This window comes from Lathyrus oleraceus, chromosome 6, assembly GCF_024323335.1.
Source record: "Lathyrus oleraceus cultivar Zhongwan6 chromosome 6, CAAS_Psat_ZW6_1.0, whole genome shotgun sequence".
NCBI lineage: Eukaryota > Viridiplantae > Streptophyta > Magnoliopsida > Fabales > Fabaceae > Lathyrus > Lathyrus oleraceus.
The window spans coordinates 295,477,858-295,549,946 of NC_066584.1; the positions used below are offsets into that span (position 1 = coordinate 295,477,858).

Sequence of the window (72,089 nt, forward strand, 5' to 3'; positions counted from 1 at the left end):
CTCATTTTTCAGACTAGAGGCATTTTGGGCTCATTCCCCAAGTCGGGTCAGACATTCATAGCCGAGAATTATCCTTGAATTCATTTTTCTCCAGTAGATGTCAGGTATTCCAACCATTGCTAGGAATCGTCACTTGACATTTGTATTCTCTTCAGCAGAGTCAGGTATTCTAGCCGTTGCTAAGAATCGTCACTGAGCTGTTTGATCTTCCCGAAGGATTTTAGGTATTCTAGTCACCACTAAGAATCATCATTGTACCTTTGCGAGGAAAAATTGTATCTCCAGTCGAGTCAGGTATTCTAGCCTTCGCTAAGAATCGTCATTGATTTTGTTTGTTTGACCCCCAATAAATGCTTTGTGTTCCAGCCGTTGCTAAGGAACACTGTATTATTTTCCCCCAGTCGTTACTAGGAGTGATCACCCTTTTTTTCTCATCCCCTAGTGAAGCTTTCTTCCCTCAACTTTCTTGGGGCTTTTTGACATCAAACTTTTACCGTTAAGAAGATACTTAGGATGCATACATCACATTGCATGCATAATCACCATAGCCATGCATAATCCCTAAACAAATCTTCAATTTATCATCCTCCGGCAAGGAGAATTTCTGGTTACTCTCATTAGTATTTAATCCTCTCTTACCTTGAATACATTGGAAGTCGTCACTATCCATGTATTCATGTCTGATAAAATTAAATAGGGGCAGCTGTCATACCCCAAAATTTACCCTATCCCCATACAACATTCTTTCGATCCATCACCCTACTCCCATACAACCTTCATCTGATCCGTGTCCCTATTACCCCTACATACATTCATCATTTCATCACCTTACTTGCATTAACATCCAAAACCAAAGGCATGTTGTACGGGATCAAGGCATGGCGTTCATACATGAGAAAACACCACCAAAACAGCAAAAATTCGATTTTTGGACAGTGTAATCGATTACACCAACCTTGGTAATCGATTACTGGGCAAAAATCAGGTTTCCATGCCATTTTTGGTGCCTGTAATCGATTACACCAATCAGGGTAATCAACTACTGGGCAAAAATCAGGCTCCCAGGCCATTTTTGGTGCCTGTAATCGATTTCACCAATCAGGGTAATCGATTACACATGCGAGGACAGCAATGGTAGCTCTGTTTTTTACACAGAGTACTTTTTGGTTCACCCATTTTTCCACTTACTTTCCCTATATATAGAGGTACTATTTCCCCTCATTTTTCATGTTTCCTAGCCCCCAAAAGTTATGCCTAAGTACCATTCACTCTCCTCTCCAAACCTAGGTCAAAACAAAAAAATCATTCTCACTCAAAAAAGTCACCCCACCAACTTTTTTGTCCTCTTTCACAATTTTATTCCAAAACTTCTCACTCTCTAACACTCATAACTCAGCCCCTTCACTAAACTTCCACCATAGACATTTTCATCCTAAACCCCTTGCTTCATATCCAAGCTCAACACCATTTCAACCTACCCTTTTTTCAACATTTTTGGGTAATGATTTTAGCTTAAACTTTGTTAATTTTTTGGTTCTGTTTTTGTGTTGAAAATGCTTGTTTGTTCTTAGTTGATCTTTTGAGAGGGTTTAGACTCAAGCTTGTAAAAAATGATTAACTTTGATTTACACACTCTTTTTTGAGATTTCTTACTCTTACTACCTTTTTGTTCACCTTCTTTAGTGTTGCATTATTTTGTTATCATTTAATATTTATTGTTGACTTGTTGTTACATTTATTTGGTTGATGAGTTCTAGTAGATCATGGCCATGGTTGTTTAAAGTTGATTAAATCTTCAATATTTCAAACCTATTAATGGTTGATCAATAGATCATTCATGATACTTTGAAACATTGATAGATTGCCTCTATTTCAACCATATTTTACTCATTTAATACATAGATGAAACTATGTCTTTACATTAACTTGCTAATCCATTTATTTATTGTTACTAACTACTAACTACTAACTCCTAACATTTATATTATTGCACTTTAATTCCTTGCAATTTATCTTATTGTTCATTTTTATTTACTTTATGTTTATGTTCACTAACTACTAACTTCTAACATTTATATTATTTCACTTTATTTTCTTGCAATCTATTTTGTTGTTCATTTTATTTCAAGTATTTTATGTTTATGTTTATTGTTTATCTAACCATATCACTTACATTATGCTAATTTATTTTCTCTTTTACCATCTTGCTAAATAAAAGAGGAATAAAAACAAAAGAAAGAGAACAAAACACTTTTTTTTATAAATATTAATAGATGGACTTAAGGTTGCATAACTTTATTTGTTACAAATCTATTGTTAGTTGATTTTTTTAATCATCTTAAATACTTTGTATCAATGATAAGCTATCCCTTAATGTGTCATATTTTAAGTCTTTTTGGCCTAGGAAATAGTCTTAAAAATGTTTATTTTATACATATTACTAACCACTAATTATACTTCACTAATTTTGTTTATCATTAACCATTATTATTGTGATATTGTCATCTTTTATCTTGTAATTTACTTTTATGTTATTACCTTGTAATTTACATTTAAGTACTCATTATCATCATTATTGTACAAACTCATCATGCATGTTTTATTTACTTGTTATTTATTTTATTGTCATCATACATTAAAAACAACAAAAACATGACAAAATGATAAGACCAAAAATATTCACTCCACTGTTAATCAACTTGGACTTAGAGGATTTCATCTTAGGACCTTTGCTTGGAGGTCTTTCTTTACTCTTTTGTGATACTTTGTAAACGTTGGATTTTCATCCGTAACTTACATTCATGTTGTAAGAATGACATCATGGCACCACCTTACGGGGACATGTTTGTAAGACCATTATCCTTTGTTTAGCTTAGGACACTTTTGCACACACAAGGCTTTCTCTTGGGCTACCTTACAATGAGACCCTTTAATTTCTTTTAGGTTACTTTGCATTCATGTTGCATAAGACAAATTTCATAATCAAATAAAACAAACCCTTGATTCAACGTCAAGTGGCATTTTCATAATCAAATTCAAAACACTTAATAACTACGATCGTTATTGTGCGCCACAAACCTTAAGTGGTGGAGAATGAGTAAGAATGGAGCATTCCTACCCTTACTCTAATTATTTTGGACGCAAGACGCTTGACTTGTTGTTTAGAATGATCGCCTCCGCCCATAGACTTTAGTGCAATATAATCACAAACATTCATTTCAAAAAACCCTTATTCAAGGTAAAAATAATGGGACCCATCAAACTCATTTTTGTGCCTCAGGACATCACCCCGAAAACCCTTTTCTCAAAGGTAAAATCAACCAACATACAAACATTTTCTACTCCGAACTACGGAGCTCTGATTCCTCATCCCCGAATTAGTGGTACGTAGGCACAAGGGCCACAATCCTTAGCGAGCACTATAATAAGAAAAACACCCCCTCTTTCACACACATTCTTCTGAAAATAAAACAATGATAGATAAATCTCATATATGTAAAACAACCCAAATGGTTCCCATGGAGTACCATGGACGTAAGGGGTGTTAATACCTTCCCTTTACGTAACCGACTTCCGAAACCAAATCTCGGTTGCGAGACCAATTCCTTATTCTCGTTTAGCGCTTCTTGTGCGCCTCTTTTTCCGAGGGTTTTATCGACTATTTCCCCTCGCCTCTCCGATAGAGGCACACAAATAAAATTCGGTGGCGACTCTTCTGATTTTGCCTCTCTTTGGCATCTCTTTAGTCCCGGTTTCGTTATCGTGAAATCCCGGTAGCGACAGTCTCAATCTGCTCTTTCTGCTCTGAATTTTTCACTTCTTTCCTCTTCTAATTCCTTTTTTCTTTTTTCTTTGTCGATATGAGGTACTTATGGTAATTGATGGAGGCTAAGCTCAAAGGAATTAGGGTTTCAGTGTGAAACCCTAATCTCAATCTAATCCGAGCTTTGGTGAGGGATTGAAATTTGTAGTTGCTGAAGTATTTTCTTAGATTTTTTTTTATGTTTGTTCATCTAAAATTCCTAGGTATTTATAGGTTAATATTAGGTCTTAGGCTTTTAATTTGATTTGTGGTTTTTTAGGAAGTTCTCCATTTGATTGATTATGAATCAGATTGTAATTCTTTATTTTGTTTAGAAATAGAATTAGGATTTGTAACTGCAATGTATTTGATCTGTATTTCACTTGTAATCATAATTTTTGTATATTATAATAAAAATGGAAATATTTGATTCATTGCTTTTGATCTGTTTTTCTTTATGTGCGCAAGTTTGTTAGGGTTTATGATTTGGGGAATAAAGGATTGAACATGGGTGATGGACCTGGACTTTGGTCTTGGGTAGCGGACTCGGGTCCTGCTGACCCAGCTGAGTGATATCCTGGGTCATACAATTGATCCACTTAGAGTGGGTCTGGACCCTTTAAGACCAGTTGCACTAAATAATAATAAGAAAAGCTTAACAGGCCCAAAACCTCAATCTAAAATTCCGCTAATCCCTAAAAAAAATTAATCCTCTTTCTAATTAAGTTATTTAATTAATTATATCACCTAATTAATCTAATCTAAATAATTTTTAAAAATCCAATTAATTGATCAATATCTTGTCTCATTAGCTTAATAATATAAATCGCCTAAGTAAACTATTAATCTAATCTAAACAAATAACTTAAACAAGTTCTCTTAATTAATCTTATTGCTCTAAACCCATAAGTTAAAATAATATTTTTAAACTACAACAACTTGATATCCTAAAATAGTCAAAATCAACACCTAGTCAATATCCAAACTGCTAAATGTTAATGATTGATCAGGACGAGATTAGGGATTAAAAAGTAAAAATGGTCCTCCTTTGACTTTTTAGGTCGTTGGGGTTAACCAGATGACTTAAATTATTTACTGGACACATTAGTACTAACTAAACTAGAAAGGACATGAAATCAAAATTTGGGGTACGACAGATATTAAACTACAACGTATTCATATTATGTGCAACAATACTAGTTCTATTAATCTAACCAAAAATCTGGTGTTACACTATCGCACTAAACATATTGAGATACGTCATCACTTCCTACATGACCATGTTGAAAAAGGAGATGTCGTATTTTAGCATGTCGATAGCAAAAATCAACTTGCAGATATGTTCACAAAACCTCTTGCCTAAATATGATTTGTTGCATGCACTTTATATACTTTTTCTCTAACTTTCCTTGGAAGTTCAATCACATACGAGTGTGTCCTTCATCAATTCATACGCGAGATAATATTGTTCTATTTTCTCTCTTTGAAAGTAAGCTTTTTACTTTTTCATGTTGCCTATGTCCCAAAAGCTTGATATGCTTGATCTATGAAATATTTCATGAATGTTCACGTCCAAATATTTCAATTGATATATTTTAATTTATATACTTATAGTGACTTCACGTTATTCTTCTTCAATACTTGAAATATGTTCTTTGCGTATAAGCATGTTATCTATTATTAGTCCTTGCATGATATATGTGAGGTTGTTATTTATCTATTTCGGCATAAAATATGTTTTAACATGTTATAATGTCAACAAGATTCTTGTAGTGGGTCATTGTTATGATAACATTTATGTTTTTGGTTTGAGTGGTGACCAATCTAAATATTCGCCTTGCTAGAGCACATGTATGTGCAACATTCGGGAGCACCAAAGGTATATGTCACATAAATGTGTTGCTTTTGAAGCAACTCAAGAGTTTTTGATTGCATTGTATCCTTCATCTTTCATGTTTATTGTATATGTTATTCGGCATAATTTGTGGCAACTATGTTATATTGTTGCTTAAATTGCTTTTATTTTATGTTTATGCATTTTCAATATTTACATCATTATATATGAGTGTTATTTTATTGATAATTTTATCCTTGCAAACACCACTGTGTGTTATACTAGGATATGTGTGGTATAAGATACTTCTCATGGTTTGCTTTATCTCTTTTTGAAGTTGTCAAAGGGGGAGAAGCATCTGCAAGATGAAGTTGAGATGTATACATTCAGGGGGAGCCTTCATGAAGACACGTAACACATTGTCTCGAGTTTAGCCATCATAAAAAAGGGGGGTATGTGAGTGTAACTTCCCTTGGATGTATTTTGTATGATATCACAACTAGGATACTTTAGTGTTTAAGTATATTAGACGATATCCTCTGAGTCTTAATGTGCATCTTAGCATTAGGAATCCTAAAAACATTTTGGAAATGATTTAGAAAAGGTTTCATGCATTAAAAATAGGTTTTTATGTGAAAAATAGGTCTATGTGTCGACACATACATGCTATAAGTCAAAACATTTGGATCATTTTTAAAGGATGTAGCTTCTATTTAATGAGTCGACACATAAAGCATTTTAGGTCGACACATAGAAGAAAATTTCATCTATGAGTCGACACATACGAGTTATGAGTCGACACATGTAGGTCAATTTTAAAGCCTTTAACTTATGCTTGATGTGTCGTCTGTATGAGTCAACACATGACCTATATAGGCCGACACATGACTTACATATATCGACACATGCACTAAAAATCTTGAAAAACTTGCATTTTTCTAAACCTCTTGCACTTCTTTTGCCTCATACTTGGACACACATATATATACTTCATGTTAGACAATAGGCATATATATAGAGAGTGGGGGGGGGGGGGGGGTGAATAGATCCCAAGTTAAAAATTTATTCAAATATTTGATTTAGAAAAAAATTATGGTGCGAAACTAAGTTTCAAATATTTTTCGGATCCAAAATCGTCTAACCGAACCTACTATTGAAAAGCTCGAATATGGGTAAGAGTTCCAATGGTATGATAATAATCCACAAGTTGATTTATCAACACTTCAAACACTAAATTGAATACTCTACTATAGTAACGGTCTATCTCCAGTGATAACAACACACAAAAAACTTGTTGAAACAATTTGTCGAACACTTTGCGTGCGATTAACAAAGTTTGGACGTTTGTATAGTGTTTGTAGTTCTTAGAAATTCAATCACTACCAAAAGGTATGTGGTTACTACTACAACACAAATTTAATAATAATTTTAAAAAATATTATCTAAACAATGTTGATCATGAGATCAAACTTACCGATAATTTATGAACTGAAAAATAAAACAGATATATATATATATATATATATATATATATATATATATATATATATATATATATATATATATATATATATATATATATATATATATATATATTATATATATATATATATATATATATATATATATATATATATATATATATATATATATATATATATATATATATATATATATATATATATATATATAGAGAGAGAGAGAGAGAGAGAGAGAGAGAGAGATTATACGTGATTTGTTTAAGCATTTCCATAATCGACCTCTCTATGGGTACATCTTCCCTCAATTCAAACAATAATTATGATATTATTATAATAAATCTTACTTTACAAAAGTACGTATACAAGATATGAGAAATCAAATCCCACAAACCCTGAGTTTGTTCTTGACTCTAGCACCTCCAAAACTTGATCAAAGATTGATCAAGTCACCAAAAATGTCGCTTCAATTCACTTGTTGTTTCTACTTCCTTGCACGACCTCCTTGTCTCAAGGCTTTCATCCAGATGAATTAATCCCAAGCGCACACTTGTTGAACCCAAGATTTGTCAACACGGTCCACCGTTTCACGCTACTCCCTTGCATGACACACCTAGTCCCAAGGCTTTCACTCAATCGAATCCGAATTGCACAATCTTGTCCAAAACCTTCAAACCTTAAAGATCTTGAACGAAATCCCGCCTCGGTTTTCTTATTTGAATCCCTCAAGGATCACAACCCAATATTCTAAGTACAACAAACCCAATTGGACGTTATCAATCCTAATCTAGATGGAATCCAATCAAAAAATAATTATGTGTAGTTTGATTGCGTGTATGCATAGATTGAGTTGAAGATGATGAGATGCTTTGAAATCTTGGATTCATGTAGGTTTTAATCACTCTAGAAACCTTACTAGAGAGTGGTATATGTATGAAGTATTTATATGCATGGGTGATTTAGGGGAAAAGGAAATACAAAGAATTTGAGAAAAATATGAATTTTTGAAAAATTGCATCGGATAGGTCAACCTGTAAAAGTTATGTGTCGACCTGTTTGATGCATATGTCGTCCTGTTTAAAGTCATGTTCCGACCTATGACTGTTATGCGCTCCCTATGTGTCGACCTGAAGACTCGGCACATGAGACAAAGGCTATAGGCTTTAATAAAGCAACATGTGTGTCGACCTATAGACTGCATGTGTCAACCTATAGCCAAAAGTTTTTTCCATAGGTCGACCTGTAGTTGCATGTGCCGACCTATAATGCTATTTTTCACACAAATTGATTTTTCATGCATGTTTTATGCATGAGACCTTTTTCAAATTGTTTCCAAATACTTTTATGCTTCCTAATGTTAAGATGCACATAGAGAATCAGAGGATACCGTCCAATATACATTAACACAAAAGTATCCTAGTTTTGACATCATACAAAACACATCTAACGGAAGTTGCACCCACATACTCCCCATTTTTTATGATAGCAAAACTTGAGATGATGCGTTTGCAATTCAATGAGAAGCTCCCCCTGAATATATGGACCCCACAACATCATCTTGCTTCTCCCCATTTGACAACATAAAAAAGAAACAAAGAAAATCATGATAAGTATCTTGAATCATGCATAAACCAAAATAACACACAGAGGCAGTTTGCAAAGATAAGAACATCAATATGATAGCATTCACATAGAATGACATACATATTAAAGGAAAATTCCTAAACCTAAATACACGTATGTAAGGCAATAATACAACATGATTGTCACAATGAAGGCCAAATAACATAGCACAAACATGAAATATGAAGGATACAATGGAATAAAAAAACTCTTGAGTTGCTACAAAAGTTGCACACGATTACGTGACATATACCTTTGGTACTCTCGAAATGTTGCACATGCATGTGCTCTAGCAAGGCGATAAATATTTATCACCACACAAACCAAAAACAAAGATGTTATCATAACAATGACACACAACGAGAATTTGCTAACATTATAACATGTTCAATCAAGTTTCATGCAAGAATAGATAACAAGCCAATGCACCAAGAGCATATTTCAAGCATATAGAGAGAAAAGCACAAAGTCACTATAAGCATATAATTGACATACATCAATATACATTTTTGGAAGTGAACATTTATGAACTAACTCAAACATCAAGAATATCAACCATTTGGAACACAATCAACATACAATGATAAAAGCTTACTTAAAAAAAGGGAATATAGAAAAAGGAACGATACTACATTTCTTATGAAAAGATTAAGGATGCACTCTATATTTCTTGACATCTACATCCTTACCATTTTCATTATTTTCCAAGTTCCAATTTGTGGCCATAGAAGTGTCAATAAAATTTGCATCTTCCATGCTAAATCTCTTTAGCAATTCGTTGCAATATTTGGTTTAACATACAAATGACCCTTTATTGAGTTGTTTGATTTCAATATCAAGGAAGTAATTAAACTCCCACATAAGGCTCATCTCAAACTCACCCTACATAAGCTTAGAAAACTCCTATAAAGTTGCATGTCAGTGGATCCAAAAATAATATCATTGACATAAACTTGAAATCTTCCAAGCAAGCATAAGCTAGAGACGGTATAACATACATGTGAAGATATTTAGATAAGGTCACACAATCATTTTAAATGAAACACACATTGGTTGTCACTTGAAATTTTCATAAGTGAACACTCATAACATTCATCATACACAAAGTAAACCATATACCTTTGAAAAATAAGCAGATAAAAGAAAGAACTTCCTTACAAAGCGAAAGTTGAAAAGATATTACCTCACCATACGAATGACGGAGTATGCACATGCACTCCACAAGAAACTCTCGAACAAAATTTGGAATAAATGAAAAATATGTCATACAACCTTTAGACAACAACGATCTTACCATTTTTCTCTTTGACAAAGTACTTGAAAGTATGATTAATAATGTATCCAAGAATATTATTGATTTGATAATCATTGGAGATTCTCCAAGTCAAAGATAAATCGTCCACTGCAATTGTACTTTCAACCTTCTCCTTTTCACAATCGTTATCTTCTTCTTTCTCACGCTACATCGCTTTAGGCTGATCAATTCCTTTTTCGGTTTCATGAGAATGTCTTGTGAAGATATACCTATATCATGAAAAGAAACACATATCCCGACATTTATTGGATAAAACATTAATAGTAGTCGACACACTTTTACCAATTAAAGAACACTAGAAGTTGGTTCCTTTTGGTCACACAACCATTCTTCCTTGCCACAAAATCAACGAAATAGGGAGATGTAACATGTCACATGTCTTGAGTATCCATAAATAAGACTGCATACTCTCTTCATAGATCCAATACATTTATCCTATAAAATAAACAACAATTTCTAGGTACCCAATCTTCATTGGATCCTTGGGGGTGAGTGAAAACAAGATTGCATTTGGACAACCATTGAAAGGCTCCTTTAGGAACTAAAAGTTTCCTAAATTTTCATTTTTCAATGGTATGGCCTTTCTTGCAACAATAGAGACAAGACAAGTTAAGATGAGATGTGCCTTTTCTATTAGACTCCTTTTTAACAAATGTTTGTTTCTTATATGAATGGTTCAAAGACCTTTCATACTTAGATGAATCAATAGCATAAGAAATCTTTGGTTGTAAGGCTTTATCTAATATGACTTGAAGGGCATTTATCTTTTTTGCCAATTATGACAAGATTCATAACCAAACATAGAAGGTTTTTCATCTTCATTATTGTCACTTTAAATATCTATCATAGATCTCTTAATAGCTTCCAACTTCCTTTCGGATTCTAACACTTTAGCTTCTAAGTGTAAAAGTACTTTTTCATGTGAAGCTAATTTGTTAAAAGCATTTAAGGCTTCTCTATGAAGATTTTCAAAGGCATTTTGTAATTGAGAATAAAATAAACCACTAGTAAGCTCAAGTTTAGAAGAACTTACTTGTTTCTTCTTCCTTCCATTTTCCATACGACAAATCCGGACCGATTCTAAACTTGAAGTGGAGCTTTCATCGCTTGAGGAATCACTTGCACTCTCACAAGCTACATAACCTCTTCTAGATTTACTAGACTTCTTATTATGCCCTCTTTATTTGTATTTCTTAATCATGGGACATTTCGGTCTATAGTGACCAATTTCACCATAATTATAACAAGAGCTTCTACGTTTACCTTTCCTATTCTCACCATCTTTTGAAGACTTGGACTTCTTTCTAAATTTGGCTAAGTTTCTTTCAGAGTGCTTGACTTTGTTATTCCAAATATACCTTTGGTATCTCTTGACAAATTTCCCAACATCATCATCATCATCATCAGAGTTCTTGTCATCCCTTTATTCACACTCACTAGGCCCATTCTTTGATAACTTGAAACTAGAAGTCTTTAGAGCAATGGACTTCTTCACCTCTTCCTTACCTTTACCTTTCTCTTTCTTCATTATCTTTTCATACTCTTTTTCATTTTTTTTCCAAGCAAGTGAGTTCTTTCTCATGTTCTTCCAATTTACCAAACAAAGTAGTAAGATCAAGTGATTTAAGATCATTCGCTTCTTTAATCATGGTGACCTTGGGTTGTTATTCCCTGTTAAGACATCTTAAAACCTCGTTAGTAGCAATAGCATTGGAGATAGGATTACCTAGAGTATTCAATATATTAATAGCATGTGTGAATCTCTTTTGCATGTCGGCAATGGTTTCACCATACGAAATAGTTCAAACTCTTGGTCTAATGTGTTGATTCTAGCTTGTTTAACCTCATTAGTTCCCTCATGGGCAACTTCTAATACGTCCCACATAGCTTTGGAGGTTTCACAATGAGAGACATGATAATACTCATCAACACCTAATGCGGATATGAGAATATTTTATACTTTCCAATCATGAGACCACAACTTCTATCATTATCATTCCATTGATTTTCCGGTTTTGGTACGATTACGCCTTCACCATTGGTCATTGTAATTTCGTTAGGATCATTGATGATGATGTTCCATACACCCTTATCAACAGAGTTGATATGGATACGCATACAAGCTTTTCAATAGCCATAATTTTCACCGATGAATATAGGTGCTCTACTATACGCCCCTTTAGGTTCGGTAGCCATTATCTAATAAGCAAATCTTCAGACTGGAAATAACTGAAGCTCGTGATACCACTTGTTTGATGATATGCCTAATTCTAGAGGGATGTGGATAAATAGATCCCAAGTTAAAAAAATTATTTGAAAATTTGATTTAGAACAAATTATGGCGCGAAAGCAAGTTTCAAATATTTCCCGGATCCAAAATCGTCTAACAAAACCAACTATTGAAAAGCCCGGATATGCGTAAGAATTCCAATGGCATGATAATATTCCACAAGTTGATTTATCAACACTTCAAACACTAAATTGAATACTCTATTATAGTAATGACTTTCTCCAATGATAACTACATATAAAAAACTAGTTGAAACAATTTGTCTAACACTTTGCGTGCGATTAACAAAGTTTGGATGTTTGTATATTGTTTGTAGTTCTTAAAAATCCAATCACTATCAAAAGGTATATGATTACTACTACAACATAAATATCACAATAATTCAAAAATAGTATTTTCCTAACAATGTTGATCAAGAGATCAAAGTAATTGACAATTTGCAAACCGAAAAATAAAAGTGATAGAGAGAGAGAAAGATAGTACACAATGATTTGTTTAGGCAGTTCCCCAATCGACCTCGCTATGGGTACGTCTTCCCTCAATTCGAACACGATTGGAGATATTATTATAAGAAATCTTACTTTGCAAAAGTTTATATACAAGAGATGAGAAATTAAATCCCATAAACCCTAAGTTTGTTCTTGACTCTACCACCTCTAAAACCTTGATCAAAGATTTATCAAGTCACCAATAAAGTCGCTTCAATTCACCTGTTGTTGATACTTCCTTGCATAACCTCCTTGTCTCAAGGCTTTCACCCGACTGAAATAGTCCCAAGCGCACACTTGTTGAACCCAAGATTTGTCAACACGATCCACTGTTTCACGCTACTCCCTTGCAAGACACACCTAGTCCCAAGGATTTCCCTCGATCAGATCTAAACTGCACAATCTTGTCCAAAACCTTCAAACCCTAAATATCTTGAACGAAAACCCCACCTAGGTTTTCTTATTTGAGTCCCTGAATTATCTTAATCCAATATTCTCGGTATAAAAAACCTAATTCGATGTTATCAATCCTAATCTAGATGGCACCCAATCAAAAAATGATTATGTGTAGTTTGATTGTGTGTATGCATAGATTGAATTGAAGATGATGAGTTGCTTTGAAATCTTGGATTCATGTAGGTTTTTATCACTCTAGAAACCTTACTAGAGAACGATGCATGTATAAAGTATTTATATGCATGGGTGATTTATGGAAAAAGGAAATGAAAAGGACTTGAGAAAAATATGAATTTTTGAAAAGTTACATCGGATAGGTCGACCTATAAAAGTTATGTGTCGACCTGTTAGATGTATAGGTCGACCTGTTTAAAGTCATGTGTCGACCTGTGACTGTTATGCGCTCCTTATGTGTCAACCTGAAGACTTGGCACATGCGATAGAGGCTACAAGCTTTAATACAACATCATATATGTCGACCTATAAACTGCATGTGTCGACCTATAGCCAGAATGTTTTTTCCATAGGTCGACCTATAGTTGCATGTGTCAACATGTAATGTTATTTTTCACACAAATTGATTTTTAATGCATGTTCGATGTATGCGACCTTTTCACATTGTTTCTGAATACTTTTATGCTTCCTAATGCTAAGATACACATAGAGAATCAGAGAATACCATATAATATAAATTAGCTCTAAAGTATCCTAGTTTGACATCATCCAAAACATATCTAACGGAAGTTGCACTCACACTTCATACATGCATCATTTCATTAAGTGGTTTTGAGAAAACCATATACACAACCAGGAATATACAAAAAGTTTTCTTCATTTTAAACATACATTCTATGCATACACATAAATAAACTACACATAATCATTTTTTGTTTGGGTGGCATTTAGAATCAGTTTTGATAACGCCCAACTTAGGTTGCTGAATTGTAATTTGGGTTGAGGAACTTTGGGAGTTTCAAATAAGAAAACCAAGTTGAGATTTTCCTTCAAGATCAATTAGAGATTTGGAGGTTTTTGACAAGATTACACAAGTTGGATTCAATCGAGTGAAAGCTTTGAAGAACGGGGGTTTCTTGCAAAAGAGTAATGTGAGACGATGGGTCATCTTGGTAAATCTTATGTGACAATAATTTAGAATTTGGATTCGATTGAGTGAAAGCTTTGAATAACGGAGGTTTCTTGCAAAGGAGTAGTGTGAGTCGGTGGACCAAATTTGTATTGTTGGGTGACTTGATCAAGCTCAGATAAAGGGAAGAGAAAGTGTTATAATCAACATCAAACATAGGGTTTGTGGGGTTGAGTTGCTACATTTCTCTTGTAAAACTACAATTGCAAAGGTTAATTTTCATTATCTCAATTCAAGTTCGAATTGAGAGCAGACATACCCATAACGAGGCTGATTGAGGAACTTCCTAAAAAATCCTTGTGTACTCTCTCTCTCCCTCTCCCTCCCTCTCTCTCTCTCTCTCTCTCTCTCTCCATCTCTTAATTTTCATTTACAAATTGTTGAATTTGTCGGTTGTGCAATCAATACTTTTGGTTAAAAAAATTTATTACCTTTTGAAAAAGGTTTTTTTGAGTTGATCACAATCTATTAGATTGTGATTGGATTTCCAAATCAACAAAACCATAAAAAAAACGAAATTGATTGCACACAAGATGTTCGATAATTTATCTCAATTGCGTTTTTGTGTATTTTGTCATTGGAAATAGACTTTACTTTTAGTGTAGAATTCAAGTGATTATGGTTAAAATTATTTTAATCAATTTGTTATCATTATCATAATTTGATTATATATACACATGTCTGGGCTTTTCAATAGCAGTGCGGTTTAGACGACTCGATCTGGGTCACTTCTGCTAGCCGTCAAATTTTTCAAAATAGAATTTTTATAAAGTTTTTTTTTAACTTAGGATTTATTCATCCCCCCTCTAGATAAGTCGCCTTCGTCTAACAGGAGGAACGTCGAGAAGAGGGCTCGTGACGTAAAAGAGTGTGTTCCTAATGCCAAAGACTCATAGTACTCACGGAAGAATAGATATACCTCACACATCAGATACATAACAACATTTAAGCAAGGTTGAAAGGTCGCAGAGAGATTCACACCCTTAAACACTCTCCATGAGAAGATATAGAGAGAGGTTATCCACTTTTATGATATCCCCACCCTTCCATCTCCAAAGGAGGAAGTTATGAGACATGAGCCTGGAAGGTTTTGTATGTTCTATAAGGTTAATGGACATCACACACAATACTACTACCAGCTTAAGAGGAGATAAAATGTTTGATTTAAGAGGGCCACCTTAAGAAGTATGTCAAAGGCGGCTCTTCCTAAGGGCCAGTCAGGGCCAAATCCCATGAGAGTGATGATAATGGGATCCCCGGACCCAGAAAGGGAAAAGAGTCATCCAAGAAAGAGAGCGACAAGTGTAATATCTCATGTACCCTTAAGTGCTCTAAAAGTTATCAGTTGGTATTAATAGAGTAACAAGTGGACTTATAAGAGATCAATTGTTATTATGTGTGTGTGTGTGTGTGTGTGTACAACTGTGTGATGCAGAAAGAAAGAAGAAAAGGGGGATAAGAATAAAAAAAAAGAAAAAAGAAGTGGATAAGAAAGAAAAGAAAAAACGTGGAATAGAGGAAATAGGAAAGAAGATAAGAGAAGAAGAATAAGAGAGAAAGAGGAATAAAAGATCTTGAGAGAAGAAGAAGAAGACCCATGGATCATCATCATCACCATATCATCATCTCAATTTCTCCCTCATCTTCATTATCTACATATGATAAGGTGATTTCCTAGTTATTTATATATTGAGGGGGATGGGGGAGGGAAGATTTAAAGAGTTGGGAATTTTAGGGTTGTGGTGATTCCATGTTTGTTGCCTTCTTGAATACATGTTGTTGTTGGTTATGACATGATGAAATTGATGTTGTTCTTGCTACTATAATGACATTGTTTCCATGTTATTATTGTTGTGGTTATTATCTTTTATTACACGTGGTTTATGTATTTTAGTTCTTGAGTTATACCTCATAATTCCTTGGTTTGGTGTGGGTTTATGAGAGTGTATGAAGTGGAATGGTTTAGTATGATTAAAATTGGAAGAAGGAATGTTTAAAAGAGGAATTTTTGAAGAACTTGCAGGGGACAATCATTTGGTCATGGGTTTTACCGTCAAACAATCGATTGACCATCTTTCAAGGGGAGAAAATTCCGATTTTCCACTATGACAATCGATTGGTCCTGTTAAATTTTGTAAAAATGCTTAATAGAGGCTTCATATGATCGATTGTCTCAAGAACCAATCGATTGGTTCTTCCTCGTTTTACCTAAAACCACTTGTTTCATGTTTCCAAGCTACCTTGGATGTACTATAACTTGTACCGTGTTGTGTATGCATTAGATTAACATTAATCGGTCGAATTACATAGGTGTGTTTTAACCTAGAAACTCGATTAGGTTAAAATGATCAGTTAATGAGTTTCGTAACTCGTAATGATGAATGGACGAAAGTGTTAGGAAGATAACGTAGAGGGATATGATATAGAGAGATGCCTCTATGACTTATTCCACTGAATATTTCCCTTTAAGTCCGGTGAACCCCAACCATGGGATGATTGAACGAATGTTGTTATGAGACTTGGAAGTTGAATAAGTTAGAATGAGGCGGGTTGTGTGATAACCTTGCTGGTGGTTTGTATTGTGCTATGTTACCATGTGTGCCCTATGTAGGTTATGGATTATATCATGATACACGCTTTATATTGTGAATGATTGTTGTGTGGTTTGTGTAATAACATGATTAAAAGTCTATGATTATGAGTGGGGAAACCTAGGATTATAACTAGGTGATTGGACTTAGAAAGATAACTTAGGTTGTGAATTGACTTAAGTGGCGATGCTTGGATGTAATGGTACCTAGGTGTGTATCGCAGACAAGCATTCTCCTGATTAATGAACCAATAAGCTTTGTATGGAACATGTGAATGGGTGGATATGATTACCTGAGAATTTATGTGTAACATGAGAATTGGTGAATGTATCACCTAGTATTCGATGGATACCATGAGGATGGTTGACATTTTGGTGAGGAACCTTTGTTTCGAAAGTCTTATTTGGTGAGGAGCCTTGCTTAGAAAGTCCTATTATTGTTGTGAACCCTAATCACGTATCCGGATAATGATGTACACATACCATTTCAAAGGCTTATGTAAAGCGGTAAATGGGGATATGACACTAATTATTCGTGCCTCAATTGGGTTTAAGTCCCAACCATGGAAGATATGGGGGGAAAATGGACACCTAAGTGGTAGTAATTCTGTAAAAAGGCTTTTTTTCTAAAGATGACAAAGGTAATTGGCAAAAGTAAAGATAAATAACTTTAAGTAAAAGGTTTTAAGTTTGAAAAGATGTCAGAAATAAAGGTCTGGAGAAATGTAAATGCAAAGGTAAAAGCAATGACGAAAAACTTTAAAGATAAAGGCAATTCGACAGAAGAAAAGACAGTAAATGGTTTAATTCAAGTAACTTGCAATAAAAAGATAATATGAAATGTAATCATGGTGTTCTTCATACATACATTTTCAGCAAAGACTCGTTTCTCTCGCTCCGGTACTTTGAGTATTTTTAGTGAATTTTGTATATCAGTTTGAACACATGAAATCTAAAAACTAAGACTCCTATTTATAACAATTCGACCCTAACGGTCTCTACACAGATGATTGCCACGTTCGACATTTTCAAACGCTGCGTATCTCAGATGCTTCCACGTGTTTGCCTGATGAAACCACTTCGTTTGAATTTCAAATCTTTCCCGCTCGAAGCTTTGAACCTGCCAAATGCCTATGTCGAAAAGAACTTTTGGAGACCCAAAAATCTTCTAAGTCTCAAGCTTTGACAAAAAGGTCCTTTCTCACAAGAAAAGGATTTAATAAATAGTTCTCCAAAGCCATTTTTCATTATTCTCCAAAACATAATATTTTCAAAGAACTTCACCTAATTGTCGAAATCTCCAGCTAACAAATTGCCCCCAATAAATGTCTATTTCGAATCAATGTAGAAATGCGCATTTTTTTGTAATCACCAGATTTCGAGCAGAGACCTTTCATAAACCCAAAAGTCCATAATTGTCAGTTAATCATGACTTACTTTTTTAAAATGTCTCATCAAGACGTGCGCGCAGTTATTATCATCTTGAACTTCAACTTCCAAGAAGAATGAACAATAATCCCTGCACCTTCTTCACAGAAAAACCTCCACGTGCCCCACTACCTTTGCAAGGTGTAACCAGACAACTCGTAGGTAAATACTATAAAAACCCATTGTCACTTCCTTTTTCATTTTCTACGAAAATTTTCATCTTTAACCTAAGTTCATCTCCAAACTTCTCTGAAACGTTTCTTCTTCTTCAAAACCCTAATCTTTCAAAAAACCTCAAAAACCCATAAAAATGTCTTCTGATAAATAGCAAAAGAAATCAAAGAACATTAAAGGCGTTGGCTCCTCAAAGAGTTCTGCTTCTCAAAACTCATCAAAGAGTACATTACTCATCCAAAACTCATCAAAGAACAGAAAGCAATATATGCTTCCCAGGTAATGATTCCCTTTTTACTCTCTGGAAATACTTTAGGATTTTTAGGCCCATTAGTTCCTGAAGGACATTTAGAGAAATGCGCAAAGTTTTTTCTTTGTTATCATACTACAAAACCCATAGCAAATAAAACTGTTTCCTCTAGAAATGCTGAAGAGTCAGTCCAAAGAGAGGCTTTTCAACTAGATTACATTACTGATAGTTTAGACCTTTCCGTTCTTGTCCAACTTTGGACAAATCTTATTTAGCTTGGTTGACAAAAGTTAAGAAAAAGAAAGCTCCATTTTGGATAGAATTGGGCATTTTCGACCTGATTCAGATGTCGAAACTGGGGTTTAGCTACTGCCAACCTTTGTTACTATCCAGTCTGTATTTTTGGGATAGTACGTATAATATTTTCCATCTCCCATGTGGAATGATAACCCCTACGCTCTTCGACGTAGCTGCTGTTTCTGGACTTCCTCCGACAGGAGAGACCTTCGACCCCTATCAAGACTACGAAAACCTAATTGACTTTAACGTCAAGAACGCTTCGTTCAGCACTTATATTAATTTGTATCATGCTGATGGGGAAGAAGTTTCTGACATAAAACATATAGTATTCTTGGGTCTGTGGTTATCCAAGTTCTTCTTCTGCTGTAAATCTCTGCAAGTTGGAAAGAGATTTCTAACACTTGCTAATCAATTTCACGTTGGTCGGAAGGTGTGTTTAAGCGAACTGCTATTGGCTAGTTTGTATGAGAGTCTAGGGTCTGCTAGTGCCAAGTTAAAGGAGTATAAAGCTGGTACAAACTTATTACTATCTGGGCCTTATTGACTTCTTCAATTGTGGCTCAATGCAACCTTCGAATCCTTTTTGCCAACACATGGAAATGTTGATGAAAATGCCCCAGAGATAGTAAATCGAAGCATTGAAGACACCAGACTCCTTCCGCTGACTCCAGTTGATGATGTTGACAATCTGCAAACTTCCCTCACCAAATACACCCTGATGTTCTCGAGGCGTCACCATTTCTCTCCTTCGATGGCTCCATTTGCCAGTCGAACCCATGGTCCTTCCTGGTTCACTGCTTCGCTTGAGGATGTTATTAAGGACGCCAGCACAAAGATCGAAGATATATGGCGTGCCTTTCTCTTCCCAAGGCTGCTTATTTCGAGGATCTTGCCAGTAAAGAGCCGTGTTTGCTTATTGGCTTACCAACCTAATTTTGTCTCTCGATAATTTGGGTTGTGTGAACTCATTCCTGTCTCTCTATTCAATTGAAAGCGCAAGATATGTTGTGCAGGGACTGATTGGAGTGCTCGAGACATTGCAACACATAAGGGATTCCATGCAAATTTTGCTGAATTTCAATTAATAGCATACCAACCATCATTCCATTCAACCAATGGGTTCGCCACTTGGTGGACAAATTTCTATTCTAAGAGCATGGTTGCTACTGCTGAAATCAAGGAATGTCTAACAAAGGCCTTTTCATCTTTGCAGGAAAATGTCTACAAGGGTAAGCTTACATATTCTGATGAAATCCAAGCATTTCAAAAGTACTTTGAAACTGTCTATAACCCAATGGAACTTGTTCAAACCGTCTGTTATGCAGCGCCGATTTTAAAAGAGAAATTTGAAAAACAAATTGCCAAAAAGAAATTTCCCAAAGCTGTAAAACCTGAATTTAAATATGATTTGGGCTTTGAGTGCGAACCACCCAAATTTCCAAGTTTACCCAGTGCAAACTTTGCTTTGTCATTTTTCCCCCTTACCCAGATTGGTTCACATGTGGGAACATTTTTAATGAACTGAAAAATGACCAACAAAGACCTGCTAAAAGGGTAGTTGAAACCAAACATACCTTAGACAGTTTCAAAGGCTTTCTTCACTTTGAGTTGGATGCAGTGAGAATTACCTCTCCGACATGTGAAGGTGTGGAATGTTTGGATTTCTGGGTCTTACAACTCCTTTTCGTCTTTAGCTAATCTTTTAAACATTGCATGTTTCTATTAACTCACATTCTTCTTTAGCTGTTGAAAGGAAGGTGGTGAAGAAAGACAAGCATGTGGCGAAAGCTAGTTCGAATACCGCTTCTAAGCCAACTACCTCTTCAAGCCAGGGAGCTCCTTCTGCCAAGGACGCTGCTCCATAAAAAACAAAGAAGAGTTCAAAGGTATTACATCAAATAATTTCTTTGTCTCTTTCGTATTTTGCTAATTGTTTGTAATTTTCCTTCTTTTAGGGTAGTGGCAAGCCTCCTCTAACGCCAAAGAAAAGAAAAGTCCCAACTGAAAATGTAATCCTTGTCGAAGATGATGAAGAAGAAACTCCTCCCACTCCACTTAAGAAGAAACAGAAAAAGAATAAGGCAACAATTTCCTCTTACCAAACAACTAAACAACAAGGTGCCGAAACCAAGATTCTCCCTCCTCCTTCAAAGGAAACTCAATCTCAGCCCTTTGGTGGCGCAGTACTGGAGCACATTGGGAGTAATGCTTCCGACCCTGAGGCTTAACAGGTGAACTCCTATCCTGATTCTTTTATCTTTCATTAAACTTCTTTTTATTCTAACACTTTTTTTTCAGGAAAAACCTACCACTCCCCTCATTTCTACTGCCAATCAGAGTGATCCTTCGAGCAGTATGAATCCATCTCCTCCTCCGACAATCAGCGGTGCAATTCAAAACAAAGGATCTTCGACTGGAGCACAAAATCTCGAAGCAGATAATGTCCAGAACGAACAAGAAACCTCTTCCCCTGGTGAAGATGGTAAAAAAGATTTGAAGCAAGCTGAAGAGAAGGATTCAGAAGAGAAAGAAGATTATGAGGATACTCCCAGTAACTCTCCTCCAAGAGTTACGTTCCCTTCAGATTACGCTGACGAAGATGATCAGGATTTTGATGAGATTGAGGGGTACTTTCAGCAAGATGAAGACATGAGTGAGGGAGAAGCTAATCCTGAAGGAAATCAGACTGGAACTGGTGATGCTATTGTCGAAACAATGCCAAATCCAACTAACATTCGATCATCCACAATCCAGACTTCGCCTATATCACTTACTGAGGAGGAGAAAAATGCTTTGAAACAAAATGATCCCCTCAAGCATGTAAGATTGATGATGGCTTAAAGAGAATCTTCTTCAGAACAAAGCATTTCTGGAGCTTCGACCCATTCTGGTGCTACTGCAAACGAAGCATCACATGACGAACTCCTTAAGCAGGTAAAAAAGGCTGTTTTTGATGTAGATCTCTTTGAAGAATTGAAGAAGGATGTGGGAGCAAGCTTTGGCATAAAGAAGATGATAAGCAAGATCAACATCACTGCTTTCCCCATTGATATAGGTGAAGCCCTTATCGACATCCAGAACCTCATTGACCAAGTTTGTGTTGAATACCGTAGGGAGGTGGATGCCAAAGCAAAGCTTCAACCAACTGAACAAGCTCAAGCCATTGAGTTTGATAACGCCCTTCGAACTTCAAAAACCTCTTAGGAGCTAGCCGCTTCCAGAAAATCAACCCAAGCAGAATTTGACACTTATACTGCTTCGATACGACTTGGGAATCTCACATTGCAGAATTGCAGAAGAAGATTTCTGATGCTAAGGCGAATCAGGCTACTATCCAAGGCTTGGATAGTACTGAAGCTGATAATCTGGCAAAGCAGAGCATAGATCACGTCAAAAAGGCTACTGCTATGAATGAAGATATTGCACGCCTCGGAGGGGTTCAAGCTGTTGTTCAGTACAACATTGGCTTGGCGAAGATAAAGTATGACCGGATGAAGGCCACTATCCCTTTCTGATTTCCACTTGTCTTTGTTCTATTCGACTTTTGTTTGTTTATAATTTGATTAAGACAAAGCCATCTTGGCAAAACTTGGAGTTTAAATATATTCACCATCTTGGCTATGATAGTTCTTTGCTTGCTAAGTTGTTATGATTTAACTTCATGCATAAATGGTTTATACTTCTTTAAGTATTTCCCATTTACTTTTAGGATTCTTCGATCCTCTGCTAGTTCTTCTATTTCGTATGCATTATTTGAAAATGGTTTTAAAATTCGAAAAGGTCCTTCCCAATGTGGAGACCATTTTCCTAATGTTTTATTCTTTCAATCATAGGTAATATAACTTTCCAAACTAAATCATTCATAATGAAAGTTTTACCTTTGACCCTCTTATTGTATGCTCTTGCTACCCTCTCCTTCTATCTTCTTAATACTTCTAATGCATGTAACCTTTCTTCGTCCAAATCAACCAGTTCATTCATCATCATTTCCCAATATAGGTCAGATGGAATTTCTCCTTGTCTTCGGATTCTCACTGATTGCAAGTAGATTTCGACAGGTAATACTACATCATGTCCAAATGTAAGTTGCAAAGGTGTAGTGTTAGTAGCTTCTTTAGGGGAGGTTCGACAAGCCCAAAGTGCTTGATCTAAAGTTTTGTGCCAATTTTTTGGCTTCTTCCCTACATGCTTTTTGATTAAACCAATTATTACTTTATTGGCTGCTTCGACTTGCCCATTGGCTTGAGCATAATAGGGTGTGGATGTTAATAATTTGAAACCCATTTCCTTTGCAAATTCTTGCATCTTTCGACCAGTAAAAACTGATCCTTGATTTGTTGTTATACTTTCTAGGATCCCAAATCTATATAACATTTGCCTTTGAATGAATTCAATGACAGTTTCTTGATCCACATTTACTAAAGGTACTGCTTCGATCCATTTAGTGGAATAGTCAATTCCTACAAGTATGTACCTTTGACCTTTGGATTAAGTAGATCGAATTTCCCCAATTAGATCTAATGCCCAACCTCTGAAAGGCCAAGGCTTGATAATTGCATGAAGCTCACTTGCAGGAGCATGTTGAATTCCTGCATGTACTTGACATACTTGGAAACCCTTAGCAAACTCTATACAATCTTTTAACATGGTGGGCCAATACATTCCATATCTGAAAAGCAACCATTTCATCTTATGGCCTGCCTGGTGTGCTCCACAGACTCCACTATGTACACTAGATAATGCTAAGTACGCCTCGTTTTCTCCTAAACATTTCAACAGGATCCCTTCAGGGGTTTTCTTGAATAATTCATTCCCCATCAAAACATAAGATAAAGCCCTGTACTTGGTTTTTCTTTCTGTATCTATTGAAGGGTCCTTGAGATAATTAACAATTGGATTCCTCCAATCTGTATCCATTAAGGTATCAATGGTCAGTACTTCAAACTCTTCTTTGTTAGCATATCCTAACTGGGTGCTTTCCAAATCTGTCGGCGGCAATATGGTAGCCATTGCTTTTCCTTTTACTTCGACAAGTTCCTCTAGTTTCTCTTTTGAAATTCTATACCCTTAAGCTATTTGTGATAAGTCATTAGCTTCTTGGTTTTTTATTCTAGGAACATGTTTTATGTCTATATATTCAAAAAAATTTAGCAACCTATTTGCAATGACGAAGTACATAATCGAATTTTCTTTTATACATTTGTACTCTTTCGTTAGTTGCTTAATTACTAATTCTGAGTCTCCTTTAATTTCGACCCTAGTTGCCCCCAATTCCAACAAAGCCTCAAGTCCTGCAATGAGGGCTTCATGTTCTGCTTCGTTGTTAGAACAAAGGGGACCTTCGATTCTATATTTGAGTTTTGTTGGAATTCCCTCAGGAGAAATTATCATGATCCCAACTCCACTTCCATCCTTATGAGTGGAACTCTCGAAGAATAATCTCCAAGGTTTTAACTCAACTTGAAGTTGAGGACTTTCAACCACTGCATGGTCTACAATAAAGTCTGATACTATTTGTCCCTTCATTGCCCTTAAAGGCGTAAAGGCTAAAGAGTACTCAGTGAGGGCTAATGCCCATTTGCCAATTCTACTGTGCATTATTGGCTTCGATAACATATACTTAATGACATCAAAGTGTGAAGAGACGTATAAATCAATAGGTTTTATATAATACTTGAGTTTAGTACAAGAGAAATGCAAACAAAGACACAACTTTTCTATTGAAGTGTATCTAGTTTCTGCATCATTTAAAACCCTACTAAGATAATAAATGTCTCTTTCGACACCATCTTCATTCTCTTGTGCTAACATGCTACCTATAGTAGTATCGGAAGCTGATATATACAATCTCATAGGCTTCTTTCCACATGGTGGTGACAAGATAGGAGGATTCATCAGATAATGCTTGATCTTGTCGAACGCCCTTTGATGTTCATCATTCCATTCGAACTTCCCTTGTTTCAGGCGTAGGAGGGGAGAGAAGGCTTGAGTTCGACCACTTAAGCTTGAGATGAATCTTCTCAGGAAGTTTATCTTTCCTAATAATGATTGCAGTTCTTTCTTAGTTGATGGTGCTTTGGTCTCCATAATAGCCTTCGTCTTATTCTGATTGATTTCTATCCCCTTTTTATGGACCACAAAGCCCAGAAAATCTCCAGCCTGTACAAAGAATGCACATTTAAGAGGATTCATCTTTAAACCATGTTTTCTCATTCTTTCGAATGATTGGCTGAGATGGGTTAGATGATTTTCGTCTGATATAGATTTTATCACAATATCATCTATATAAACCTGCATAAATGTCTCTATATAATCATGGAATATAGAATTCATTGCTCGTTGGTATGTTGCCCCAGCATTTTTTAAACCAAAGGGCATAACTATCCACTCATAAGTGCCTATTGCCCCTGGACATCGAAAGGATGTTTTGGAAACATCCTCTTCTACAATGAAAATCTGGTTATAGCCAGAATATCCATCAAGCATGCTAAGATATTCATAGCCTACAGCTGAGTCAACCAGCATCTCTGCCACAGACATTGGATACTCATCTTTAGGAGTTGCTGCATTTAGATCACGAAAATCTATACATACTCTTAAAGAGCCATTTTTCTTGATAATAGGAACTATGTTTGCAATCCATTCGACATACCTTGTGGTCCTAATGAAATTGCATCGAAGAAGTCTTTCGACCTCTTTTTTTTATCTTTGAGAGGATCTCTTGGGCGAATCTCCTTGGAGTCTGCTTGATGGGCTTCTTGCCATCCTTGATAGGCAGTTTCAATTCGACCAGTTCCCTCTTCAAACTAGGCATCTCGTCGTAGTCCCAAGCAAAACAATCTTTGTTTTCCCTTAGCAGTTCAATTACTCTTACTTTCAACTTGGGGTCTAGTTTAATGTTGATGTAGGTGATTCTTTTTGTACTCCAATCTCCAAGATCAATTTCTTCAAGAGGATCTTGCGCTAACATCTTCGCACTCGACGTCACTGGATCTTTTTCGAATCCCAGAGGCTCTTCGTCATATATGGCATCTAACCTCTGGTCTGTTAATTCCATAGGCACCCGTTTGTCAGGGGGTTTTGGTTTAAAGTACTCCCCAGGTTCTGCATTATAAATTTCATCATATGTGGCTTCGTCAGCCATGTTAGTTATCTCGGCTTCGAGAGCCGCTTTTCTTTTGTTCTCAGACATGTAGGCCGAAATTTTTTCAAAAAAAGAAGACTCAGACATAATCCAGGTCTTCATCCCAGCCTATTGGCCGTACTTCAGATGATTCCCCTTTTTCTGGGTCCCCCATAATTTCCCTATCCCACTGAAAGCCATTGGGATGTAGAGTCAAGAAATACACAGCATTTTTATTTGGGGAGTAGCTATCTTCAGTTGGGTGGCATGGTCCTATATGAGCCAAGTTCCTGTCGAAGTTCTTCTTATCTACATGGTTCACTTCTGCCATGAAGTAACTTTGGTCAGCTTCAACATTTTCTACTACACCATCTTCTCTCCAGATGGATACCCTCTGATGCATGGTCGAAGGAACTGCCCCTATTCCATGGATCCATTCCCTTCCTAGAAGAAAGTTGTAATTCGCCTTCGCAGGTATCACCATGAACATTGTTGGTCTTGTGATTGATCTAACAGTCAGATCTACTTGTATGACACCCAGAGTCTGTCCTATCTTACCCTCATAGTTCAACAATACCATATTGTGAGGTTTAACATCAGTGTCGAACATACCCATCTTTTTCAACATGAATTGAGGCATCAGATTGACTGCTGCTCCTCCGTCCACCAGAACTTTGTTCACCCCCACATGTTCAACTTAAGCTCTAATGTATAGGGGCTTGAGATGGTTCTGCATCCCTTGGTGAGGCCTTTCAAAAAGAGCGTTCTGCTCTTCGACAACGCTGTTATTGAGAACATAGTAACACACAGGTTTATGCTTCGCCATCTCCACAGCATCCGCTTCCTCATTATCTTCAATCTCCGTCTCCTGATTATGTTCGTATGGCAGAACTGAGACCACATTGCAATTCATATTAACAGATGACACTCCGTCGGACTCAAAGTCGTCAGTGAGCATTTCTTCCTCTCTTATTTGTTCCTCCTGAACTTTCTGATTTTTGTTTTCGTCTGGAAACAACTTCCTTCCTACAGGGGGTTTGGTCGAATTTGTGACATTTAGGGGAACCTTGATGTTGCTGGATTCTCCAATCTCCCTCTAAGTCATCTCTCTTTCAGCCTTCCTCAACCTCTGATGTATTCTCCACTGGGACCTTGACATGGGATTTTTTCCTTTGTAGTTTTCCAGTCTGATAGCCTCTCTCTTAGATGCCTGGAACTGTTTTCTATGTGCCCAAGAGGTTCTTCCTCCATCTTCAAAACTTTTCCATTTTCCCTTCTTCGACCCCGCCTGAGTCCACTTGTCCTCAGGGACTTCTGTCGGAAGTTTAAACATAACTCTTTTCGCCCTTGGGTGAGGGATATCTTGCCTCCTAGGAACTCCCCTCTTGTCGAATATGTACATAGTCCTCAGCCACCCTTCGACACATCGTGATGCTACACCTTGGGCACAACAGCATGTCAGAATTTCTTTTGTGACACCTCCAAAGGTATTCACGTAGGCTCTCATTAGCTTTGGGGTAGCCAAATTGCATTCCCTCTTGCTCTACCTTCTGTGGCCTTGGGTTCGACATTAGCAACCTGTTCACCTTCGACAAAAATTCCAAAGGGAACATCATTATTTAGGCCATCAGTAGCCTGCTTTCCAACTAGCACATAGCCTTCAGTTCCTGTTTCCTTCACAGCCTCCACTTCCACCATGTCAATCATGTTGATTTCGACAGGTTCAACATGATTTGTGTCAGCAATGTTGAGGGGGTCAGCGTCAACCTTCATCTGGTTTTTTCCCTTGTCAGTGAACTTGAGACGGCCATCCTAAATTGCATTCTGAATAAGATCCCTGAAAAGAAAGCATTGTGAGGTTTTATGGCCTAAAAAATTGTGATATTTACAGAAGCCTCTTTTCTTTCGTTGTTCTAACGGAGGAATTTTGGTATTAGGAGGCACTACCATTTGGCCATCTTTTACTAATAAATCGAAGATTTCATCACATTTGGTAACATCGAATGTGTAAGTCTTTTTAGGAAATCTATCATTCTTTTCAGTTTTGACAGGGTTCCTGCCATTCGAAGGTGTAAGTAATTTACAAGCATAAGGTGGCGCTTCTTTTAATTCATCCAAATCTACTTCGAATTCCTCGAGACCATAAGGGTCATTAGAGATTTCAGACTCCCCATCTTCGAATTCGACATAAGCAACCTTTCCTTTCTTATAATTCTTATTCGCTCTGGCCTTTTCAGCTTTTAAACGTTCGACCTGTCGAACCCTGTCTACTAATTGGGCCATATCTCTTAGATACTGGGTATCTAACTTTTTCCTAATGGAATAGTCTAACCCTCCAGCGGCCATTTCGACCAATTCATGTTCAGGCACTACTGTAAAGCATCTAGATTTCAACAAACGGAACCTATTCAAATAATCATCTATAGGTTAAGTGAATTTTCTTTTAATACTGGCTAATTCCTTAAGACTTATCTTAGTTTGGGCCATGTAGAATTGTTCATGAAACAATCTCTCCAAATGAGGCCAAGTATCTATGGAATTTGGTGGCAAAGTTGTTAACCATGTGAAGGCATTCTTCGTTAAAGAACTAGGGAAATATTGCATTCTTAGGTTCTCACTGTTTGCAAAATCCCCTGTGTAGCACCTCAAATTTTCCCTCCCCATTCATGCATTCATTTCATTTTTTAGGTCATATATCATTCCATATTGCATTGCATCTTGGCAGTCAGAATTGACATCAAAAGATTCATCAGTACAAAAGAGTAAGTTTTTCCTTGAGATGAAGGCCACATGATTATTCTAAAGAGCTTATATGAGCCAAGGTTCATTTTGAAGCAACTTTACCAAGTGGCAGAGGCCCAAATTCATCAGTACATTTTCAGGTCATCTGAGGACCATACCAGTCAACTGTGCAGTCAACTAAGGGCTATGAGGTGGAGAAATGGTTTGAGACACTTCATTCATGTCCAAAAGAGGCTTATTCATCATGTCAAACATCTACCTTGAAGATTTTGAAGTCAAATCAAAAGTTTCCAAAAATGGAAAGTGACCTGTAATTCAAAGTTTCCAAAAATGGCAAGTTTTTAGACCACATTCAACATGACTTTCTAACATCAAAGAAGCTTCAAATGAATTTTTGGTGAACATGAAAGTTGAAGATTTTTCTCTCCCATTTTCAAAAAGTCCAAGATCATGAGCATCTGATAAATGGTTGAGAAATTATGGCCAAAGGATCACAAAGTGTACATGGAAGGTCAACATGGCATAACTTTGGCTACAAAACTCCAAATTGAGTCACTCTTTTTGCAAAATGATTGTCATGACCAATATTTTCCAAATCAACCATTGCATTGCATGAAATAAAATCACATGATCAAGTGTCCATGCATGAACATTTTGGAGGGAAAATGCATAATTCAAATTTGGTTGATCACATGAGTTTAATTCCAATTCCATGTTGTTCATTGGATGATTTTAAGTGATTATGAAGCTTGCATGGCACTGTTCACGTGCACATTGCTCATGCCACCTCACATTTGCATTTTTGGTCATACACCTCATTTCTCATTAAGTTTCCATTAGCCATTGCTTAATTACAAATCCAGCTTGATTAGTGAATCATATATAAGCTTAATCCTAACTGAATTGGCTCATAATACACATTCTAGATCTAGAAATTGCATTTCCCTCCAAAAATTCTCTCACTTCAAACTTGAAAATTCTTCACACAACTCATCAAAATTCTTGCATATTTTGGTTTATCATGCATGATTGAGTAGGAATCAAGGTTTAGATTGAAAAATTTGAGCAAGATTCGTGCATCTCCAAAGCTTGAACATGAAGATGGATCTTGAAAATTGAGCTTCATTCAGGTAGTTTCAATTTCTATTTCTTCCACAAAGCTTCAAGTCATCAGCACAGGAGTGGATCTGGACAGTTTGGAGCCTGGAAAACGCGTATCAAGCAACTGTCATCTTGAACAAGGTGAAATTCGAATCTCATTATTTGCCTTTCCATGCATAGGATCTTGTAGATCTTGTCTTGCTGATGATGCTGATATAAATATTTTTGAATTTGGCTGGATAATGAATGAGATATGTTGATTTCAAGTTGTGATGTTCGAAATGTTTTCGTTCGATTCGCTTAATCCATGGAGTGTTAAGCTTAGATATTGTGATATTCGAGTTCCTCGTAACGTGACGGTTCCAACCATATATGGTTTGCAAAAAACTGGGAAAAATTTCATGGCCGTCGCCGGAGGGCAACCGGAGAAGATGACCGGAATTACTATTCCGGCCATCTGGTTCGTCTCTAGGGTTTCACTGTTAACGCTGCATGTAACCGTTCGCTCCAGTGTTCGATTCCTCGCGTAGCACTTTTTCAAAATTCCAATTGATTTTCTATTAGCGCTGCTTATGACCTCATATTCCTGGGTTCGAAACCACACGCTTGCATATTCCAATTAATTTTCATTTAAACGCGCCTATGACCACATGAACCAGGGTTCGAATCCAGCGCTATGCATTTTTAGTAATTTCCATTTATTTTCTCCATTGAGCGCTCATGACCATTGAAACCTGGGTTCAACACTGGCCTGGTGCACTTTCCAATTTTCACATTTCATTACTTTCCACATTATTTCATTTTTGATCCTCAATTCCCAAAATTCATAACAAATAGCATACAAATCCAAATTAATCCAAATTTTTTCCACATGTTTGTTTCAATGTCTATTATTTGTTGATGTTAATTTCCTGATTTGTATGCTTCTGGATTTTTAAATGTGCTTGCTTGTTTGAACATGATGCCAAAATGACATGTTGTGCCAATTGTTTTGTGAAATGCTCATTGTTTGACCTATTAACTTGAAATTTGACATGCTTATTCATAACATGTTACATGATTTTTTGGGATTTTATTTGGAATTTTTATCATTTACCATCACTGTTTTGGACACATTAACTTTTGGTGTGACAATTTGTGTCACATCGACGTTTTCGAAACTTAAAACTTTCAAAAACCAACAATACACCTGGCCATTTGAAGTAACACATTTTACTCATCATGAATATTCAAGCAATATGCGTTCGCAGCGGAAAATAAAGAATACTCATGTATTTCATAAAATGATTCATGTCCCATACCATGATCATCTCTCAATAATCACCTGAAATAAAATAAAACAATTAATGACATAAAGCATATCAAAATAAGATATGAGTTCAATACCACTAATCTACCCAGTGTTACATGACCAGAGCATTGACTCATCACCTAATTTCAAACTAAATACGGAAACTCTCCAGCTATTCTTGAGCGAGCTACCGTCCACCTACTCCAGCAATAATACTCCGTAGTATCTGCACGATACCCATGTAAAGGTAACATTCAAACAGAAAGGGTGAGAATTCAAATCATCATGAAATAGCATAATAAGGCACAATGAATTAAAACACAATTTAAGAATTCATCACACTTGGTATAATCATGTCAATAATATTAACCAACAATCATCTCACATATTTCAAACGTACATCGCATCCACATCAATACATGTATTCAATGATCACATAACTATAGACGACTCAATGCAAGATAATGTGACTCTATGCATGTGGTACCTCAATGTGAACTCAAAGTTTCACCGCTTTCCGATTCAATATCTAGAATCCAAGCCACGCTTCCGATCCGGACAAGACCAAAGCCCTACGTATGTTTCCAATGAAGGATCACCGCTTAATACTACGCCTAATCCCAATTAAGGATTAACGTATGCTACGTCTGTTTCCAATGAAGGATCACCGCTTAAATACTACGCCTAATCCCAATTAAGGATTAACGTATGCTACGTCTGTTTCCAATGAAGGATCACCGTTTAAATACTACGCCTAATCCCAATTAAGGATTAACGTCTGCTACGTTTGTTTCCAATTAAGGATCACCGCTTGACCACTTCCACAATGAAGTCGACCATGCTATGAATGAATGCACACATACCAAAACATATGCAATTAAGACCATCTATATGCCGTCTTAACATCCCACATATCACCATGACTCACAATTGGTACATATACACATTCATCACAACATATCAATTACGATTACATATACACCCCCATAACCATAAATCATTCACAAATCAATAATGGTATACATACACATTCGTACAATATATTATTCACCAATATAGGTCAATCATCAAACATGTACACATAAATTTCATTCCAAAACGCACACAACATTTAAATATCAATTTTTCACTTTTCAAACAGTGTTAACCGGTTAACGCCCTGGGTTAATCGGTTAACGCAAAACAGAATGCGCTTCTTGGCAATTTTTAACAGTGTTAACCGGTTAACACCCTGGGTTAACCGGTTAACCCAAGACAGAATTCAATTTTCTCGATATTATAACAGTGTTAACCGGTTAACGCAAAACAGAATGTTGTTCCTGCGCTAACAACGAAACAGAATGCAGATTTCCCCGCATTTTTCATCGTTGGAGGACTTCCGGACCTCCGATTTCGATTTCGTAAAAAGCTACACGTTCAGAAAATTATGACTCATCCAAATATATATTCATTCACAGTTTTAGCATAATTTAATCATCACAATTCAAGAGTATTTATGAAGACTTAATAATTCCAAACCATGCCAATTAAGGATTTCAACCTAAAACATGTTCCTACCCATTGACCCAATCATACTAACCCATAATAATAAGGATTTCCCCCCTTACCTTGTCAATTTGATGGAAACCTTGACTCCTCTCGCTTTTCCTCTCCTCTTTCTCTATTGCCTTCAGTGCTCAAGTGAATTCTAATTCTCACTTCCTTCACTCTTACTATTTATAATAGTATTCTAGTTGGGCTTAAGTCATCTAATTTAATCACTAGGCCCAATAATACCTGATATTTAAATACTTCTATTTAAATTTAAATAATTAACCACTCAATATGCAACCAAGTTAATTAATAATTATTTAATTATATCTCATATCAACTAAATAATTAATTACCACACTAATTAAATTAATTAATCCATTATTATACTACCTCATGACCGCTTAATTACTTAACACTTCAAATAATTAAATATAATATAATAACATAATAATATAAGAACTAATTACTAAAATTGGGCTGTTACACGTAGCACTTTTTCAAAATTCCAATTGATTTTCTATTAGCGCTGCTTATGACCTCATATTCCTGGGTTCGAAACCACACGCTTGCATATTCCAATTAATTTTCATTTAAACGCGCCTATGACCACATGAACCAGGGTTCGAATCCAGCGCTATGCATTTTTAGTAATTTCCATTTGTTTTCTCCATTGAGCGCTCATGACCATTGAAACCTGGGTTCACCACTGGCCTGGTGCATTTTCCAATTTTCACATTTCATTACTTTCCACATTATTTCATTTTTGATCCTCAATTCCCAAAATTCATAACAAATAGCATACAAATCCAAATTAATCCAAATTTTTTTCCACATGTTTGTTTCAATGTCTATTATTGTTGATGTTAATTTCCTGATCTGTATGCTTCTGGATTTTTAAATGTGTTTGCTTGTTTGAACATGATGCCAAAATGACATGTTGTGCCAATTGTTTTGTGAAATGCTCATTGTTTGACCTATTAACTTGAAATTTGACATGCTTATTCATAACATGTTACATGATTTTTTGGGATTTTGTTTGGAATTTTAATCATTTACCATCACTGTTTTGGACACATGAACTTTTGGTGTGACAATTTGTGTCATATATTTGATGCTGCCATTGTTCATTTTCATACATGTGCCATTTGATATCTTTTGGACCTAATTTTTTGCATGAGGCTTGTGCTCAACATTTTTAGCTCACATAAAAAATTTCATGATCATTGGATTCATTTTTGTTTTAATGTGGATTTTCTATGTTTGACATCCAATTTTGATCACATTGTTTCCCTTTGCTTTATCTTGATCATTAGATGGCTTTGCCTTGTGAATTATCCTTGATCCTTTTTAGGACATGTTAATGTTGGATTGAATGTGCTTCATGTGAAATGTTGACTTCTGTTGTGACTATTTGACTTGCCTTTGACCCTAGTCTTTGTACTAGTGGTTTGTACTCACCAATTGTGTTTGTGTTTCAGGTATTTAGCATTAATGGTTGGTGATCTCATTACTTGAGATGCAAGTTGCTTTGGTTTACTAACTATTGTTATGTTGTAGGTCCCTTGACGTGATGAACTCACTTGAGTGATTGCATTTGAGACTTACCTTGTGTATAATTGTTGGATGATCCCACTGTTGTCTGTTTGGTTCTTCTGAATACACTATTAACTATTTGGCTTTTGTACAGGTACATTAGTCGCTTTTAGCTCTTGATTGAGCTTTGCTTTGGTTTGTGGTTGGTATACCACCTAGGTAACCACTCTCTCACTCCATGTAGTCTGGAAGCCCTGTCGTTTCTTTTGGCAGGCATTTGGCTGAAGTCCTCCTTAAGAGGCAATGTTTGTGAATGTTTACATTTGTGCTAAAGACCTCTAAATGAGGCATGTTACTTGTTAAAGTCCTCCTAAGTGAAGAGGAAAGTGACAGATAGAAGGGATTAACAATCAATCCCCTGTTATTCGCTGAGTCGTTCATTATGCTCGCACTACGTGCTGATGCTCTTGAACCTAACCCAAGATCTTTGTGTATAGAGTCAGTCAAGTGGAATAGGGTCCCTCTTTCTGGATCCCCACGCATTCTTTGATTTGAGCTCACCCAGGCCAGGGTTAAGAGCATGAGGTATTATCCTCATCTCCTTTCATCAGCTTCACCCTAACTCTCAAAGTTAGTGGTTAAGAGCTTCAGTACACCCCTACAGTTTTGGCTTGTTTGTCGAGGTTGATATGACCCCTCTTGACTAAAGCCTTACCCCGGATGTTTGAGCCCCCTTGTTGGTGTGTTTACTTCATGTTATATGTTTTTGTGTGGTGTGATTGTATCCCCAAAGGTTTGCTAGACTTCGTATAGTCTCTCGTTTGCATGTCAATTAAGGTAGCATGGTTCCTTCGTCTAGGACTTCCTTTCTTGCGTGAGCATTCCTAAAACACAAACAAACTTTATCTTCTCCTCAGGACACGTTGACTCCTTCTACTACAGGTGAGTAAGTCTCCAAAGGTCGAGCATCCGGTAGATTGCGTAGTAACGTTGTTCACCTAAAAAACACAAAACAAACAGAAATAGTTTAGACGAACTACGGCAACTCTGATTCTCATGTTTAGATGAGATACGTAGGCATGAGACGTGATGTCTTGCCGAGTTTGACTGACGACTAACATTTAACCCTTGCTGGTTTTCGCCCTCATTGCGATTCTTTTCTCTCGCCCTCGTTGCGATCGAGACCTTCCTTTTCTCTTGCCCTAGTTGCAATCCAGACCCTTCTTCTTTTCGTGTGTGTTTGTTAGGAGTTGGATGTAAGTCCATTTATTGGCAGTCTGTTTCCTATTTGCGTTTGTTGTTCGGAGTTGGAAGTAAGTCCATTTATTGGCATTCTGTTTCCTGTTTCCTTGTTTGCGTGCGTGGAGTCGGACATAAGTCCATTTATTGGCAGTCTGTTTCCTATTTGTGTTTGTTGTTCGGAGTCGGATGTAAGTCCACTCGTTGGCATTCCGTTTCCTGTTGTGTGTTTCTTTTGACGCCTCAACGTCTCTTTTTAGTGTTTTGTTTCGGCATGCGTTAGCCGAGCTACGAGTGCTCTGATTCTTACTCTGGTTAGAGAAAGATACGTATGCATAGGATGCGATGTCCTAGCGAGCATGTTTCCCATTTCCCCGAACTATGTTGACTCTGATGTTTGTTTCTGACAAACAACGTAGGCCTAGGATGCGACATCCTGCCGATTCCCCTTTCTCCGTTTTCCTTCATCTGTGTTTTATTCCAGTGTGTGCAGTTTTTGAGCAGTTTATCAGCAACCTTATCCTTTTCTTTTGAGCGTGGATCCCGTTGAGTACGACGGACGTGAGGGGTGCTAATACCTTCCCCTTGCGTAACCGACTCCCATACCTAGAAATCTCTGGTCGTACGACCATTCCTTTCCCTTTTCAGGTTTACTTCGAGCGTTTCCTTTCCCTCCTTTGGGATAAATAACGCACGGTGGCGGCTCTGTATCTTTTCCCGCCGGTTGTTTTTCGCGATGCGACAGCTGGCGACTCTGCTGGGGACCTTTCCCTAAGCGAGTCAATCCTAGCGCTCCTTAGGATAGTTTTGGTTGCTTTTACTGCTTTATTTATTGCATTTGTTTGTATATATTTGCATATGTTTGCATGCATCATATTATCATTGTGCTGGCTGTGTATCTGTTTCTCTGTTGGGTGGGGGTCACAAGAGGTAAAAGGCCCAATACACAGGCTATGAGTGAACTTTAGGACACCTTGGAATAGAGTGATTCATGGGAAGCGGGTGGTATGGCGCCACTTAGCGGAACATGACATCACGAGCAGTTCAGATCCTGATGGGGTATTGTCGTTGCATACACCTGGTGTGCATATGATGATATTTTTGAAAGGATTGTTTATCCTGCGTTTCTCTTGACCTTACCCTGGCCTAGATAACACCCGCAGTGGGGCGGGAGTGAATCATTTGCAGGTACTGATGGTGACTATGGTTCAGTTGGATTTATGGATATTTATTTCCGACACGCCGGAGTTCTGTCCGCGGTACTTATCAGCGGGTTCCGTTTATTTCGGATCCCCGGGCTGGATTCGAGGATACTTGTTCAGAGGATCTTGTGGTTATCCGGTCAGTGATTTACCTATGATGATGGTGATATATCCTCCGTTCCGTTTATTTCGGAACCCTGAGTGGGATTTATGGTTACCTAGTCCCTCCTATGGTTGTGATCGGTTCAGAGACCGGAATCTAGTACAGTTGATGTTCAGATGACTTGGAGGATGGCACAGTGACTTGCATTCATGCATCTGCATCATTCTCATTTTGCATTCATCCGCATCTAACTCATGTCTACCCCTAATCAGGGTACATCCTCGATTGAGATTCCGGTTGAGAGACATCCCGATGTTAGAATGTTATTGTCGAATTATTATCCGTCTCGATGAAGCCAGGATCAAAGGACAGAATGTTCCTCATATGGATAGACATTGCATTCATGTGTGAGTCATAATAACCTGTCTTCTGTTTTGCAGGTGTCAGTTTCTAACGTGTTTGATTGACTCAGGAATTGTTGCTTGCGCACGCCGAGTCATTCTTCTGCACATAGTTCGTCCGCACAGACACCCTACCCGACGCAACAGACCCAGAATGATGAATCCACCCAACGCTGACATTCTCGAGCTGAAAGAGAATATGAGTGAATTGATCAACGTCATGCAAGGGTTCGCCTTGGGGCAGAAAGCAATCGCCGAGAGGTTGGAGAGGATTGAAAGCTGGCTGAGAATAGGGAAAATACAGGGAAATGCTCCGTCGTCTGGAGTCAAGAAGCCCTTTGGTAACGGTCAGCGCGAGAAGGAGGGTGCATCGAGTGATGTGTATGTCCAAAGGGGACACGGTAGGGATCGTTACCACCCGTATGCTGCAGTAACAATTCCTGCTGGTAATCAATCTGGACAACAGCAACAGCAGCCACCTCAACAGAGAGCGCAGAGAGTTGGGTGCCAAGTGAGAAGAGTGACGACAGATCGTCAATTTGATATGCCACCCGTGACGTATGCTTTTCTGTTTAAGAAGTCGATGGATCTTGCGTTGGTTCAGCCGAGGACGACGGCTCCGGTAAAACCAGATCAGAGGCCTGCCAGTTATGATGAGAACGCCAAGTGCGAGTTCCACTCTAGTGCACCCGGGCATAACATTGAGGGTTGCAGAGCTTTTAAGAATGTCGTTCAAGATTTGGTGGATTCTAAAGCCATCCATTTTGCACCGACACCGAATGTTGATGCTAACCCCATTCCGATGCATGGTCCTGTGGGGGTGAACGTGACGCCAGAGGATAAGAGAAAAATAGAGGTGACGAATGTGGATCAGTTGAGGACTCCAATGTCTGTGGTCAAGAGACGTCTGATGAAGAGTGGAGTTTTCCCTGGTTGTGATAATTGTTGTGCTGCTTGCGCTGTCACTACGAATGGGTGTGCAACATTGAGAGAGACGATCCAGGGAATGATGGATGGCGGACGTCTCCGATTTGAGAAAGTTGATTGGGGAGAGGAGGGTATCTTTGTCATCCCAGTGCCATCATTCAAATATGTGGAAATGGACGGTGAAATATGTGAAACACCATGTCAGGCATTTGAAACCGTCAAGGTGGAGAATGCCATTTTTGCTGAGAAAGAGAGAAAGCCGTCCATTTCTTCTTATAAACAGGCCATGGAGGTGGTAAGAAATGGAGAGGCCCAAGGCCGGGGAAGAGTGATAGACATTGCGGTGAAAGCAGACAGGTTTGGGGTTGGCTATCAATCGGGCCAAGGCTCATCGGGGCAGAATAAAGGACGTCGTTAACCGTTCATGTTCACCAGTGCTGGAATGCTAGATCTAGATCGCGTCTATGCGGTGGGTGAAGAGATCGACAGTGACTGCGAGCTCGATCGTTGGATAAAATCGTGCGTACCAGGGATGGAGGTCCAGAACTAGAAGGCCTAAAAGATCATCACTGTCACTCTACGTGAAGAGTAATATTTCTGTTTTTCAATTCTGTCTGCATGAAAGCCATACGTTTTTCTCGAAACGTAATGGTCTATTGTAAGGGTCACCTCATGTGTTTCATTTTGCAACATTTTGCATCATTAATAAATGGATGTTTTTGTATTAAAAACGGTGTTCCCTGTTTTTCATTTATTTTTGCAGTTTAGAAAAACAATAAAAATGGCAATGTTTATTTTCATTTTCCTTCCTTTTGATTTGTCTCGTTCCGACCTCAAAAGCAATGCATGAATCAATGTTCATGTAGATGCGATCATTCTCCGGATCTCATTGATAACAATTCTGTTACACCTCTATATGACTTCGACAATCCGATCTATCATGTCGAAGAAGAATGCGAAGAAGATTGTGAACTGCCGGAGGATTTAGCCAGGTTATTAAAACAAGAGGAGAAGGTGATTCAACCGCACGAGGAACAAGTCGAGATTGTTAACCTGGGCACCGACGAGGTCAGAAAGGAAGTGAAAGTTGGGGCCGCTTTGGAGGTAAATGTCAGGAGCAGAATGGTAGCACCGTTGAAAGAATATGCTGATATCTTCGCCTGGTCGTATCAAGATATGCCAGGGTTGGATACTGATATTGTTGTGCATAGGTTACCATTAAGAGAAGACTGTCCTCCAGCGAAGCAGAAGTTGCAGTGCCAAAGAAAGAAGGAAAGGTGAGAATGTGTGTGGATTACCAAGATTTGAACTGAGCGAGCCCGAAAGATGATTTCCCATTACCTCACATTGATGTGTTGGTAGATAATACAGGTCACCTCTCGGTGTTTTCCTTCATGGATGGCTTCTCTGGTTATAATCAAATTAAAATGTCGTCAGATGATATGGAGAAAACAACGTCGATCACACCATGGGGCACCTTTTTGTTATAAGGTGATGCCATTCGGTCTCAAGAACGCCGGTGTCGTGTATCAGAGAGCTATGGTAACTTTGTTGCATGATATGATTCATTATGAAAATTGAATGCTACGTTGATGACATGATAGCAAAGTCCCAAACTGAAGAGGGGCATTTGGTAGACTTGACGAAGATGTTTGACCGGTTGAGACAATTCAGATTGAGGTTAAATCAGAATAAGGGCACTTTCGGAGTGTGATCCGGTAAGTTGCTGGGGTTAGTATGAGCGAAAGAGGAATCGAGGTTGATCCTGCCAAAGTAAAAGCAATACAAGAAAGGCCTGAACCGAGAACAGAAAAAGAGGTTTGTGGTTTCTTAGGTAGATTGAACTACATTTCATGGTTCATATCTCATCTAACAGCCATGTGTGAACCCATATTCAAGCTGTTAAGAAAAGATCAAACGGTCAGGTGGAATGATGATTGCCAAGCGACATTTGGAAAAAATAAAAGAATATTTGCAAGAGCCTCCGATTCTATTGCCTCCCGTGAGGGGACGACCGTTAATTCTGTACTTGACAGCTCTCGAGGGGTCTATGGGGTGTGTACTGGGGCAGCATGACGAGTCTGGTCGAAAAGAGCATGCAAATTACTACCTTAGCAAAAAGTTATCGACTGTGAAACAAAATATTCACTGCTCGAGAAAACTTGTTGTGCTTTGGCATGGGCTGCTCGCCTACTGAGACAGTATATGCTGGTTCATGCCACTTTATTGATTTCCAAGATGGATCCGATCACGTACATTTTTGAGAAGTCGGCATTGACCAGACGGGTTGCGAGATGGCAAATGATTTTGACTGCATACGATATTCAGTACACCTCTCAGGAAGCAATCAAGGGGAGTGTATTGTCTGATTACCTCGCTCAGCAACCCATTGAGGATTATCAACCGATGAAGTTGAGTTCCCTGATGAGGACATCAGTTTTCTCAAATCGAAAGATTGTGAGTAACCGATCCTGGAGGAGGGGCCTGACCCTGAGTCTGAATGGATTTCGATGTTTGATGGGGCCGTCAACGTGAATGGTAGTAGAGTTGATGCTGTTTTGGTCACGCCGAAGGGATCCCGCGTTCCTTTTTTTGCCCGGCTAGCATTTGAATGCACCAACAATGTGGCAAGTACGAAGCTTGTATCCTGGGTATCGAACCTCGGTGCGTACATCAACTGAGGCAACGCCTTTCTCGCTGTGTATGGGATGGAGGCAGTGCTACCCGTGGAGGTCTAGATTCTGTCATTGAGAGTCCTGATGGACGTGAAATTGAAAGAGGCTGAATGGGTAAGGACTCGGTACGAAGAGTTGAGCCTGATTGAGGAAAAGAGGCTGGCAACCATTTGTCATGGGCAGTTGTGCCAGCAGCGAACGAAGCGGGCTTTTGACCGAAAGGCGCGACCTCGGGTATATCACGTGGGAGATATGGTGTTGAAAAGGATCCTTCCTCCTCAGAACGACCGTCGGGGCTTGAGGACACCCAATTATGAAGGTCTATTCTTGGTCAAGAAGGTCTTCTCTGGCGGAGCCTTGTTGTTGACGACCATGGATGGCGAGGATTTTCCATCCCTTGTGAATGCGGACGCAGTTAAAAAATACTTCGTATAACAGACCCGCTGGACGAAAAGAATAAAATAGTCTAGGCAAAAATGGGCATCCCGGCGAATCAAGAAGAAAAATGAAAAAAGGTTCGGGCAAAAATTAGGGATAAAAAGAAAAAACTGTACACCCGGCAAGTCGAAAACCCCCACAAGGGCGGCTTGGGCAAAAAAGGGTATCCCGGTGGACTGAAAACCCGAAAGGGCGGTCCAGGAAAAAGAGGGATTGAAACGAACAACTGCGTCTAGCATGATCGTTTGTACTTTGGTTATGACACCTGGATAATCCCAGAAGGGATCGGTCGGAAGCGTCTTGTTCAGAAGGCAGAAAGCACAGAGAGTCTTGAGGACATATGGGGTGTAACCGAGTTGGAACTCGATGAGATCACGGTTTCACATTGCCATTAGGATAGATTTTTCCTTTTGTGCGCAATTACCTCTTTTCAGGGATTGCTTCCTGTGTACTGCTCAGTCACGAGCCACCTTTTTCAATCAATAAAATGCATATTCAGTCAAATAATTTTGTTTTTGTTTTCACTACCGCTTTGATTGCAAAAACATCCGTTTATTTTGATAAAGAATATTTGCATTTTGAGATATGGAGATCCCTTCTAATGCATGTTCATAAGATTGAAAATCTGAAATCTTATTCGGAAGGTTGAGTGACCTAGGTGTTGAAATTTTGGCACGCCTGGGGCACGCTTTTATCTAACGATCTCTTTTGCAGGTGCTGTTGGTTATTTTCACTCACTTGCAGGTTGTGACGCGAAGCCTTTTTGCAAAAGAATCCTTTGAAGTCCAATCAGGGACGAGGGATAGAAGAACGGTGAAAATACAGCGAAGAATGACGACAATCCTAGAGGGTAATCAAGAAGACTCTTCAAAGTCTAAGGATTAGAGAGTTGGCCCGGATCTGAGGAGATCGATGGTCTCGAAGTAGAGAAAAGCCGAGGATACAAGGTGATAAATCAGAAAAGACCAGATGGGTCTAGGAGCTCTCAAAAGTGAAAATTGACATTGTGATTAGATGGGGAATGCCAGCGTTCGACGAGTCGACAGGTGTTCCGCGTCAGAATTTCGTACCTCCCCAGCAGGGTTTGAGATTGTTATCTCCCCAGCAGGTTCGAGATCAGTGTTTCCTCAGCAGCCGGGACTGAAGTTTGCGGTTTCCCCTAGCAGGGTTGAGAGTGCATTTCCCCAGCCAGGCCTGAAGGTTGCCATTCCCCAGCAAGTCTGAAGGTTGCCATTTCCCCAGCAAGTCTGAAGGTTGCTGTCTCCCCAGCGGAGGTTTGCGTTGTTTGTTTTCCCCAGCGAAATCCCCAAGCAGATCGGGTTCAGTGGAGGTCATCCACAGTAGGGATTATCCTTTCCCCAGCAGTAGTGCCATTCCCCAGCAGGGTGGAGATTGGAGTGATATTGAGATCCTCAGCAGAGTGGCTCGTGCCGTCCCCGGAGGGGGATATTTTTTATGCATTCATCATTTAGAGAAGCATAGCATATTGCATAATTAATTGCGTAGCATTTCCATGGTTATGGAGCATTACGTTGTAAAATTCATGCATCAGCATTGCAAGCATAAGCTAGTCCCAAGTCGTGGTTACCGTTCGAGGATTGGTTTAGCCGGCTGGCGAATATGTTACTCTGAGAAGTTTAGCATCGCGACGTTGGGTCGTTTGGGTCGATTTCAGAATTTGTGTCTCCAGCATGGTCGAGAGGTTGGTGTTTCCCCCAACAAGTGACTCCCTAGTTGAGTTGGTTTCTCTGTCGTTCTGAGAATATCAGATCAGTAAGTATCCCCAGCAGTGCTACTCCCCACAGAGTTGGGAGATCGAATCAGGAATTGTATGCTCTGCAAAGTGATCATTTGCTTTCCCAGCAGGAGTTTTCCTCCCCTTGCATCTTGCAGGCTTGGATCATTTCCCCAGCAGAGGCAAATCACTGTTCAACATCCGTATGGCACTTTGCAGCAGTTGCTCTTGGCAGCATTCAGAATCGATAGTCCCCAGAGAGACTTATTTCCTCACCGTCCGTGAAAGGAAAGCCTGCTCTCCCCAGTTTAGTCCCCGACAAGTGTCTGCCTTGTTTTGACATATGTAGATGTCATCCTTACGATACCGGTGAGTGTCATGTTGATCCCCGTAATGTATGTTTCTTTGGTGTCGGTAAACATCATCGTTCGATGTCGGTTAACATCGAGTCCCTTCCCAGTCATCGGTAAATTTCTGGTTTTGTTTCACCTCTCGACATCATCTTTCGATGTCGGTAAACATCGAGTTCCTTCCTAGTCATCGGTAATGTCTGGTCGTGCCTTCTTTCTTTGGTGTCGGTAAACATCATCTTTCGATGTCGGTTAACATCGAGTCCCTCCCCAGTCATCGGTAGATGTCTGGTCGTGGTTTCTTTCTTCCCAGTCATCGATAGATGTCTGGTCGTGGTTTCTCTCTTCCCATTCATCGGTAGATGTCTGGTCGTGGTTTCTCTCTTCCCATTCATCGGTAGATGTCTGGTCGTGGTTCCTTTCTTCCCAGTCATCGGTAGATGTCTGGTCGTGGTTTCTTTCTTCCCATTCATCGGTAGATGTCTGGTCGTGGTTTCTCTCTTCCCATTCATCGATAGATGTCTGGTCGTGGTTCCTTTCTTCCCAGTCATCGGTAGATGTCTGATCATGGTTTCTTTCTTCCCAGTCATCGGTAGATGTCTGGTCGTGGTTTCTCTCTTCCCATTCATCGGTAGATGTCTGGTCGTGGTTCCTTTCTTCCCAGTCATTGGTAGATGTCTGGTCGTGTATCCTTTCTTCCCAGTCATCGATAGATGTCTGGTCGTGGTTTCTCTCTTCCCATTCATCGGTAGATGTCTGGTCGTGGTTTCTTTCTTCCCAGTCATCGGTAAATGTTTGGTCCTGGTTTCTCTCTTCCCATTCATCGGTAGATGTCTAGTCGTGGTTCCTTTCTTCCCAGTCATCGGTAGATGTTTGGTCGTGTATCGTTTCTTCCCAGTCATCGATAGATGTCTGGTTGTGGTTTCTCTCTTCCCATTCATCGGTAGATGTCTGGTCGTGGTTTCTTTCTTCCCAGTCATCGGTAAATGTTTGGTCGTGGTTCCTTTCTTCCCAGTCATCGGTAGATGTCTGGTCGTGGTTCCTTTCTTCCCAGTCATCAGTAGATGTCTGGTCGTGTATCCTTTCTTCCCAGTCATCGGTAAATGTTTGGTCGTGTATCCTTTCTTTGATAAATATCAATTCCTCAGTAGGGTCGTCAGTAAATGTCTGGTCTTGTTCCAGTTGAAAACATCTTTTTCCTCCCCATTTGAAGCCGCCATCGGTAAATGGCCTCGCTTTCCTTGATATCAGTGCATATCAAGTCTTGTTTTGAAGCCGCCATCGGCAAATGGCCTCGCTTTCCTTGATATCAGTGCATATCAAGTCTTGTTTTGAAGCCGCCATCGGTAAATGGCCTCACTTTCCTTGATATCAGTGCATATCAAGTCTTGTTTTGAAGCCGCCATCGGTAAATGGCCTCGCTTTCCTTGATATCAGTGCATATCAAGTCTTGTTTTGAAGTCGCCATCGGTGAATGGCCTCGCTTTCCTTGATATCAGTGCATATCATGTCCTGCTTTGAAGCCGCTATCGGTAAATGGCCTCGCTTTCCTTGATATCAGAGCATTTCAAGTCTTGTTTTGAAGCCGCCATCGGTAAATGGCCTCGCTTTCCTTGATATCAGTGCATATCAAGTCCTGCTTTGAAGTCGCCATCGGTGAATGGCCTCGCTTTCTTCACTTCATCCCCTGCGGAGTGCAAATTCTACGGTTCTTTTGGTATTCAATCCCTGTTTACCTTGAAAGTCTGATAGTCGTTGCTCTCATCCGTTCAGGTTCTCAATTGATTGAATAGGGGCAGCTTATATGAGCCAAAAGATTCATCAGTACAAAAGAGCAAGTTTTTCCTTGAGATGAAGGCCACATGATTATTCTAAAGAGCTTATATGAGCCAAGGTTCATTTTGAAGCAACTTTACCAAGTGGCAGAGGCCCAAATTCATCAGTACATTTTCAGGTTATCTTAGGACCATACCAGTCAACTGTGCAGTCAACTGAGGGCTATGAGGTGGAGAAATGGTTTGAGACACTTCATTCATGTCCAAAAGAGGCTTATTCATCGTGTCAAACATCTACCTTGAAGATTTTGAAGTCAAATCAAAAGTTTCCAAAAATGGAAAGTGACCTGTAATTCAAAGTTTTCAAAAATGGCAAGTTTTTGGACCATATTCAACATGACTTTCCAACATCAAAGAAGCTTCAAATGAATTTTTGGTGAACATGAAAGTTGAAGATCTTTCTCTCCCATTTTCAAAAAGTCTAAGATCATGAGCATCTGATGAATGGTTGAGAAATTATGGCCAAAGGATCACAAAGTGTACATGGAAGTTCAACATGGCATAACTTTGGCTACAAAACTCCAAATTGAGTCACTCTTTTTGCAAAATGCTTGTCATGACCAATATTTTCCAAATCAACCATTGCATTGCATGAAATAAAATCACATGATCAAGTGTCCATGCATGAACATTTTGGAGGGAAAATGCATAATTCAAATTTGGTTGATCACATGAGTTTAATTCCAATTCCATGTTGTTCATTGGATGATTTTAAGTGATTATGAAGCTTGCATGGCACTGTTCACGTGCACATTGCTCATGCCACCTCACATTTGCATTTTTGGTCATACACCTCATTTCTCATTAAGTTTCCATTGGCCATTGCTTAATTACAAATCCAGCTTGATTAATGAATCATATATAAGCTTAATCCTAACTGAATTGGCTCATAATACACATTCTAGATCTAGAAATTGCATTTCCCTCCAAAAATTCTCTCACTTCAAACTTGAAAATTCTTCACACAACTCATCAAAATTCTTGCGTATTCTGGTTTATCATGCATGATTGAGTAGGAATCAAGGTTTGGATTGAAAAATTTGAGCAAGATTCGTGCATCTCCAAAGCTTGAACATGAAGATGGATCTTGAAAATTGAGCTTCATTCAGGTAGTTTCAATTGCTATTTCTTCCACAAAGCTTCAAGTCATCAGCACAGGAGTGGATCTGGACAGTTTGGAGCCTGGAAAACGCGTATCAAGCAACTGTCATCTTGAACAAGGTGAAATTCGAATATCATTATTTGCCTTTCCATGCATAGGATCTTGTAGATCTTGTCTTGCTGATGATGCTGATATAAATATTTTTGAATTTGGCTGGATAATGAATGAGATATGTTGATTTCAAGTTGTGATGTTCGAAATGTTTTCGTTCGATTCGCTTAATCCATGGAGTGTTAAGCTTAGATATTGTGATATTCGAGTTCCTCGTAACGTGACGGTTCCAACCATATATGGTTTGCAAAAAACTGGGAAAAATTTCATGGCCGTCGCCGGAGGGCAACCGGAGAAGATGAGCGGAATTACTATTCCGGCCATCTGGTTCGTCTCTAGGGTTTCACTGTTAGCGCTGCATGTAACCGTTCGCTCCAGTGTTCGATTCCTCGCGTAGTGTAACACCCCTTTTTCTACCCCAAATTATTTAGCATATAATCAGAGTAAATAAGCACGCATATAAAAGAAAGGGCGTCACATCGACGTTTTCGAAACTTAAAACTTTCAAAAACCAACAATACACCTGGCCATTTGAAGTAACACATTTTACTCATCATGAATATTCAAGCAATATGCGCTCGCAGCGGAAAATAAAGAATACTCATGTATTTCATAAAATGATTCATGTCCCATACCATGATCATCTCTCAATAATCACCTCAAATAAAATAAAACAATTAATGACATAAAGCATATCAAAATAAGATATGAGTTCAATACCACTAATCTACCCAGTGTTACATGACCAGAGCATTGACTCATCACCTAATTTCAAACTAAATACGGAAACTCTCCAGCTATTCTTGAGCGAGCTACCGTCCACCTACTCCAGCAATACTACTCCGTAGTATCTGCACGATACCCATGTAAAGGTAACATTCAAACAGAAAGGGTGAGAATTCAAATCATCATGAAATAGCATAATAAGGCACAATGAATTAAAACACAATTTAAGAATTCATCACACTTGGTATAATCACGTCAATAATATTAACCAACAATCATCTCACATATTTCAAACGTACATCGCATCCACATCAATACATGTATTCAATGATCACATAACTATAGACGACTCAATGCAAGATAATGTGACTCTATGCATGTGGTACCTCAATGTGAACTTAAAGTTTCACCGCTTTCCGATTCAATATCTAGAATCCAAGCCACGCTTCCGATCCGGACAAGACCAAAGCCCTACGTCTGTTTCCAATGAAGGATCACCGCTTAATACTACGCCTAATCCCAATTAAGGATTAACGTCTGCTACGTCTGTTTCCAATGAAGGATCACCGCTTAAATACTACGCCTAATCCCAATTAAGGATTAACGTATGCTACGTCTGTTTCCAATGAAGGATCACCGTTTAAATACTACGCCTAATCCCAATTAAGGACTAACGTCTGCTACGTCTGTTTCCAATTAAGGATCACCGCTTGACCACTTCCACAATGAAGTCGACCATGCTATGAATGAATGCACACATACCAAAACATATGCAATTAAGACCATCTATATGCCGTCTTAACATCCCACATATCACCATGACTCACAATTGGTACATATACACATTCATCACAACACATCAATTACGATTACATATACACCTCCATAACCATAAATCATTCACAAATCAATAATGGTATACATACACATTCGTACAATATATTATTCACCAATATAGGTCAATCATCAAACATGTACACATAAATTTCATTCCAAAACGCACACAACATTTAAATATCAATTTTTCACTTTTCAAACAGTGTTAACCGGTTAACGCCCTGGGTTAATCGGTTAACGCAAAACAGAATGCGCTTCTTGGCAATTTTTAACAGTGTTAACCGGTTAACACCCTGGGTTAACCGGTTAACGCAAGACAGAATTCAATTTTCTCAATATTATAACAGTGTTAACCGGTTAACACCCTGGGTTAACCGGTTAACGCAAAACAGAATGCTGTTCCTGCGCTAACAACGAAACAGAATGCAGATTTCCCCGCATTTTTCATCGTTGGAGGACTTCCGGACCTCCGATTTCGATTTCGTAAAAAGCTACACGTTCAGAAAATTATGACTCATCCAAATATATATTCATTCACAGTTTTAGCATAATTTAATCATCACAATTCAAGAGTATTTATCAAGACTTAATAATTCCAAACCATGCCAATTAAGGATTTCAACCTAAAACATGTTCCTACCCATTGACCCAATCATACTAACCCATAATAATAAGGATTTCCCCCCTTACCTTGTCAATTTGATGGAAACCTTGACTCCTCTCGCTTTTCCTCTCCTCTTTCTCTATTGCCTTCAGTGCTCAAGTGAATTCTAATTCTCACTTCCTTCACTCTTACTATTTATAATAGTATTCTAGTTGGGCTTAAGTCATCTAATTTAATCACTAGGCCCAATAATACCTAATATTTAAATACTTCTATTTAAATTTAAATAATTAACCACTCACTATGCAACCAAGTTAATTAATAATTATTTAATTATATCTCATATCAACTAAATAATTAATTACCACACTAATTAAATTAATTAATCCATTATTATACTACCTCATGACCGCTTAATTACTTAACACTTCAAATAATTAAATATAATATAATAACATAATAATATAAGAACTAATTACTAAAATTGGGCTGTTACACGTAGCACTTTTTCAAAATTCCAATTGATTTTCTATTAGCGCTGCTTATGACCTCATATTCCTGGGTTCGAAACCACACACTTGCATATTCCAATTAATTTTCATTTAAACGCGCCTAGGACCACATGAACCAGGGTTCGAATCCAGCGCTATGCATTTTTAGTAATTTCCATTTGTTTTCTCCATTGAGCGCTCATGACCATTGAAACCTGGGTTCAACACTGGTCTGGTGCATTTTCCAATTTTCACATTTCATTACTTTCCACATTATTTCATTTTTGATCCTCAATTCCCAAAATTCATAACAAATAGCATACAAATCCAAATTAATCCAAATTTTTTTCCACATGTTTGTTTCAATGTCTATTATTGTTGATGTTAATTTCCTGATTTGTATGCTTCTGGATTTTTAAATGTGTTTGCTTGTTTGAACATGATGCCAAAATGACATGTTGTGCCAATTGTTTTGTGAAATGCTCATTGTTTGACCTATTAACTTGAAATTTGACATGCTTATTCATAACATGTTACATGATTTTTTGGGATTTTGTTTGGAATTTTTATCATTTACCATCACTGTTTTGGACACATGAACTTTTGGTGTGACAATTTGTGTCACATATTTGATGCTGCCATTGTTCATTTTCATACATGTGCCATTTGATATCTTTTGGACCTAATTTTTTGCATGAGGCTTGTGTTCAACATGTTTAGCTCACATAAAAAATTTCATGATCATTGGATTCATTTTTGTTTTAATGTGGATTTTCTATGTTTGATATCCAATTTTGATCACATTGTTTCCCTTTGCTTTATCTTGATCATTAGATGGCTTTGCCTTGTGAATTATCCTTGATCCTTTTTAGGACATGTTAATGTTGGATTGAATGTGCTTCATGTGAAATGTTGACTTCTGTTGTGACTATTTGACTTGCCTTTGACCCTAGTCTTTGTACTAGTGGTTTGTACTCACCAATTGTGTTTGTGTTTCAGGTATTTAGCATTAATGGTTGGTGATCTCATTACTTGAGATGCAAGTTGCTTTGGTTTACTAACTATTGTTGTGTTGTAGGTCCCTTGATGTGATGAACTCACTTGAGTGATTGCATTTGAGACTTACCTTGTGTATAATTGTTGGATGATCCCACTGTTGTCTGTTTGGTTCTTCTGAATACACTATTAACTATTTGGCTTTTGTACAGGTACATTAGTCGCTTTTAGCTCTTGCTTGAGCTTTGCTTTGGTTTGTGGTTGGTATACCACCTAGGTAACCACTCTCTCACTCCATGTAGTCTGGAGGCCCTGTCGTTTCTTTTGGCAGGCATTTGGCTGAAGTCCTCCTTAAGAGGCAATGTTTGTGATTGTTTACATTTGTGCTAAAGACCTCTAAATGAGGCATGTTACTTGTTAAAGTCCTCCTAAGTGAAGAGGCAATTGACAGATAGAAGGGATTAGCAATCAATCCCCTGTTATTTGCTGAGTCGTTCATTATGCTCGCACTACGTGCTGATGCTCTTGAACCTAACCCAAGATCTTTGTGTATAGAGTCAGTCAAGTGGAATAGGGTCCCTCTTTCTGGATCCCCACGCATTCTTTGATTTGAGCTCACCCAGGCCAGGGTTAAGAGCATGAGGTCTTATCCTCATCTCCTTTCATCAGCTTCACCCTAACTCTCAATGTTAGTGGTTAAGAGCTTCAGTACACCCCTACAGTTTTGGCTTGTTTGTCGAGGTTGATATGACCCCTCTTGACTAAAGCCTTACCCCGGATGTTTGAGCCCCCTTGTTGGTGTGTTTACTTCATGTTATATGTTTTTGTGTGGTGTGATTGTATCCCCATAGGTTTGCTAGACTTCGTATAGTCTCTCGTTTGCATGTCAATTAAGGTAGCACGGTTCCTTCGTCTAGGACTTCCTTTCTTGCGTGAGCATTCCTAAAACACAAACAAACTTTATCTTCTCCTCAGGACACGTTGACTCCTTCTACTACAGGTGAGTAAGTCTCCAAAGGTCGAGCATCCGGTAGATTGCGTAGTAACGTTGTTCACCTAAAAAACACAAAACAAACAGAAATAGTTTAGCCGAACTACGGTAACTCTGATTCTCATGTTTAGATGAGATACGTAGGCATGAGACGCGATGTCTTGCCGAGTTTGACTGACGACTAACATTTAACCCTTGCTAGTTTTCGCCCTCGTTGCGATTCTTTTCTCTCGCCCTCGTTGCGATCGAGACCTTCCTTTTCTCTTGCCCTAGTTGCAATCGAGACCCTTCTTCTTTTCGTGTGTGTTTGTTAGGAGTTAGATATAAGTCCATTTATTGGCAGTCTGTTTCCTGTTTGCGTTTGTTGTTCGGAGTTGGAAGTAAGTCCATTTATTGGCATTCTGTTTCCTGTTTCCTTGTTTGCGTGCGTGGAGTCGGACATAAGTCCATTTATTGGCAGTCTGTTTCCTGTTTGCGTTTGTTGTTCGGAGTCGGATGTAAGTCCATTCGTTGGCATTCCGTTTCCTGTTGTGTGTTTCTTTTGACGTCTCAACGTCTCTTTTCAGTGTTTTGTTTCGGCGTGCGTTAGCCGAGCTACGAGTGCTCTGATTCTTACTCTGGTTAGAGAAAGATACGTATGCATAGGATGCGATGTCCTAGCGAGCATGTTTCCCATTTCCCCGAACTACGTTGACTCTGATGTTTGTTTCTGACAAACTACGTAGGCCTAGGATGCGACATCCTGCCGAGTCCCCTTTCTCCGTTTTCCTTCATCTGTGTTTTATTCCAGTGTGTGCAGTTTTTGAGTAGTTTATCAGCAACCTTATCCTTTTCTTTTGAGCGTGGATCCCGTCGAGTACGACGGACGTGAGGGGTGCTAATACCTTCCCCTTGTGTAACCGACTCCCATATCTAGAAATCTCTGGTCGTAAGACCATTCTTTTCCCTTTTTCAGGTTTACTTCGAGCGTTTCCTTTCCCTCCTTTGGGATAAATAACGCACGGTGGCGGCTCTGTATCTTTTCCCGCCGGTTGTTTTTCGCGATGCGACAGCTGGCGACTCTGCTGGGGACCTTTCCCTAAGCGAGTCAATCCTAGCGCTCCTTAGGATAGTTTTGGTTGCTTTTACTGCTTTATTTATTGCATTTTTTGTATATATTTGTATATGTTTGCATGCATCATATTATCATTGTGCTGGCTGTGTATCTGTTTCTCTGTTGGGTGGGGGTCACGAGAGGTAAAAGGCCCAATACACAGGCTATAAGTGAACTTTAGGACACCTTGGAATAGAGTGATTCATGGGAAGCGGGTGGTATGGCGCCACTTAGCGGAACATGACATCACGAGCAGTTCAGATCCTGATGGGGTATTGTCGTTGCATACACCTGGTGTGCATATGATGATATTCTTGAAAGGATTGTTCATCCTGCGTTTCTCTTGACCTTACCCTGGCCTGGATAACACCCGCGAGTGGGGCGGGAGTGAATCATTTGCAGGTACTGATGGTGACTATGGTTCAGTTGGATTTATGGATATTTATTTCCGACACGCCGGAGTTCTGTCCGCGGTACTTATCAGCGGGTTCCGTTTATTTCGGATCCCCGGGCTGGATTCGAGGGTACTTGTTCAGAGGATCTTGTGGTTATCCGGTCAGTGATTTACCTGTGATGATGGTGATATATCCTCCGTTCCGTTTATTTCGGAACCCTGAGTGGGATTTGTGGTTACCTAGTCCCTCATATGGTTGTGATCGGTTCAGAGACCGGAATCCAGTACAGTTGATGTTCAGATGACTTGGAGGATGGCACAGTGACTTGCATTCATGCATCTGCATCATTCTCATTTTTCATTCATCCGCATCTAACTCATGTCTACCCCTAATCAGGGTACATCCTCGATTGAGATTCCGGTTGAGAGACATCTCGATGTCAAAATGTTATTGTCGAATTATTATCCGTCTCGATGAAGCCAGGATCAAAGGACAGAATGTTCCTCATATGGATAGACATTGCATTCATGCGTGAGTCATAATAACCTGTCTTCTGTTTTGCAGGTGTCAGTTTCTAACGTGTTTGATTGACTCAGGAATTGTTGCTTGCGCACGCCGAGTCATTCTTCTGCACATAGTTCGTCCGCACAGACACCCTACCAGACGCAATAGACCCAGAATGATGAATCCACCCAACGCTGACATTCTCGAGCTGAAAGAGAAGATGAGTGAATTGATCAACATCATGCAAGGGTTCGCCTTGGGGCAGAAAGCAATCGCCGAGAGGTTGGAGAGGATTGAAAGCTGGCTGAGAATAGGGAAAATACAGGGAAATGCTCTGTCGTTTGGAGTCAAGAAGCCCTTTGGTAACGGTCAGCGCGAGAAGGAGGGTGCATCGAGTGATGTGTATGCCCAAAGGGGACACGGTAGGGATCGTTACCACCCGTATGCTGCAGTTACAATTCCTGTTGGTAATCAATCTGGACAACAGCAATAGCAGCCACCTCAACAGAGAGCACAGAGAGTTGTTTGACAATAAACTCTAAGCGAAATTTATGACTTTAAAGACAAAGGATAAATAAATGGCAATAATTCTGTAAAAAGGCTTTTTTTCTAAAGATGACAAAGGTAATTGGCAAAAGTAAAGATAAATAACTTGAAGTAAAAGGTTTTAAGTTTGAAAAGATGCCGGAAATAAAGGTCTGGCGAAATGTAAATGCAAAGGTAAAAGCAATGACGAAAAACTTTAAAGATAAAGGCAATTCGACAGAAGAAAAGACAATAAATGGTTTAATTCAAGTAACTTGCAATAAAAAGATAATATGAAATGTAATCATGGTGTTCTTCATACATACATTTTCAGCAAAGACTCGTTTCTCTCGCTTCGGTACTTTGAGTATTTTTAGTGAATTTTGTATATCAGTTTGAACACATGAAATCTAAAAACTAAGACTCCTATTTATAACAATTCGACCCTAACGGTCTTTACACAGATGATTGCCACGTCCAACATTTTCAAATGTTGCGTGTCTCAGATGCTTCCACGCGTTTTTCTGATGAAACAACTTCGTTTGAATTTCAAATCTTTCCCGCTCGAAGCTTTGAACTTGCCAAACGCCTATGTCGAAAAGAACTTGTGGAGACCCAAAAATCTTCTAAGTCTCAAGCTTCGACAAAAAGGTCCTTTCTCCCAAGAAAAGGATTTAATAAATAGTTCTCCAAAGCCATTTTTCATTATTCTCCAAAACATAATATTTTCAAAGAACTCCACCTAATTGTCGAAATCTCCAGCTAACAGTTAGAGTCCCATATGGTGAAAGATACTCCAAGTGAGTTTGAGTCTCATACGAGTGATGGTAGCTTGAGTTGGGTTTGAGTCCCATATAGTGCCATATATCCACTGCAAAAATCAAATCATATGAGCATGTGTGAACCGAGCATGTCCTAGACGTAGCTCCATTCGAGGATTAATGTTTTGTTGCTTCCGAATAGTTATCAACTGAGTTATGAGAACTCGGGTGGCATATTTCCATACATTGCAGATATCCCTTAGATGCTTAAGTCTTGGTTACATGGTGTCTGTAGAGCTGAGTGGACCCATATGATATGAGAACTCGCCAAGATTATTATATCATCCCATTGTCATTGTTGTTTTTCAGGTATTATTTGCAGGTTGAACCCAAGAGAAGCTGCAGGATGATGTTTCAAATGATTATGGTTCTTATGATATTCCGTTGTGGATTTTTGTACAATGAAGATATTGTACATAATTCTTAGATTTTATTTTTAGGATTTATTGTATAACATGTGCCATAATTATATTTTATTAGTTGGACATGTGTATATAATTATGTCGTTAGGCCCTTATGTTGGGTCAGTACCAAGAATTAATACTTGTATGATACTATTCTAGATATGTATTATACAGGGTGTTACAACAAGGTTGTATGCCACACACTCAATACTATTGCAGAAGGATTCGTTGGGAACAGAGAGACCGGTTTCGCCCAACAAAGACATGCTCTCTAGATATTAAATATAAAGGATCTACCCATATATCTGAAGGAAGGTGAGACCCAGGTACCAAAGGTAGAAATCACTTTTTCAAAGAAAGATTCAGTAGGTGTCCATCCTCAGAATGACGGTCCCATGGTCATCACCATGAAGTGAGATGATTGTGATATTAGAAGAGTCTTGATAGATAAGGGAAGCTCTACTGATATCCTCTCTTAGGATGCATTTGAGAGGCTTCACCTCGATCTAGATGACCTAAAAGCTTTCAAGGGGTCACTAGTTAGGTTTTTGAGGAGTAAGTACAAGTGTAAGGTTATGTAACATTGTAGATCACCTTTGAAATGGGGGAACAAGCCAAACATATCAAGGTCATGTATCTAGTTATAGACGTCCATCTTCTTATAATATGATCATATGGAAACCAACTTTTAATTAGTTGGGTGTCGCCTTGTCTACTATATATTTATGCATGAAATACTCGTTCTCTGACGGACAGGTAGGAGTCATCCAATGAGACCAAGAAGTCGCCAGGAAATTCTATGTGGAATGTCTAAAGCTGAAGAGAGTCTGAACTCTATGCATGCACACCAAAAGCATGGGCTAGAGAGTCAAGCCATCTTAAGTAACTTTAAAATATGGAGAGGCTCTCCTCAGAAGGGAGAGAAGACATGAGAATGAACCCTCAATAAAAGCTCCAAAAGTACTATATTTTTATTAACATGTTTTTGCTTTCGCTGCATTGTGAAAACTTGATAAATAGAAATGTCTTGAAGAATGTCTGAAAGAATGTGCATAACATCTTACCTGTTGGTAGGATATGCTGCTAGTTTGACAATTTCTGTGAGGTTTTTATGTTCTGGCTCATGTTGTTTGTTTCTCTATTGATTGTTTTTTGGTGGTCCTATGTCCTTTATCTCTTTTGAGGCAAATAAAGGGAGAAAAGGACACACATCTCCCTGAGGATATTATTTGTGTACTACTTATGGTGGGTTCTTTGAAGAAGTTTTTAATATGGGAATTTCCTAAAAAATTTCCAGAGGGGAGATTACTATTACATTTGGATTGACTTATTTTTATAGGCAAAATGGAAAGTAAGAACGTGAAAGGTTTTAAGAACATATTAGCTCATTTGGTTATGTGTTTGATCCTAGAGGTTATACAAGATTTGGTTCAGATCAAGATTTTGCTGAAGTTACTTTGAAAGAAATATTTGTTTCTATGAAACTTGTTGAGAAAAATGTCCTGCATATGTTGTGTGATATCCTTACGTGCATGCTACTCAAATTGGATTTTGATTCACTTAATATTTTATTCAAGATTTGTTTTGGTTTTAATTCTTCCAAAAGTCTATTGAAGTTGAGAAGTATTTTGATCTAAATTAGCGTGGAAAAGACTTGATTAAATCATAACTTTTTGTTATAAGATCTCAATTGAATCTAGTTCAAACAAAAAGATTTGAATTTGAACTTATTAGTTGGATTTGCATTTATTACAAGATTTTGTTGTGCATTTAATGAGAAAATCTATATTAAAGAGGATTTGTAGTGTATTTATTTTTTGAAGAAATATTATATTATGAATCATTTACTTTAGGGTTTGTAATTCTTAATTATATCAAGTAAAAATATAATTGTATATGTTTATTGAAGATTTAGAATTTTTTGTTCGTGGAAAACAAGATGTTGAGCATAATGTCCCAAACTTCCTATCCAACATGTCACATATTATTTGTTTGGAGTGCAAGATAAATTGAAGTTTATCTCTTCCTTTTAAAAAAAAAATTCCTTTTGTGTTGGCACATGGTTGGATTTGGAAAAAAATCTATTTTTAGAAAGGATGCATTTGATGTGCTAATTTGTTCAAGAGTTGTTTCAATTAAGAATCTCAACCTTCGTAATAAATATTTAACTGACTATGTGTGTTTTTGGAAGATATGATTTGAATCAAATGTAGCAAGATTGAAGTTGTTACAATCAATAGATTCAAATTTATTCAATGTGATCAATCAAAATTTACAATCAACATTAATGAAGATTGATCTCATGCACTTTTTGGAGGTTCTAGCTGAATTCATGACAAAACCCTAGTGGACTTTTGGAGCTGGAATTTTGTGGCTATTTAAGGAGTTCATCTCCTTTGCGAAGACTTAGAGTTTTAGGAAAAAATATCTACTACATAGAGAGTTTTTGTTGAGGTTTATTTTTGTATTTTTGTACACTCTACTCACGTGCTTTAAATTAGCCGAATAGAGTCTTGAGTTGTATTAAGTGTTTTTATCTTTCATCTTTGTAATTGAATAAACACTTGGGAGTGTGCTTGAGTGAAAGTGAGAGGTGTCTAAAATTCAGGAGGCGCCCTGATTGAGTCTTTACGGGTAGTATTAGGAAAGTGGCATTGGACGAAGCGAGATCATATAAGACCAATTGTACTTCTAATTATTTTTTAATCTTGAATAGAAATTTGTGGATTGTATTAGAAAAAGAGGCATTGAATCAGGAGGATTCAAATAAGACTGATTTGTACTTCTGACTATTAATGAATTTCCTTTCATTGGGTTAACGCCCTCCAGACGTATGTGATTTTGCACCGACATGGGTTACCAATTCATGTGTTATTATTTTTTATTTTTTTGCTTTTATTATGTCTTCTACGTAATTATTTTTTCATACACATTGTGTCAGATGTTGTGTCTAACATCTTTCAATATGGAGAACATAATTTTTGAACTTTCTACCCTTGTGAGCTCGTTTTCACCTCATAGAAAGTACTATCAAAACATGATTTCTCATAACCGTGAGCTTGTCCTCACCACCACAAACTCTAAAGCTTCCGACCACCCATACTAGCATAAAAGTGCCACACATATATATTATTTCTTAGCAAGGATAATATTTTAAATGAAATTAATAGTATTAATAAAAAAGTGTATATTTTTAAAAAAAAATATTACAAGTATCTAAAATTTTGCAAAAGAACTTAAGATTAAAAACAAACAAATATTTTAAATTCATCTTATGTTAAAAGTCAATCTAATAGCAAGCTCTTAAAATCAACTCTTTAGACCCACCAACAAATATTATTAAACTTAATAAATAAATAAAGTCTCATTCCCTAAAAAAAAACTTTATATATTACTTTAGCCTTCACTTAATATAAAAAATATATATTAACTTGTATCTTTATTTTTGTTTTAAAAAAATCAAATATACAAGTTTTAATGCGAATACTTATCTTTAAAAATATAGTAATAATAAGAAGAACAAAACTTGTACTCAATGAAAAACAAGAGTAAATTTTCAGTTGATATATGCCACATACTAATGATGACATTGATTAACTCAAAATTATTTAAATGAGATAATAAGAAATCATTTTTAATTTAATTAAAAGTTTAGCGTTTGAACTCAACACTGCATATGCAGGAGTCTTAAATTCTTTTAAAGAGAATTTTGTCGGTCATTTTAATATTTTTAAAAGAGAAATTAGCCTTTATATTTGCTCAAAGAGGATAGTTACATTTGCTAGAAGAGGATATTGGATTTAAAAAAGAAAAAGAAAATCATGACATTGATTATGTTTGTCCATCATGTTTTGGCATGTTTGCTATACTTTGAATTTGATTGGAGGGAATGGGTAGAAAAATTAATGAGGCGGAGGAAACTTGCATGGCTTTTTCAATTGAATGAAGGGTCAAGGGCATAATGGATGAGAGACACAACCACAACTCAGAAACCAAAAGTGTTACTACTATCTAACTATTGCAGGCCCACTTTAATTGAGAAATTTAATGTATACAGCTAATCACATGTACCGATTCTCACACGTATGGTACATTAACTATCCCAACTAACACAGTGATATACTAGTAGTTTGGCAATCCTCATATATGAAAACATTCTTTATAATAAATACTTTCTTTCTTATGGAATGTAGTTTCTTCTTTGAATTATTATTCTAGTAGCCTTACTTCCGAGAATATATAATTTGAATATGTTTTGAAAAATTAGAAATTACCGTCAATCCTTGAATTTTTTACTCAAATCTCCATATATAAAAAAAATCCAAAACAATCCACTTTTTAAATTATTCTTCAAACTATCATTGTTTAAAAAAAAACGTTAAGGCGTAGGTGTTAGATCAATTGGCGTTATCAATCCAATTGACACTCATGTGTATATAATGAGAGGAGACGTCAATTGATCTGGCACCTCCGTGTATTGTATAAGTTTTTTTGTATAAATAGATGTGTTGGGTGATTCGTTTTTGCACATCTCTTTTCATCATATTGCAAACATGTTTCGTCTTCGTCTCCGCTATGGAAAATTGATTTATTCGAGAGACAAGCCTCTGATGGAGATGATGTTTTGGAATATATGTCGTTTCGAGCAACTAAAGAGGGAGTTGGTTTATTGGTTAGATGGAAACATATCTAAAGGGGGAAAATTAGAAATATTGAGAGACTCAATGACGTACGTGTTTGGGTGCGAGTAAAAAATGATAAGGATGTTAGGGAAGTGATGTTTGGACCAGATGACATCAGTTTGATTGTTGTAATTAGTTAAAAATGTTGTTTTTAAATGTTGTGGTTAAATATTTTCACCTATTTTAATATTTGTTGTTTGTGTTGTTTATTTATGCCTGTTCGATTTTAAGTGTGCTTAAGTTGGAGTGATGTTTGTTGTTAACCTTGTTGTAACAAAAAATTATTAATATATCAAAATCAAAGGTTACAAAAATTGAAAGGAGGTACTAAATTATGATGCAGAGGTTGCTCCTAGATTGAGACATTTTTTCTTATTGTGTCCGGGTTGACGACATATACTACATAATCTTATCATATTATTGGTCGTATCCATTTCTGTTCTAATATGTGTAGAAGGAGGATTATGTCATCCGTTATCATGGCTATTGTAAGCACTCTCAATGGCAGCATGTCTATCTGAAATCAAACAGAGTTTGGCTTGTGAAGCGACATGTGTTCTGAGATGACTAAGGAAGAAATCCAAACCACCAGCGGTTTCACCTTCAACCAGAGCAAAGAAAATGGGAAAGACATTATTGTTTCCGTCTTATGCAACAGCCATAAGCAAAGTGCCATTGTATTTTCCGTATAACCATGTTCCATCAATTTGAATAATAGGTTTGCAGAATGCAAAACCTTTGATGCATGGTTGAAACACCCAAAAGAGGCGGTGAAAAATTCTATTTTCAGCAACACAAGTTCCGTCTGGCGCAAATGCTGACAATGTCTCCATAATTGCAACAGTTCTCAGTGCGTATGTTTTAAGTGCCCATAAAAACTGTGACAATTCTTTGTATGAATCCTCCCAGTTGCCGAATACATTTTCAACAATCTTTGTCCTTGCAATCCACGTTTTCTTGTAAGAGGGAGTATAATTATATCTTGTGACGATATGAGATATTATTATACTCACCTACATTGATAGGTCTTTGTGTAAAAATGCACACAAAGACACATCTATATTTTCTGGATGTGCTATTTTTCTCCAAGCATGTGGTTGGTCCAGACTACCGTCCCTAGCGCCCGTCAACCACAACCCGTTCACATTTCCGTACGCACAAAAGCAAGTTCTTAACAATGGACTATATTTACTTACTTTTATGGTGCAGATGGTCGGCACATGGTATGAGTTACAACAGATGTCCTAGACACTGTATTATCCAGTATCGCAATCTCTTGGATCACCTTCGACCAACAAATGTATTGCCATTGACCTAATTAATTCGTAATAATTTCTTAATTTCTTCTAACAAATTTATAATCTAATATATGTTCACATTTCAGTTTATTTGACGTCCATATCTAAACTTGGATCATGACCATGAAATCAACGAACAAGACACAACCGTTTGGACTGCATGCACACCGATCATAAGATTCACCACTGTGGAGATGCACCATAGTGATCATGTTAAATTGCAGTTCGGTATGCTTCAACACATCCCAGATCCCCCGACAAACCTCGGAGAATGACATCTACGAAAAGTTAATGACCAATGGAACTTTAATCCTTGGCAAAACTTCCCTAGATCTGAGTGTCGAAAATGGAAGCATCGACAAGACCATGTCTTAACTGATGTTGTGATGCCAATCGAAGAAAAATCAACTCGTAATTATATGGCTTGGTACATATCGGTTGAATTTGAGTTCCTCACCGGGGATATGTACCTATACGACCCACGCTAGGTAACTTACACACAAGAAGGTTCAACATCTAACCCCTAACAACATTGTCAGACCGATTACTCACAACCCCCTATCCATCAAAATCTACGGTCCACAAACAGACAAACCTACGACCCTAACATACCAAGCACATAACCACAATACCAAGAGCATACCATGTACCACCACTAACAAGTAGATCATCATCAAGACACCTAACATCGATATGCACCCAACACATCACCCTACCATAACCTTTTTAGCCAAAACACTCAACGATCATTTAACACCAACCGTTCATCCTCCTACTATAGCCAAGAAACCCAAACATCACAAAACAAAAACATGCAACAATCATATGACTACCAAACACCATAACACACCACCTCAACATAAACCCTAACCATCTCTAGTTCTTATCGTAACACATTACTAATATGACTCGCCCTACCATATCCTAGCAAGAACAAACCGAAAAATACTAAAAATGTGTTTGGATAGAGTTATTTGAACTTATATGCTGATATTTCAAAAATTATTGAAGATAATTTATGATAATAATTTATGACATGCTTATAAATTGGCTTAAATTTATAACTTACCATTATATGAAAATAATTTGACATTGCTGTTTTGTTATTGAACTAGCTTATATATAAACACTTATATAATAAACACTCATGGCTTAAACGCTTAACTATGTTGTTTATGTTTATTTAAGGGCTCTATATTAATTAGTTCTTGAACATTGTATATAACTTTTAAGAATGTCTCATTATATGATAAATTATAATTTGAACATATAAGTAGAGGAAATAATCACATAATTCAGTTTGTAAGCTTAAGTCTAACTCAATTCAATTCTTTATTAATATTACAAACTATATTCAAAATTCAATGGACCACCGACTCTTGTATTTCAACCATGGAATTACTCGAGTCACTGTCGAAATATTTATTATATATGTGGCAAACAAAGTATAACCTTACATTAACAATTTTAAAAAGTTGGAAGTTAAAAGAATGAAGTTAAGTTATAAGAATTTAACTGTTTAAACATAATTGAATTTCTTACTCAAATAATCAATTTTAAAAAAATATTCTCAAAATAACTCACTTTTCAATTTAATTTTCAAACTATCACACTTTAAAAAAAATGCTAAGGCGTAGGTGTTAGATCAATTTGCACATATCCTTAATTTTAAAGAGGGAGCGTCAATTGAATTGGCTACAGTACATGGTATTACCAATCCAATTGGCGTCCATGTGTATAAAGTGAGAGGAGGCGCCAATTGGTCGGTCGCCTTCATATATTGTGTAATATTTTTTTGTATAAATAGATGTGTTGGGTGATTCATTTTTCCACATCTCTTTTCATTATATTGCAAACATGTTTCGTCTTCGACGCCGTTATGGAAAAGTTATTTATTCGAGAGACAAGCATCCGATGGAGATGATGTTCTGGAACATCTGTTGTTTTGAACAACTAAAGAGGGAGTTGGTTCGTTGGTTAGACGGAAACATACCTGAAGGCGAAAAAATTAGAAGTATTGAGAGACTCGACGTCGTACATGGTTGGGTGCGAGTAAAAAATGATAAGGATGCTAGGAAAGTGATGTTTGGACCAGATGACATCAGTTTGATTGTTATAATCAGTTAGAAAGTTGTTTTTAAATGTTGTGGTTAAGTATTTTTATCTGTTTTGATATTTGTTGTTTGTGTTATTTATTTAGACCTGTTCGGTTTTAAGTGTGTTTAAGTTGGAGTGATGTTTGTTGTTAACCTTGTTGTAACAAAAAGTTATTAATATATCAAAATCAAAGGTTACAAAAATTGAAAGGAGGTAATAAATTATGATGCAGAGGTTGCTGGTAGATTTGGACTTTTTTTCTTATTGTGTCCGGATTGACGACATATACTACATAATCTTATCATTTTATCAGTCGTATCCATTTCGGTTCTAATACGCGTGTTCTTTGGCCGTCCTTTTTTCTTTCTTCGCATCTCATCGTTGTGTCAAATATGTCCCCATGATATGGAGGCCAGTATTCCTCCATTGCTAGCACTGAGAAGATTTTGTTATAGACATTCATGACGGTAATGGCCTTGTAAACATCGGATAGATAGTTGTAAGCATCCTGGTGAGTATGTGTGCATTCCGCAATGACATGAGAGCAAGTTAACGACCAATGAAACTTTAACCCTTTACAAAGCTTCACTAGATCTGAGTGTTGAAAATGGAAGCACCGACAAGACCATGTCTTAACTGACGTTATGATGCCAACTGAAGAAAAACCAACTTGTAATTATATGTCTTGGTACGAATCAGTTGGATTTGAGTTCCTCGTCGAGGATATGTACCTATACGACTCACGCTAGGTAACTTACACACAAGAAGGTTAAACATCTAACCTCCAACAACATTGTCAGAACGGTTACTCACAACTCCTTATCCATCAAAATTTCCGGTCCACAAACATACAAACCTACGAGCCTAACATGCCAAACACCTAACCACAATACCAATAGCATACCACGTACCACCACCAACAAGTAGATCATCATCAAGACACCCAACATCGCTATGTAACCAATACATCACCCTACGATAACCGCCTTAGCCAAAACACTCAGTGATCATTTAACACCGATTGTCCCTCCTCCTACTATAGCCAAGAAGCCCAAACATCACAAAACCAAAACATGGAACAACCATATGGCTACCAAACACCACAACAATCATTTCAACCTTTCCTCGACACATCATTCACACCAATGTCGCCCTTCAATCGTCCTGGTCGCCCTCAAATAACTCAAACACAATCCAGCTACTCTGGCATGGGTCACAAACTCAGCTATGGCGGTAGCGGCTTCGTTGCATAGACAAGACTACACGGATTTGTCTGTATGTCTTAGGCAATTTCCTGTAGGTGATGGTGATGTTCCTGGGCCCTCAAATACTTAAACACTTGGGGTGAATCATCAACGTGGGTTAGGGTCACGCGTTCGGGTAGCTAGGGGATGTGGTACCGGAGGTCGGTTAGGTCATCCCGGTCAACAACATTAGTCTTTTTGGTTATCGTATGTAAACGCATATTAGTCTTAATATCAATTGGTTTAATTTCTACTTTTATCTAAAATGTACATTGGTTTAAAAAAAATTACATAACACACATACGTGTCAGACCAATTGACGCCTCCTCTAAAACCTAACATACAGGCGCCAATTGGATTGACAACACTAGGTGCATAAGCCAATCCAATTGGCGCCACCTCTTTAACTTAGAGAGCAGGCGCCAATTCATCTGGCGTCACCTCTTCAAAGTGGGGTAGTTTAGGAAATAATCTGAAAAGTGAGTTATTTTGGATTTTTTTTTGAAAAAGTGGGTTATTTGAGTAAAAAATTCACATAAATTTATGTCACTTCTATTTAATCTAAACTCTCATCAAACCTAGAGTGCACAGAGATGTGGTAAGAGTCTGACGTTTGATGAGATGAATTTATATTTTGAACGGTTAGCTTTTTTTTACTTTCAATGTTTTATAAATTGAGGTAATTTTCATCTTACAATTCGATATCGTAAGATTATATTTTATTTGTGAAATTCTTTTTTGCGATTTTCTTATATTTATTTAATCTTTGTAATTGTTGAGAATATAATTTCTGGTGTTTAATCATGTTGTTGTCGAAACATCTAGTTATCGAATTATAGAGGAGTTAACGTTGACATAGATTTTTTTAGGCCCAATTTTCGCAGTGTTAGCAGAATTAGGTATTCGAGTTTTGTTAGCGAGCAAGCAAACCCAATCTATAAATAGGGAGTAACCTCTATTATTGTATAACACTTGAATACTTGCAGCTTGCAAGAAAAAGAATAAAATTCTCAACTTAAGAGTCGAGACAAACTCTGTAGAAATTTCTTCTTCTTTTTCCTTTTCTCAAAAACCCTAAATTTTCTTTTCTTCCTAAATTCAATTTTTTTTCTTTCTTATTCCATTCCAATTGTACAACGAAATCTTGCAACCAAGGTTGGTTGATTCACTCGAGTGAAGAACGATGAACAAGAGAAGTAATCAATCAGAAAGATTGATTCTTGTTCTTCAAGATTTGGTTCGAAATTCTCCATAGGTTTTGGTGAGTTTCTTGAAGGGAGATTGGTGAATTTCTAACATTTGGTATCTAGAGTACTGACTGAACGATTCATGGGAAGCAAAACAAGATGGTGATGAATCATCAGAACAATTTTTTTTCGGAGAGTCTCCAAATTCTGAAGAATCAAAATTACGAGAATCGGTGCAAACAGATAAAAGTTATCTTTTGCTATCAAGATCTTTGGATCTTGTGAAGGAGGGAGTGACACCATTTCCAGCAAACACGACAAATGAAAAAATGTTGCACACAAGGAATTAAAGAAGAAAGATTATAAAGCTCTCTTTGTGATCCATCAATGCGTTGATGCATACAATTTCGAAAAGCTTAGTGATGTTGAATCAGCGAAAGAAGTATGGGAAATTCTTGAAAAATCGTTTGGAGGCGTAGAAAAGGTAAAAGAAGTGAGGTTACAAACTCACCAAAGAACATATGAATTGCTTTAGATGGAAGACAATGAAAGCATAACTGATTTTTTCACTAGGGTACAAAACTGGTGAATCAAATCAAGGTATATGGAGAAGTGTTGACATCAAGATTAGTTCTTTCAAAGATATTGAGATCATTGGCTCCAAAGTTTGACCACGTGGTAGTAGCCATAGAAGATTCGAAAGATTTGTCAACATTGACAAAGGAAAAGCTTCAAGGGATGCTTGAATGTCATGAATAAACAATGGTTGAAAGAGCTGCAGGCAAGTCGAAGAGTGATATGGCTTTGCAAACACAATCATAAAGAGAAAATAAAGGTAAATGGAAGTGGTTTAACAACAAAGGAAGAGAAGGCTACAATAATTCGACTAGTCGAAATCTGCAAGAATGGGCCTGGTCGAATTAGAGAAAACCCTCATACCAAAGAAACCAAAGAGGTGGTGTTGCAGGTAGAGGAAGAGGTGGTGGTCGAAAACCTAACAAAAGTCACATTTAGTGTTTCAACTGTCAGAAGTATGGTCAATACTCTAGTGATTGTCCTTGAAAAACAAAAGAATCAAGATAATGATGCAAAGTTTGCAAATCATGAAGAAGAAGAGATATTGTTGATGGTCACAACAGGAGATGAAGAAAGATTCCAGGACTAATGGTACTTGGACTCAGGATGTTTATCACACATGACTGGTAGGAAAGATTGGTTTGTCAACATGAAAGCTTTAATGAAGAACATGGTAAAATTTTCAAATGACAATACTCTGGCAGCTGAAGGTATTAGTGATGTTCTGATTTTGAGGAAAGATGACAAAAGGTCAGTAATTTACAAAGTACTGTACATACCAAGCTTGAAAAGTAATTTGCTTACCATATTGCAGTTGATCGAAAAGAACTACAAAATGTCGATAAAAGACAAGATGATGAGAGTTCTCGACTCAAGTGAAAGGTTAATCTTGAAGGCACATATGTCTCAGAATAGAACCTTCAGGATTGGACTCAATGTAATGGAGCGCAAGTTCCTTGCAACTGCAACTAGCAAGTATGAATGGATATGTCACTATAGACTCAGCCATCTCAATTTCAAAGACATCATAGATCTTAAGAGAAGAAATATGATTTCAGGGTTACTAGAAATTAACATTCCAAATGAAGTGTGCGAGGAATGTGTGTAGGCAAAACAACACAAGAACAACTTCGACAAGGATGCATGAAGCAAGTCGAAGGCAATCCTTGAAGTCATATACTTTGATGTGTGTGGTCTTATCCAGATGGATTCGATTGGAGGTAACATATATTTTGTCACATTCATAGATGATTTCAGTCGAAAACTGTGGACTTACCTGATCAAGAAGAAAAGTGAAGTGATCGAAGTATTTACCAAGTTTAAAACTATGGTCGAAAGACAAAGTGGTCAAAATCTCAAGATTCTAAGGACTGGTGGTGGTGGAGAGTATGTGTCGAAATACTTCGACATGTTATGTGATAAATAAGGGATTGTGAATGAGGTGGTTCCACCCTACACTTTACAACAGAATGGAACTGCAAAAAAAAGAATAAAACCATCATGAATATGGTGAGAAGTATGTTGTTAGGCAAGAATTTACCCAAAGAATTATGGGGAGAATTTGTGTCGACATCAACATATATTTTGAACAGATGTCCGACGAAGAAGCTAGAAGGGATCACGCTAGAAGAATCTTGGTCTGGTGTCAATCCTACCTTGAGTCATATGGTATTAATTGGATCTATAACACATAGACATGTGCTAGATCAGTTGATAAGAAAACTTGGTGACAAGTTGAGTCATATGATCCTAATACGATATCATTCGACTGAAGGTTACAAGTTGTTCGACCTAGTGAATAAGCAAGTATTAATTAGAAGGGATGTGATCAAAGATGAGCTTAAGGAATGGGATTGGACATAAAATGTCAAGAAAAATTTAGTGAGAATCTTATGTGAAGAGCCAGCAAGTGAAGTCGAAAGAGAAGTTCGACAAGTAGAAGTCAGAGGTCAAGCAAGCCTAAGCAGACCTTAAAGAACGAGACATATGCCTACAAGGTTGCAAGAATGTGTGATTACATCACATGAAATAGTTGATGATGAAGGTGAGCTGGTACACTGTGCTTTCTATGCAGATGTTAAACTAGTCAATAAAACTGAAGCATTGCAGGATTCGAAGTGGGTGAAGGCAATGAATGAGGAACTGCATTTCATTAAAGTCAACAACACTTGGTCACTTGTAGAATTACCTCAAGACAAGAAGGAAATCAATGTGAAATGGGTATATAAGGTGAAGTTGAATCCCAAAGGTGAATTAACTCGACACAAGGCAAGACTTATGGGGAAAGGATTTCTTCAGAAGGAAGGAATCGACTTCGACAAAGTTTTTGCACCTGTTGCTAGAATCGAAACAATCAGGTTGGTTGTTGGTCTAGAAAACATGAACAACTGGAACATATACAGATGTATATGAAATGTGAATTCCTGAATGTCCCCTTAGATGAAGAAGTTTATGTTGCACAACTAATTGAGTTTGTGTAACATGGCGATAAAAGCACGGTATACAGGCTGCATAAAGCCCTTAATGGACTTAAGTAAGCTACGAGAGGCTAGAATAAGAATATAGACAGTTTCCTAAAGGATAAGGAATTTGTGAAGTGTATAGATGAGCATGGAGTATATGTAAGAAAAAGTAATAATGAGTTTCTTATACTATGTCTCTATGTCGGTGACCTATTAATAACAGGAAGTTACAAGAAGGAGATCAAAGACTTCAAACGTGACCTAAGTGAGGAATTTAAAATGTTATACTTGGGAAATATCTCATATTTCCTTGGCATCGAATTCTAGAAGAGTAGTAGAGGCTTGATGATACACCAAAGAAGATATGCAGGTGGAATACTCAAGAGATTTGAGATGCAAAATTGCAACCCAACTTCGACTCCAGTTGAACCCATATTGCAACTGTCAAAAAACACATATGAAGATGATGTCGATCCGATGCAGTACAGAAGACTCATTGGATCACTTCGATACCTTTGTCACGCAAGACATGATCTAACATACATTTTAAGTATGATGAGGAGATTCGTGCATAAGCCAAAGGTATCACTCCTAGCAACGACAAAGAGGATACTAAGGTATCTGAAAGGAACTCTCGACTATGACATTTTGTTTCCTGCAGCTGATGAAGGAAAATAATGCAACCTAGTGGATTACACTGATTCAAGTCGGTGTAGTGATGCTAAGGATAGAAAATCCACAACTGGTTATGTGTTTATACTAGATGGTGCACTCGTTGTTTGGAGCTCAAGAAAAGAAGTAGTGACACTGTAGTCGTGTGAAACAGAATACATAGTTGCTTCTCTTTGTGCATGTTAAGCAACATGGATGGTGAATTTGGTCAAAGAGGTTACAGGGAAGAGTCATGGAGCAATTACCATGAAGATAGATAGTATGTCTGCTATTAGTCTGGAGAAGAATCCGATAACACATGGATGAAGTAAGCACATTGAAATGAAGTTCTATTATCTTTGAGAGCAGGTAGGTAATAAGAAGTTGAACTTGGAACACTGCAGAACTAAGAATCAGATTGCAGATATCATGACGAAAGGAGTGAAAGTCGAAATGTTCAAGAAACTAAGGTCTATTATGAATGTAGATAGCTTAGATACAATGAATTAAGTTGTGTATTCACGATGTTGAAACATGTTGCTGTCGAAACCCCTAGTTGTCGAAGTGTCGAGGAGTTAGCCTCGACATGAATTTTTCTTAGGTCAATTTTTGCAGTGTTAGCAGAATTAGGTATTTGGACTTTTCTTAGGGAGCAAGCAAACTCAATCTATAAATATGGAGTAATCTCTATTATTGTATAACACTTGAATACTTCCAGTTTGCAAGAAAAATAATAAAATTTTCAGTTTAAGAGTAGAGAGAAAAAACTCTACAGAAATTTCTCCTTCTTATTCCTTTTCTCGAAAACCCTAAATTTTCTTTTCTTCCCAAATTCAATTTTTTCTTTCTTCTTCCATTACAATTGTGCAGTGAAATCTTGCAATCAAGGTTTGTTGATTCACTGAATGAAGAGTGAAGAACAAGAGGAGTAATCAATCAGAAAGATTTATTCTTATTCATCAAAATTCAGTTCAAAATTTTCCATAGGTTTTGATGAATTTCTTGAAGGGAAATTGGTGAATTTCCAACAATAATGAATTAATATATGTTTCTTTAAAGAGTCATCTAAGTCACAAAGATATGTTAAATGCAATCATTCAAATTAAATATTTATAACAAAAATGTGTTTCAAATATTTCCTTTGTTCCAAATTATAAGACGTTTTAAAAAAAAATTCAAAATTATAAATCATATTACAATTTCAATGCAATATTTAATATTTTTTTTAATATATCCTTTAATTTCTTCTTTCAATTCTTTTAATTTTTCTTTCATATGTAATTATGAGGGATATTATTGTAAAATTATACATAATTTATGTTTTTCATAAAATAATTATTAAGTTTTTTAATTCATGTAAAATATTAAAAACTTGAGACGGAGGGAATAGTTACTATTTTTTAAAACAGAATATCCATAAAAAAAAAAACTGTTTCGAAACAGCCAAAATCGTTACAAAAGACTACTAACATAAAATACCGCAGAGAACATTTAGCCTACTTAATTTTAAGATTCGTTATTAAGGTAGTATTTAAAGATTTTCCCAATGAACGAATAGTGCAAAAATAACTTGTTATTGTACCTTAAAGTTATGAATACAACATTTTTATCTCTAGAGAAAAAGTCAAAAGATCTGTCGTCGATCACCCTGATAGCATTGGTAAATGCATTATAGCCAGAATAACAGATAAATAATGACAATGCATGAGATTGCAGTACAAAATTTTGAAAGATACGACAAAATAAAATGAGGAATACAAGAAATATGATGTCAATAATTTTGAACGAGGATTTTCCACCAACCTGCACCACAAGAGAACAAATAACCCTCAAAGGTAATGTTTGTGAAGTCCTGATGTTAGGTGCAAGTGGGGTAATATGGGACATGTGGGGAAAATATGCGATGCCCGACTAAAAAGAGAAACAACAGTTATGAAAACCACATGATGCTCTAATTAATTATGCGGTGCCAAAATCAATTTTGTAAAATTAGTTTTTAGTTGAGATTGAATATAAAGTTATTTATATTGAAAAAAAATTAATTTTGCAAATATTAATTTTGTAAATATTATAAAATTAGTTTTAGTTAAAATTGAATATAAAATAATTTATATTGAAATTTATTTTTTTATAAATGAGTTAGACTATAAATTTAAATTTAAAAATTATATTTTGAATCAGAAGCAAAAGGTTTTGATTAAAAATTATAGTTAGGTGAACGATATGGAAGTTAATTTTTCACTTTTAAAATCAATTTTAACACTTTAAAAAGTAAATAAAAAGTAATTTAAATAATAATTTTTTAATGTAAAATTGTGTTTATATTCAAAAGTTATAAATTTTATATTCAATTTACAATTAATTCTAGAGATAAAATAAACTATTTGTTTGTTTTAGTTTTTTAAAATGATTTTTATAATGTTACATATTTTTAAGTAAAAAGTTTCATATTTTAAATTGGTTTAAATGATTTTTTTTTATAAAATATCATTTTAAATATTGATATTACTAAATGTTTAACTGATATATATATATATATATATATATATATATATATATATATATATATATATATATATATATATATATATATATATATATATATATATATATATATATATATATATATATATATATATATATATATATATATATATATATATATATATATATATATATATATATATATATATATATATATATATATATATATATATATTAGTTAAGTTAAATAAATATGAATTTATGGTTTAACGTGGAATTATTTATTTATATTTTTGTAACGTAAATAACTTGTTGATATTTATAAATTAATTTTTAAAAATAAAAGTTAAATGTCATAAATAGTCTTCTAATTTAAAAAATAAGTATAAAATAACTTTTTTATTTTTT

At 37.1% G+C, this 72,089-nt stretch overlaps 2 protein-coding genes across 2 annotated transcripts; one reads left to right on the top strand and one right to left on the bottom strand.

Moving 5' to 3' along the window:
* The first annotated feature begins 20,328 nt into the window (after positions 1-20,328).
* Positions 20,329-23,005, top strand: LOC127095286 (uncharacterized). The gene is made up of 6 exons (XM_051033997.1): positions 20,329-20,556; positions 21,128-21,355; positions 21,471-21,992; positions 22,107-22,227; positions 22,461-22,653; positions 22,882-23,005. Exons 1-6 carry the CDS (start codon positions 20,329-20,331, stop codon positions 23,003-23,005), a joined length of 1,416 nt encoding a protein of 471 aa, XP_050889954.1.
* A 655-nt stretch (positions 23,006-23,660) lies between these two features.
* Positions 23,661-24,182, bottom strand: LOC127095287 (uncharacterized). Its single transcript, XM_051033998.1, has one exon. It carries the CDS (start codon positions 24,180-24,182, stop codon positions 23,661-23,663), a length of 522 nt encoding a protein of 173 aa, XP_050889955.1.
* Positions 24,183-72,089: the final 47,907 nt, after the last annotated feature.

Excerpts from the sequence above, each read along its gene's own strand:
- LOC127095287 (XM_051033998.1), bottom strand. The coding sequence starts at position 24,182 with ATGGCTACCATATTGCCGCCGACAGATTTGGAAAGCACCCAGTTAGGA.
- LOC127095286 (XM_051033997.1), top strand. The coding sequence starts at position 20,329 with ATGGTTGCTACTGCTGAAATCAAGGAATGTCTAACAAAGGCCTTTTCA. Across the intron at positions 20,557-21,127 it reads AAAAGAAATTTCCCAAAGCT|GGTAGTGGCAAGCCTCCTCT; the intron begins GTAAAACCTGAA and ends TCCTTCTTTTAG. Across the intron at positions 22,228-22,460 it reads TGCTTTCCCCATTGATATAG|AATTGCAGAAGAAGATTTCT; the intron begins GTGAAGCCCTTA and ends CTCACATTGCAG.